This window comes from Rattus rattus, chromosome 1 (genome assembly GCF_011064425.1).
Source record: "Rattus rattus isolate New Zealand chromosome 1, Rrattus_CSIRO_v1, whole genome shotgun sequence".
Classification (NCBI taxonomy): domain Eukaryota; kingdom Metazoa; phylum Chordata; class Mammalia; order Rodentia; family Muridae; genus Rattus; species Rattus rattus.
The window spans coordinates 252480617-252541564 of NC_046154.1; the positions used below are offsets into that span (position 1 = coordinate 252480617).

The following is a 60948-nucleotide window of genomic DNA, read 5'->3' on the forward strand; positions in this document are numbered from 1 at the left end:
ACACACACACACACACAGAGAGAGAGAGACACACACACACATACATATACACACCACACACACTCACAGACTCACACACACATACACCACACCACCCTCAGACACACACATACTCATTCACTCACTCACAAAATACACATTTTTCTGGGTTTTGAGATAGGGTCCCACCATGTGACTCTGGCTGGCCTGGAACTGACTATGTAGACCAGGCTCAAACTCAGAAAGGTTTGCTGCCTTTGCCTCTCACGTGCTGTGTTAAAGGCGTGGACCATCTCACCTGACACCAAGCAGCACTATTGAATCAATGCTACTAGGGAATTTCCCCTTTCCTTCCTCTCCTGGCCTTGAAGCCCAGCCCAGCCTTGACCTCTTCATCCCCCTGCCTCCACTTCTCAAATTCTGGGATGTCAGGTACATGTTACCTCAGTCAATGTTCTATTTTGCTTCTTGATGGCAATGGTGGTGCACGCCTTTAATCCTTGGGAGGCAGAGGCAGGCGGGTTTAAGGCCAGCCTGGTCTACAGAGTGAGTTCCAGGACAGCCAGGGCTGCTACATGAAGACACCCTGCCTAGAAAACAAACAAACAAATAGACAATAAATTATTTAATTCCTTTAATTTGGTCAGCAACTTCTCCAACTCTTCCACCCTCAGCACACGCACAGCTCGCCTCACAGACTCAGGCCAGCTCCACTCCACAACTACCGCTCTCCTTGGCTGACTTCCACAGTCCAGGCATCTCCAATACGCTGGTTGCCACAGCAACTGAGGCTGCATCTTCACCAACTGCCTCTCTTGGTCTCCTCAGAGTCTCCCACTCTGCCACATGGCACCACACGGCATCAAGATTAAAGCAGAGACCACAGAGGAACACTGCCTACTGGCTTGCTCAGCAGCCCCCCTCTTTAAAAAAAAAATTATTCTATATAAGTACACTGTAGCCATCTTCAGATGCACCAGAAGAGGACATCAGATCCCATTACAGACGGTTGTGAGCCACCATGTGCTTGCTGGGAATTGCACTCAGGACCTCTGGAAGAGCAGTCAGTGCTCTTAACTGCTGAGCCATCTCTCAGTCCCCAGCTCCCCCTTTTTTTTTTTTTTTCCTTTCTTTCGGAGGTGGGGACCGAACCCAGGGCCTTGCGGTTGCTAGGCAAGCGCTCTACCACTGAGCTAAATCCCCAACCCCCCAGCTCCCCCCTCTTATACATCCTTTTCTTGCTTAGGGATGGTGCCGCCCACAGTGGGCTGAGCAACCTGCCATCAATTAGCAATTAATAAAATGCTTCCCAGGTGCGGCCACAGGCCAACATGATCTGGGCAGTTCCCCTTCCCAAGTGACACTGGGTTGTATTTGGTTGACAATAAATCTAACCAGCCAGCCTCGACTTCTTTTCCATGTGGAGAAAAAAAAAATGAAATTGGATCTCTCGAAACAGGTATGAAAGCACATCTTTAGTCCTAGTACTTAGGAAGCTGAAGAAGGGGGTTGGGGAAAAAGAAAAAGAAAAAAGAAAAAGAAAAAGAAAAAAAAAACTTCAGGTCTGAGGAGAGGAGGCTTAGTTGGTAAAGTGCTTGCCACACAATCATGAGGGCCTGAGTTCGGTTCCCCAGAACCCACAAAGATCCAGGCACCGTAGCTCATGTTTGTCACCCTAACACTTGGGATGCTGAGACAGGTAGACCCCAGGCCAGTGGCCAGCCACCCCAGCTGAACTGTGAGCTCCGGGTTCAATGAGCGTCCCATTCTGTCATCCAAACACTGAAGTAAAGGGGCAGAGGAAGATGCTGCACACGGACCTCCAGCCTCTGCACACGCACACATGCCTGTAACTCCAGCGCCAGGGATCCAGCGTCCTCTCATGGCCTCTATGAGCATTGCACACATGCAGAAGACATGTCAAACACATATACACACATACATAAGATTAAAATAAATAAATCAATCTTTACCACAAGAATAAGGGAGGATGCCCACTGCAGCATCATGTGTGGTCAGGGAAGGCTAGACGTGAGCTAAATGCCCTTGGTGGCAGAGAAGACAGATTACAGTTTATATGTAAACAGACTAATGTGGAACAGGAAACAAACAGCAGCCATACACGTTTGTGTACCCATAGAAATAGATCTCGGAAACATAAGGCAGTCTCCAGGGGAACACTTCAAAACGAGGACTCCATTTAAAGTGTGTCAAAGAGACAATGCAGGTGGAATGTTCGGGAACGCTTCTGTGCTGTTAGAAGTAAAGAGGAAGCTGGGCACGAAGGCACACGCATCGAAACGAAACCCAGCCCTCGGGAAGCAGAAGCAGGTGGCTGTCTGAGTTTCAGGGCCAGCTTGGTCTGCAGAGCGAGTTCTAGGACGATCAGAACTACATGGAGAAACCCTGTCTCGGAACGAGGTAAAGAGGATTACTACGCAGGATAACAGGAATGATTCGTCAACAGGACATTGTAAATGTGGGGTTCTGTGCCCATAAAAGTCATGTTAAGGTCTGTCATAGAAAAGAAAATGGGAATACAGAGAAAAACCAAAGCACGGGGGGCTGGAGAGATGGCTCAGTGGTTAAGAGCACTGACTGCTCTTCCAGAGGTCCCATGTTCAAGTCCCAGCATGCAGTCGTACATGCACCCACACACATAAAATAAATAAATCTTTTTAGAAAGAAAAAGACACACAGGATTGTCAGAGTCAGAGGAAGCAGAAATCCGAGTTGGTTGCTTGTTTGGATTCTCTCACAATTTGAAGGTAAAATGTCCCCTGTGGGCTCATGCCCTGAGCCCTTGGCCCCTAGCTGCTGGTATGTGGGGTCTTGCAGAGGAAGCAGCTGGTCTTGGCTTCCTTCCTCTTTTCCTGTCAGCAGTGAGATGAACAGCCTTCTCAACGTGCCCTGGCTGACATGATGTTCTGCCTCTCTGTGGGTCTAGAATTAACGGAGCCAAGAACCATCCCTGTGCCATGTGAGCCGAAATCCACAACTCTTCCCTTTCGATGTCTTGCTGAGCCAGCAGATCGGTCAGCAGGAAAAGGCTCCTCCCGTACACTGATGTCCTGAGTTCAATCCCTGGGACCCACATAGGGAAGGACAGAACTGACTATCACAAGGTGTTCTCTGACCCCCACAAGAGTCCCATGGCACATGTACGTGCATGGGTGCACACACACACATACACACATAAATACATGCATGCTTGCACACACACACACACATAATCACATGCATGCTTGAACACATACACACATAAACACATGCATGCACACACATAAACACATGCATGTACACACCCATAAACACATGCATGCTTGCACACACACACAGATGTGTTCAAAGACATACATACAGTGAGCACATACATGTACACATAATGAACACACACATGCAAACATGCACTTGAGCACACATGCACATACATACACACATACGCATACACACATACACTATTTTTTAGAATGCTGTCTATGTCGAGTATTTGTCTCAGTAGTGGGAGGTATGACTAACATATTCTATAAGAACAAATACCAAATCGTTAGATGCTTTGACACTGGAAAGGGCTCTGAGCGCAAAGAGAAGGGGGCGTAGAGGAGACCGCAAGAACCTTAGACTCATCTATGAAAAGGCACAGGGAAGGAAAGAGGAAGAAGAGCTCTCAGAGTCCAGCAAGGCTCCAAGAAGACTGTGCCCAGGCCAAGCAACAGCTACCAGTTTAGAGGAGTCAGGTGCTAGTCAGAAATGGCCTGACTCCAGGACTCCCTGGTGACCTAGTCACTGGCTGGGAGCCACCAGGGCAGGGGGAACAGGAGTATGGCTTTGACCTGACTGCCAAAGTGGCCTGAAGTTGCGACAGTGGGAGGCTGCCAGCCAATGGTGCCTCCCTCAGCAGGAGCCTTGGAAGACAAGCCTGAGTAACATAAAGCCTATGACTGCCACGGGTGCCATCAGACAGTCACATAGAGGACACACTAGCCACCCAGTACATGGTAATGAAGCAGCAGTTCAAAACAGAGACAGTGGGATCAATGGACAGCAACAGGCTGTGTTCAGGACTGGGAGAACACACCTTTCCAAGCACACAGGAAGTCTTAAACAATTGCATATACAGCAGGTCACAGCAGGGCTCTAAACACAGTAAATGACACTCAGCCACAGGGCAGTGCTATTAGATCATAAAACTATTTTAAACCCATGTTTTGACATTGACATTCATGAAGGAGCTACTGTATGAGTTCAGGATGAGCCAGTGTGGCAACACAGGTCTGGAATCCCAGAACTTTGGGAGGAGGAACCAGGAGGATGAAAGTCGAGCTGGGCGATGGCTCAGTGAGAAAACAAACCTGCCATGCAAGTGTGCGAACCTATGCCCAGAACACAGGTAAACACGTGTGTGTGTGTGTGTGTGTGTGTGTGTGTGTGTGTGTGTACCTGTAACCTGGGTGCTCCTACTGTGAGATGACACAGTAGAATCCCTGGAAGCTTGTGGGCCAGCTAAGCCTGGAGCTTACAGCGAACATCCTTGTCCCAAAAGGGTGAAGGCAAGGACTAATACCTAAGGCTGTCCTCTGACTTCCACATGTGTGCTGTGGCACGCACAAACATACACACATGAACGTACACATATACATACAGACACACCACACACACAGACAAGTGTACATGCATGCACATACTCACACACACACACACACACACACACACACACACACACACACACACAAAAAAGAGTTCAAGGACAAGCCTTGGCTACATTGTCAATTTTAGGATAACTGATGCTACATGAGACCCTGTATTTAAAAAAAAATATATTTTTTTAAGGTAGGGAAAAATCTCAGAAGAAAACAAGAAACTAAGAATGTTCTTAATCCCAACATGGGAGGTGAGGCAGAGAGAGGGGCAGAGGGGCAGAGGGGCAGAGGGGCAGAGGGGCAGAGGGGCAGAGGGGCAGAGGGGCAGAGAGGGAGAGAGGGGAGGCAGAGGGGCAGAGAGGGCAGAGAGGCAGAGAGGCAGAGAGAGAGGCAGAAAGGCAGAGAGAGAGGGGGGAGAGAGGGGCAGAGGGAGGCAGAGGGAGAGAGGCAGAGAGGGAGAGAGGCAGAGAGAGGGAGGCAGAGAGGGAGAGAGGGCAGAGAGGGATACAGAGAGGCAGAGAGGCAGAGAGGCAGAGAAACAGAGGGGCAGAGAGAGAGGCAGAGGGGCAGAGAGAGAGGCAGAGAGGCAGAGAGAGGGGCAGAGGGGCAGAGGGGCAGAGAGGGAGGAAGAGCAGAGGGGCAGAGGGGCAGAGGAGCAGGGGCAGAGGGAGAAGAGGGGCAGAGGGGGCAGAGGGGTGAGAGAGAGGCAGCAGGGGGCAGAGGGGGCAGAGGGGCAGAGGGGCAGAGGGCAGAGGGGCAGAGGGGCAGAGGGGAAGAGGGGAAGAGGGGCAGAGGGGCAGAGGGCAGAGGGCAGAGGGGCAGAGGGGGGCAGAGGGCAGAGGGGCAGGGGGCAGAGGGGCAGAGGGGCAGAGAGAGAGGCAGAGGGAGAGGCAGAGAGAGGGAGAGAGAGGCAGAGGGGCAGAGGGGAAGAGGGCAGAGGGGCAGAGAGAGAGGCAGAGGGGGGCAGAGGGGCAGGGGGCAGAGGGGAGGGGCAGAGGGGAGGGGAGGGGGCAGAGGGGGGGCAGAGGGGCAGAGGGGCAGAGGGGCAGAGGGGCAGAGGGGCAGAGGGGCAGAGGGGCAGAGAGGCAGAGGGGGAGAGGGGGAGAGGGACAGAGAGGGAGAGGGGCAGAGGGGCAGAGGGGAAGAGAGGGAGAGGAGGGAGAGGGGCAGAGAGAGGGGCAGAGGGGCAGAGAGAGAGGCAGAGGGGCAGAGGGGCAGAGAGGCAGAGAGGAAGAGGCAGAGAGGCAGGGGGCAGAGGGGCAGAGAGGCAGAGGGGCAGAGGGCAGAGGGCAGAGGAGCAGAGAGAGGGCAGAAGCAGAAGTATGTCTGAGTTTGAGGCCAGTCTGGTTTACATTGTGAGTTCCAGTACAGCCAGGGCTACACAGAGAAACCTTGTCTCAAAACAAAACAAAACAAAACACACACACACACAGAGAGAGAGAGAGAGAGAGAGAGAGAGAGAGAGAGAGAGAGAGAGAGAGAGAGAGAGAGAGAAAGAAAGAAAGAAAAAGAAAATAAGCAACTACTGGAACTAAGACAGTGAGATCATCAGGAGATGAACCTGGAAGGACATACTAAAGGGCTCAGGGGAGGCATAACCTTCAGTGCCCACCTCGGAACAGAAAACCCAAGCCTAATAACCAGTAGCCGATAAAAAAAATCGAAAGGAGGAAAATCACAGAGGAAACAGATTCGTCAAGGATAAAACCAAGGGAGAATCAACGGAACCACAGCTGGATCCTCGCAAAGACGGATATTGACAGATCTCTGGCAAGAGCAGCTTATACGTGTGAGAAATGAGCAAACCGCATAACATGGCTAGAGTGGATTCAAAAGCCACAATCGCTCACATTTACGAGCTGGCATCGCGCCTTGTTCGATTGCACAAGGTCTGTTTACAGGTGAGATCGACTCGGACATCCTCTCCGCGGGTCCTTCCGCCTGTGCAGCGGTGCTTACCGTAGCCAGCCCCTCTGCCACACTCTCTTCCACCCTGTGGTCAGGCCCTTTCCTGAGCTGGAAATGGCCTTCTCCCTCCTATGCAAACAGTGAGATCCACTGCAGCCTCCTCAATGTGCCATCCATTCTGCGGTCCCTAGGAGGACCATGGATAGCGACATGGACGTCCACAAGTGGGTGGGGCTGGGGATAGGGCTCCGCTGGCAAAGTGCCTGCTATACAAACAAGAGGAATTGGCTTCCGATTCCTAGAACACACTAAAAACAAACAAACACACAAATACACAAACGCTAGATGTACATACAGAGAGTTTTCTCTGCTCCCACCAAACACGTCTGCTCCTGCCCTCTTCTGGGCAGAGCGTCTCCGTGTGCCGTCTGCAGCCCCCTAGGTTTGAGCATATTACGCTCACCATTGCTCTACGCTGGGCACTTCCGTTCCTGTCTCTACTGATGAATTGATCAATGGACAGCTAAGAAGCCTCAAGGCCGGGGTTGGGGATTTAGCTCAGTGGTAGAGTGTTTGCCTAGCAAGCGCAAGGCCCTGGGTTCGGTCCCCAGCTCCGAAAAAAAGAAAAAAAGAAAAAAAAGAAGAAGCCTCAAGGCCCACCTGTGCCAGGCAGACCTTGGCAGTTTGTTGAGTTTTGGTTTTAACGGGTTGTTGGGAGTTTTTACCATAACTATTAGGGGGCGGATGTTGGGAAGGTAAACAGAGCAGCAGCAGAGAGTTACCAGAGGGTAGCTGCCGCTGGGACCAGGGGGTGGATGCTGGAAATGTGAGCAGAGTTCACAGTAAGAGAGCAGCGAGATAGCTGGTCTCTGTATGAAACTGGCGAGGCAGAGACTTGGGGTCAGAGAGTACTTGGGGGCAGCATGGAGCTGATGAGATAAATCAGCACTAGTTCCGATGGCCCCACAGAGCAGGAACTAGCAAGGGCACAACTGCCAGGGCACCCATGGGGACCATTCCGCACTTTTTTATTTTTACCACAACACGCCTGGATGGTCTAGCCTGGCCTTACATTTGCAAATCTGTATCCACCGCCCATTCGCCCCAGCTCTAGTCATCTGTGACAACACAGTAAGGGACATGTCCTCAGGTGAGCCTCACAGCCACATCCCCTGCAGAGTGTTCCCAAGGAGGAGTGGAAACCTGAGGGGTCTTCGAAAGTCAGTTGTGTTGGATGGTGTCCTGCTGGGGCAAACACGTGAAGGAGCGTTTGGCTGAAGCAGACACAGGTGAAAGGACGCTCTGTTAGAGCAAGCACGTGAAAGGACACGTGATGAAGGGTTCTTCACTAATGACAGGCATGTACTGGTCCACCTTACATGGCATAGTTGAGCTCCGTTTGTCAGGACGCCATAGAAACGCACCAAAATACTTCTGGTGGTGCGCTGCAGTTTCTTGCTGCTTACGAAGACTTGGGCTGATTGGCAGAGTGATGTCAGCTGAGTGAGACTCACGAGGAAAGACCCATGGAGGACATGCGATGTATGGAGGGAGGACTCAACCTACTGAGAAGAGCTTGGCTTGCTATGGAGCTAATTATGCTAGTCGGTCTCGCTTCTTGGCTGATCTTTGCGTCACTGAGAGAAGCATAGCCGAGAACTTCTGATGTCATTTCTCCCCCACCCCCACCCCCCACCCCCGTCCCTCCTGCTGACTCATGCCTTTTTGGCTGAGGCATGGCTGTCTCTGCTAGGTAGTGCCTCTGCTGCTGTATCCTGACTCTACTGAACTGGACTGCTGGTGTAGCCGTGAAGTGTTTAGGAGTGGATTGAGCTGCTGCTGCTGACCTGTGAACTGACCTGTTGGTTTCCTGACAACGAAAACAGGATTTGCTCCAAAGAATCATTTCTAAACAGGTCCGCTTCCCCCCTTATCCTTTCTTTTCCACTACCTCTGGTGGGTGGTGGGCTAGAAAGGAAGTTAAAGCATTTAAGAACCATCACTAAGGGCTGGAGAGATGGCTCAGAGGTTAAGAGCACTGACTGCTCTTCCAGTGGTCCTGAGTTCAAATCCCAGCAACCACATGGTGGCTCACAGCCATCTGTAATGAGATCTGACACCCTCTTCTGGTGTGTCTGAGGACAGCTACAGTGTACTCACATATAATAATTAAATAAATCTTAAAAAAAAAAAAAAAAAAAAGAACCACCATTAAAAAACAGGATTTGAAAAAAAAATTATGGGGTTGGGATTTGGCTCAGTGGTAGAGCGCTTGCCTAGGAAGCGCAAGGTCCTGGGTTCGGTCCCCAGCCCCGAAAAAAAGAAAAAAAAAATTATGGTTACAACAGGTCAGAAGCAGAGAAGCACAGTGTTGTGCTAATCTCATTCCTTGGCAAACAGAGTTAAACTTTTGAGGTTTGGGGGGTTGTTTTGGGTTTTGTTGTTGTTTTGGGTTTTTTTTGGTTTTTTGTTCTTTGTTTGTCTGTTTTTGTTTTGTTTTGTTTTGTTTGAGACAGGATTTCTCTGTGTAGCCCTGGCTGCCCTGGAACTCACTCAGTAGACCAGGCTAGACTACAACTCACAGAGATCTCCCTGCCTCTGCCTCCTGAGTGCTGGGATTAAAGGACTGTACTGCCATGCTGGGCTAGACATTTAAATTATAATCAAAACGGTATACGCTTGGCCTCAGCTGTTTATGTAAAGCCTACTGTAGTTTCTTTTAGTCTGTGAGTTGGATCTTTCCAGAATGCTTCTTTCTTCCTGACTCACAGCAACACCACCACACAGAGTCTGTCTTTCCTGCTTTGTCCCCAGAGGCCATCTTGCCTACTGGCGCCTGAAGCCACTGCAGTCCAGTCTCTGATTGGCAGGCCCATCCTAAGATGAGATGAAGCCCTTTGTGTCCGTCTTCTCCCGCCTCCAGCCTGAAGCATGCTGGGAACCTGATCAGTTTTCCGGTTTAGGACAAAAGCTTGCTGGGTGCGGGTGCTGTCCTTTGGCCAGTGAGAAAGCAAGACTCTTTGTTCTGGTTACCACTAGTTATTCATTTCATGCTGTAGTGAGAATGTCACCATCTCTGGCCTTTTTCTTTTCTTTTCTTTTCTTTTTTTTTCTTTCGGAGCTGGGGACCGAACCCAGGGCCTTGCGCTTGCTAGGCAAGCGCTCTACCACTGAGCTAAATCCCCAACCCGCCTCTGGCCTTTTTCTATTTTTGTAGTGGGAATTGAACCCAGGACCTCAAACACGCTAGGCTAGGCAAGCCGTCTATACTGAGTGATATCCCCACCCACGACGCCCTTTGTCCCCCAAGGGAAGAAGGGTTTATTTTGGCTCAGAGGTTTCCATCCACCATGGCGCGGAGGGCGTGGTAAAACAGAACGATTCACTGTCACATGGCCAGGAAGCGGACAGAAAGAGGCCATTGGAGTTCATTACTTGCTCTTTGGTAGGGGTGAAGGCAGGCGGAAGTGATGGAATGCTTTGGTGTGGAAGGCGGGGAGAGCTTCAGGTGTAGTCAGGCCTGGCTGTTGGTGGCTACTGAGAAGTGGCCATCTTGCATGATTGGTTTGGGTAGGGAGTCATATCTGGTTCACTCTGATTCTGATTGGTCAGGAACAACAGGGAAGCTGTCAGTCAAATCCTGGGGTAGATGCTTACGGAGGTTACTGGTCAGTTTCTTGAATTCTCCCTCGAGGTAGCAATCTGCCTCCCTGCAAGCAAGTATGGCCACACTCACAAAACATCTCCTCTCCCCTCTTCCTTTCCCCTCCTCTCCCCTCTCCCTCTCTCTCCCCTCTCCCCTTTCCCTCACTCTCTCCCCTCCCCCCCCCTCCCTCTGTCTTACACACACACACCAACAAAACAACAAAACCGACAAACTTGGCTGGCTGGAGGGTAGGAGCGCTCATTCCACAAGCAAAGGGACCTGAGCTCAAATTCCCAGTAACCATGTAAAAAGCCAGGCGTGGCTATGCACATGCTTGTAACCCCAGAGCTGGGGAGGGGAGGGTGGAGACAGGAGGACTGCAGAGAGTCGCTGACTGCCAACCTAACTCTGGGTTCAGCGAGAGACTACAAAAGAACACGGTGGAAATAGAGTAGAATACTAGGTGTCTTCCTCTGACCTCTGCATGTGCACATACACCACATCTGGGCACATACATGAAAACAGAGAAATGATGAAACGAAAATATAAAACCAATTATATACATTATTCTGCTCATACCCCCCTCCAAAAAAAAAGAAATCCCCACACTCCAGAAGCAGAGTCAGGTGGATCTGATTTCGAGGCCAGCCTGATCTATAGGGTGAGTTCTAGGATAGCCAGAGCTATACAGAGAATCCCTGTCTCAAGACAGACAGACAGACAGACAGACAGACAGAAACCCTTGGAGTAAAGGCCAGTGCTCTCGTGTCCAGGTCACCCCCAGACCTGCCCCCTTTCATCCCTGGCACTAGTGATCAGCTTCTGGACCTCGTTTCTCAGGACCCTGCTGCTGAGGGCTCTGCCCCCTGCCCAGGTTTATGCCTCACAGGTTAGTTTTCAACAGCAGCTCCTTTCCCTCCCCAGACTTAGGAGGGATGGGGAGCTTTGAGTGATTCCCCAGCAGAATGACTTTTTCTTTTTTTTTTTTTTTTTTTTGAGACCGGTCTCATGTAGTCCAGGCTAGCCTCATAGTACGCTATAAGGGGTTTGGTAGGTCTGAGAAAAGAAGAGAGTTCAGAGTGGCTACTTTGACCAAAACAGAGAGGTGGTCCCCCCCCCCCCTGAGGCTGGGAGGGAGGCAGGCTGGAGGATCAGAGCAGCGGAATTCCTCTCTCTGGGCGTGTGATCCCCATGTGAACCTCGGCTCTGCTCCAGGCAGCATTCCAACACTGTGGCTCTCGTACATTTGTCCTTCAGAGCTATTTGAAATCTGACGGTGGAACTCAGGCAGTAGCTCTTCATAAATAAGGTCACCTTTAACTATGCTAATGAACCAATCCTCCTGGACTTGCTTTCGAAATACTGGGAGTCAGATCAATGAAAGAGACTTGCAAAGATCGTGAGTATTCTTAACTGGGTCACGAGGAAACTCACAGGATTGACACAAAATGTCCAGAAGTTTGTGCCCTGGCCTCCAGTGCTGCCTGCCTGCTTCCTGTCAGACACTGACCACAGGTGCTGTGTCCTCCAACTTTCCAGGGAGCAATTCCGATGGTGGTGGTGGCAGGCCCAGGAAGGAGTCAGCTGCCACAGGGAAAATCCCCATCCGGGTGGAAGAGAGAAAAGGAACATCCGGGAGGCCAGGGATCAGAGGCTGAGGCTTTCCTGCAACAGCGGCCATAACAGGTGAGCATGCACTAGGAGGCAAAGAACAGAGGCTGCCCTCACACAACCGGAGGGCAGACGTCAGGGTGGCAAACCAAACCAAGAGAGGTCTTCTTCCTTCTGCTTCTAGCTCTGATGGTTCTCCTCCAAAATTCACTTATTTGTGGACTGCCGAGGACCATTAGTGGCCTCATGACCTGAGTTTGATGCCTGGTGCCCAGCTGGTGGGAGGAGAGAGGCAACTCTTGAAAGTTGCCCTCTGAGACCACTACCACACACACACACACACACAGGGAGGGAGGGAGGGAGGGAGGGAGAGAGAGAGAATAACAAACAGATGTAAAAAAATTAAAATGTGGTGTGTGTGTGTGTGTGTGTGTGTGTGTGTGTGTGTGTGTGTATGTGTGTGTGTGTAGATGGTACTCAGGTCCTCTCACATGGTAGGCAAGAAGAACTCTACCACTCAGCTATGTCCCTAGCCCCCTACAAAATTCATGTTAGAACCCTAGTCCCCCTCTTGATGGTATAAATATCAGGAACTTTGGAAGGAACGGAATTCAGAAGAGGCCGTGAGGAGGCAGCACCAAGTCTGTGCCCTAACATGAAGAGAAATGGGAGACTCCCTCCTTCCCACCCTCCCAGCCGCTCCCCTCCATCTATGATGGTCCAAACAGCCACTTGGGAGGCAGTGGCAGGCGGGTCTCTGAGTTGAGGCCAGCCTGGTCTACAGAGTGAGTCCCAGGACAGCCAGGGCTACACAGAGAAACCCTGTCTCAGAAAAACAAACAAGTAGCCACCCTAACGGGTCTCACCACACACAAATCTGCTAGCACTTGATCTTCAACTTTCCCAACTCCGAGAGACCGTGAGAAATATGTTTATTAGTCAATGTTAGTAGTTAACTCCCCTCCCCCCATCTGTAGAACTTCATTGCAGCCGCTGAGCAGAGCAGGCACCTGTGGTCCTTGGCATTCCTGGGCTTGTGGCAGCATCACTGAATCTCTGATTGTTCATCGTTCAGTGATCTCTCGATCACGATGTCTGTGTCAAATCTCCCTCATATGACTGGTGAGTCAGGTGTAAGGAGCACACGCCAATCTACTGTGACATTGTCTGACGTTTACTACAGTTGCAGAGATCCTGCTTCTAAATTAGGTTACCATTGAGACAAGCAAGCTTGAGACAATACCTTCATTTCCAGATGCAGTGATCTTGGGCAAGATTCCCTACTACCTGAGCCCCACCCCCTACCTCCTCACCAACCCTTATCCCTCACCCACCCCTACCTCCTCATCCACTCCTAGTCCCTCATCCACCCCTACCTGTCACCCATCCCTACCTCCTTACCCACCCCTAACCCCTCCTCCCACCCCCTGCCCCTCGGTTCCCCTAGCAAACAAAACCACTTGCTCAGTACTGCTTCTCTTAGCTGTGGTTCCCCACACAGGCAGCCCCTCCCCCAGCCTTTGATAGTACTAAATTATTTTTTTTTTATCAATTCATCCTGCAGCCGCAGATTCAGCGATGATCAAATGCAGCCACCATCCTGCAGATAAGCCCCTTCAGCCTGATTCTCACTGCAAAGTACTTATCTTAAAATCTAGGGAGAATCTGCATTTATCTGGAGAATAATTGAATACTCTGCAAGGGTTTCTCTACCAAATGGTTCTGCTTGTCCCAGCGGGGCCTGCCTGACTTTCAGCAAAGCACAATGAAAGGAGGCTTGGGCGGGAGGAAGGTTCTGTGTGCACCTTATCCTGCCTGTGCTGGAGACTGCCCCAGTGTTCCCTCAGAGCTGCAGCCGTTCATTCAGGCGCACTCAAATTCCCCAGGAGGCACTGACCTCTTCCACACCTTTAATCCCAGACTATCTCTGAGAGTTTGCGGTCAGCTTGGTCTGCATAGAGAGTTCCAGGCTAGCCAAGGCTACATAAAGAGTGTGTGTGAGAGAGAGAGAGACAGAGAGAGAGACAGAGCAAGATTATCTTGCTCACTGGATCACACTGGCTCTTGGGGCATTCTCTGTTTCAGAAAAACAATGGATACATTAGCAACGTCTTGTTTCCTTTTGCTCTGCCAAGCAAAAGCATGGACACCTCTGGGGAATTCACTTGACAAGCTAAGAACAGGAGGTCAGTGTCTACACTGTTACCACAAGTGTGCCGTCCCCGTGGCTCCTACCCCTGGGGAGGCATGGCTGTGTGGAACTGTGCCCATGCCGTTCTAACGGGTGAGGGAGGGAGTGGGAGGTGTGGGAGAGGGGACGTGGTTCCAGCCAATGACTTCCTTCTGTCTCCTTACTGAGGGTATGTCTGTTAGTCCCTTTGAAGCAGACACCCTCAAAAGGATGGTGAGACTGTAAGGTCCGGTGAGCCTGTCCCTTTTCCTAGCTGGCCTTGAGTCTCACCTGCTTCTTTGTCACATAGCTCAGGCCTCTTCACTAGTGTGAAGGGGCTAATACATCCAGCACCCTGTCCCTGAGGGAGCACCTGGCTCTCATGCTTTAAAGATTCCTCCTGAGGGCCAACGAGATGGATGGCTCAGCGAAAGGCGCTTGCTGTGCAAACCTGACAGTCTGTGTTCGATCACCAGAACCCATAGTGGAAAGAGAAACTGACTCCCAGAAGTTATCCTCTGATTTCCACATATGTTCTCTCCCTCTCCCCCTCACACACATCCTTTTAAAAAGTCTTTTTTTTTTTAATATATATACTTTAATTCCTGCTTCAGTGACTTTCCCTTCTTACAGGAGGAGCTCAGCTGCCCTAAGTCCCCCTCACTGTTGTCAATGGGCAGGGCTTAAATGTTTATTTTAGAAAAAAAAGGAAGTGGGCAGTGGTGGTGCACACCTTTAATCCCAGCACAGGGGAAGCAGAGGGAGGGGAATCTCTTGTGAGTTGAAGGTCAGCCTGGTGTACACAGTGAGTTCCTGGACAGCCAGGTCTACATAGAGGAACCCTGTCTGAAAAAGTGAAAGAAAGAAAGAAAAAGAAAGAAAGAAAGAAAGAAAGAAAGAAAGAAAGAGAGAGAGAGAGAGAGAGAGAGAGAGAGAGAGAGAGAGAGAGAGAGAGGAAGGAAGGAAGGAAGGAAGGAAGGAAGGAAGGGGCAGGCATGGTGGTGCAAACCTTTAGTCTCAGCACTGGGGAGGCAGAGGCTGGTGAATCTCTGTGAATTTGAGGCCAACCTGGTCTACATAGTGAGTTCCAGGCCAGCCAGTGGTACATAGAGAATCCTGCTTCAAGAAAAACAAAACAAAAACAAACAAGTGATAAAAATATCTCTTTACAACTTTTTTTTTTTTTAAGATTTATTTTAAAAATAAAATGCAGTGCTCTATCTGCATGAACACCTGCGTGCCAGAAGAGGGCATCAGATCCTATTACAGAGGGTCGTGAGCCACCGTGTGGTTGCCTGGGATTGAATTTTGGACCTCTGGACAGTATTCTTAACTACTGAGCCATCTCTCCAGCCCTCACAACTTACTTTTTAAACGAATTCTTTTTAATTATGTGTATATATAGGGACCTGTATGTGGTTATGGACATGAGTGCAGATGCCTGCAGAGGCCAGCAGAGGGCACTGGAGAGCCTCTGTCTGGAGTTGCCTAATGGAGTTGTGAGCAGCCTCATGTGGGGGCTGGGAATTGAACTGGAGTCCTATGCATGAGCAATAGACACTCTTAATTGACCAGTCATCTGTCTCCAGCAGCTTTACATTTAGTCTTTATTTTTATTATGTTTAAATTATTTATGCGTCTGTGTTGGTCAGCATACACACCCGTGCAGATGCTAGAGGCAGGAGGGTCAGGTCTCCTGGAGCTGGAGTAACAGAGGTTCTGATCCACCATGTAGGTGCTGGGAACTAAACCAGATCCTCTACAAGAGCAGGGAGCGCTCATAAACACTCTCCAGCCATCTCTTCAGCTTTTAATTTTAGAAAAAAATATTTAAAAGGACACAAAGGATTTGGTTGGGGGAGGGGGGTTGGAGAGATGGCTTAGTGGTTAAGAGCACTGACTGCGGGGGTTGGGGATTTAGCTCAGTAGTAGAGCGCTTGCCTAGGAAGCGCAAGGCCCTGGGTTCGATCCCCAGCTCCGAAAAAAAGAATCAAAAAAAAAAAGCACTGACTGCTCTTCCAGAGGTCCTGAGTTCAATTCCTAGCAACCACATGGTGGCTCACAACCATCTGTAATGAGATCTGGTGCCCTCTTCTGGTGTGTCTGAAGACAGTGTACTCACATACATTAAATAAATAAATAAAGCTTTTAAAAAAAGAGGGGGGGGATTTGGTTCGATTGCTTAGGGGACAGAATTGTTCTTTACTGAGACAGGGAACTTGAGGACAAACAGGTGGATGGGGTGTGTCAAGCCTGAGAGAGTGTGAGAGTGTGTGTGTGTGTGTGTGTGTGTGTTTTTTTTTTTTTTTTTGGTTCTTTTTCCGGAGCTGGGGACCAACCCAGGGCCTTGTGCTTCCTAGGCAAGCGCTCTACCACTGAGCTAAATCCCAACCCCGTGTGTGTGTGTGTGTGTGTGTCTTAATGGGAGTGTTGTAAGAGTTGTTGAATTCAGGGTTGGGTTCAAGGTGAGGCTAGAGCCAGCAATGAAGCCATGGGAGTTGCTGGGCATTGGTGCCGATCAAAGCTACAAGAAAGCACTTCTTCTAAAGAAAGGGGAACATTTTAAAGTTAATTCTGGTTAACTTAGAAATGTTAGTATCACCCCTAAAACAACATTAGCAAAGACCTCCACTAGGAGTTCACAGAAAAGCCAGCCTCCTCTCTCTGCCTGACGCTGCTGAGGCTACACTTGTGAGGCCTGTCTTCTGCAGCTAACAAGCACATGTCACTTCTTAGCTGCTGGCTGCATGCAGCTCCTCTCCCAGTGCCAAAGACGTCAGGAAGACGTCAGCTCAACAAGGTCATCAGTGAGCTGAATGGAAGACATTGAGAATGTCATCGCCCACGGTGTTGGCAAGCACCCAGTGTGCCGGCAGGTGGGGCTGTGGCTGTTTCTACTGTCCCGGTCCCTGCAGCGCCTCCCACTGCCTCTGTTGCCCCGCCCCTACTCCACGGGCCCCACCCCCAACCACAGCAGCAGAGGGGGTGAGAAGGGAATAACGCTTGGGATTTGGTTTGCTTGACTAAATTCCTATAGAGCGTTTTGTTGTTGTTTCTCTGTATAGCCCTATCATGGAACTCATTCTGTAGACCAGGTTGGCCTTGAACTCACAGACATCTGCCTCCTGAGTTCTGGGATTAAAGGTGTAAGCCGCCTCCCAACCCCAGCTAAATAAAGTCTTTTTATGCTTTAAAAAAAAAAATCCGGGGTTGGGGATTTAGCTCAGGGGGTTGGGGATTTAGCTCAGCGGTAGAGCACTTGCCTAGCGAGCACAAGGCCCTGGGTTCGGTCCCCAGCTCCGAAAAAAAGAAAAGAAAAGAAAAAAAAAATCCGTCTTTTAAGGTTTTGTCATGTGTGGCTGTGAATGGAACCTGGGGTCTTGTGCTTGCTGGGCAGTGAGTGCTTTACCTCTGTACCCCAAGCCAGCCCCAGCTATTCTGGGAAAAAAAGAAAAAAAAAAAAAAAGTAACACACAACCTGTAATGAGAAGCTCTTGGTTCAGCTTCTTGCACTGGAAGCTATTCTTCTCCGTGTGGAAGGCAGAGGCAGACAGGTCTCAACTGCCCAGGCCAGAGAGACAAGAGCCCAAGAATAAGAGAGTAGTCAGTGGTTCAGTTACTTCTCTGTGATAAAAAAGACGCTGGGAAAAAAAGTTACTTAAAGGAGAATTATTTTCTCTCACAGATCCAGAAGGGGAAAGACCTGGCTGCAGTCAGGGAAGGCAGGGTGACTGGAGCAAGAGGCTACGCGGCCACATTGTAGCTACTCAGAAAGTAGAGATGAAGACTGCACCAGCTGCCTTTCTCCATTTTATGCAGTCCAACACCACAGCCAGGGACTATGTGTCACCCAGGCTGGGCACAGCTTCCTACCTCACTTAAAGCTATCCAGATAATCTCTCACAAGCATGCCCAGAAAGCTCCGTGTACTGTCAGGTCAACAACACCACACACCACAGAAACTCTGCTGGAAGCAGGTGTATCTGCGAGGTAGATTCCACCCAGAAAAGGCAGTAATATCAATCATCTTATCTTCAGTCTACTCTCTCGAAACAGGGTCTGCTGTATAGCCTTGGATAGCCTGGACGTGACTATGTAGACCAGCCTGGTCTTGAACTCGTAGAGAGTCTCCTGTTTCTAGCTTTACTGGAATCAAAGATGTACGCCACCACACCAGGCCCTATCTACTTTTCTTTTCTGAACTTTTTCTTTGGCCTTTTCAAGACAGGGTTTCTCTGTGTATCTCTGGCCATCCTGGAACTCACTCTGTAGACCAGGCTGGTCTTGAACTCAGACATCTGCCTGCCTCTGCCTTCCAAGTGCTGGGATTAAAGGTGTGTGCCACCATTACCAGGTATACTTTTTTTTCCCTAAGACAGGGTCTAGCCTAACCTTGAACACACACACACACACACACACACACACACACACACACACACACACACACGAATAAGATGCTGAAGGATATTGGTGCTTTGGGGGAAGGGGCAGTTTTCAGGTGTGGTTGACATGTCTGAGGTTTTCCTGTTGTGGTAATTGACTGGGAGCTGGGCTTTTCCTCCCAGGGTAGACTTTCCACTTCCCTTGAGCACCTTCATCTATTCTGTGCACTGGACATTTCCGTATTCAGTCAGCCAGAGCACCTCTTCCCAGAGGTCTAAGAGATGGGCTGTCACTCTGGGAGAGGCTGATGTGACATTCATGCTTACTCCAGCCACCTTCCCCAGCTGCATGGAGAGGAACTGCACTCTGGGGCAGAGAAGATAGAAATCACAGGAAGCCCTGGTCCCCTGTGCTGCCACCATGTGTCCACCCTTGGAAGCTCCAATTGTCTTCATTAACGCCAAATACCATTGATGGGTAATTTATAAAGAATAGTTTGTTTCCTTGTCGCAGGAGCTGGGATAGGGAGCTGGAGGGCTGCCCCTGGGAAGGACCTTTTTGCTGAGTTACAGAGTAGGCCAGAGCAGAAGTTACCCAGAATCCTTGGATTATTAACCATTTTCTCCATAACTAGTCCAAACCACTCCCACAACACCAATCAAGTTGGGTGTGGTGGGCACACACCTTCAATCATAGTGTTGGGAAAGGAGAGAAGTGGGTGGATCTCTTGACTTCAGGGTCAGCCTGGTCTACGAAGAGGGTTCCTTCCAGAGGTACACGGTGAGACTCAAGAAAGAAAGGAAGGGGGGGCTGGAGAGATGGCTCAGTGGTTAAGAACACTGGTTGTTCTTCCAGAGGTCCTGAGTTCAATTCCCAGCAACCACATGGTGGCTCACAACCATCTCCAACAGGATCTGATGCCTCTTCTGGTGTGTCTGAGGACAGTTACAGCATACTAACATACATAAAATAAATAAATATAAAAAAAAGAAAGGAAGGAAAGAAGAAAGAAAGGAAGAAAGAACAGACAGACAGACAGACTGGCGAGATGGCTCTGTGATTAAAGACAAGTGATGCTTTTCCAGGGAACCCAAATCAGTCCCTGGCACCCACTTGATTCAGTTCCTGGCACTCATGGCTGCTTAGAAACCAATACCACAGGATCCAAAGCTTCTGGCCTCCACAGACACTGGCCCTCACCTGCACATCGCCCCCAGGATGTATAATTTAAAACATTGTGCTTTAAAAAACACTGATCAGTTCTTAAAGACCCCGCCTTAACCACCTGTCTGGCTTCAACAGTTCGGTTCTGCAGCCCACAGGTCCACACCAGATGCCAGAGCTAGGGCTTCAAAACAAAACCTGTTCCTTAGATTCTCTGACCCCAAGGGGTCCATAAAGCGTGCACATCTGGAAAACCACCTACACACTTTCCCGGAAAGTGTTATTTACTCAAGTAGAGAAAGCAAAGCTCCTCGCGGCCTTTCTCTCCAAATGAAGGCAAAACCACTAGGCTGGAAGACACTGAGTAAGCAAATAAATAACAGCGACAAGCCCTCTTGGGGGACAGGCCCTGAGGTCTCTCCTGCAGCCGACTCGAACTGATAAACTTGAGGTTACTACGAAGTGACCCGCAGATGCCCCAGTCTCTCACCACTTGTCATGGCCAGCAGGGGACCACACTCACTAGGGAGAGACGGACCCACCTTTGCTTCCTAAATGACAGCGGAGAGCCAGAGATGCAATATGTTTCCGGGGCGCATCTGAGGACCTCCGAGCATCTGTGCCGTCTTTAGCCCGAGGCTTTCCCAGGCAAGAGAACTGGCTGTGCGCTCGCGCTCGGAAGCACCAAGCCAGGTGACAGGTGGCAACACTTGAGCAGCTGCTGTGTTAATGCCGCGCAGGGATCGCTAACTGCAGGTCTGAGCAGCAGTCCCTTCCGGAGGGCTCCACAGATAGGCAGGGGCCTTTGCATCTCAGCCCCAGTACAGTGGAGCACCACGGAGCTGGGGGCAGCCGAGGGAGCTTGACCAGCTCCGGTGCATCTAAGGTGAAGATCCTCCCAAGCTGCTTTTCTTTGGTAAAGGTTCATTTTATCCAGGACCAACAAGGGCACCGTTCCTGGTGAGATTAGACCTCCGGTTTTTATATCTTCAGCCCCTGGAGCAAGTCTCTGCTTCAGGTCTGAGGTAGGTTCAGCTCTCAGAGAATCTGCGTCTATGAGATGGGCATGCAGAAGCCTTTTGGGCTTCTTTGAGGCAGAGGTAGATGCAAATCTGGGTGCACACAGCCAGGGTTCTCCACCTTCACAGACTGCAGGGAACTTTGAAGCTAGGGTCATCCTTCTGTGTTGTCCTGAGCCAAGGATAAGGTTTGTACCACTGTACCTGCTGGCCATTGCTGCCTTGGAGCACGGCAGATCCCCCACGGAGATGGACAATCCCTTCGGAGGCTCCCTAAGGGAAGGAGCCTTTCTGCAGCTGAAGGAAGGGGCCACGGACTGTTTCCCTGTGGCCCTGAGCCCAGCTTTTCCACACCCTGTCCTCTGAACACTCGATTTACTTTCTCTTTGCCGTGTAGCCTATGAAAGTAGATGACGGCCTTACCAATACCATAGCTTCTTCTTCTTCTTCTTCTTCTTCTTTTTTTTTGGTTCTTTTTTTTGAGCTGGGGACCGAACCCAGGGCCTTGCGCTTCCTAGGCAAGCGCTCTACCACTGAGCTAAATCCCCAACCCACCACCACCACCACAGCTTCTTAAAAAGAGGGAGTGGGTGACTTTTTTTTTCTTCAGACAGTCTAAAAAAGACTGGAATACAAAACTTAACTCTTCATTTCTGGTACAGAGACTTTGATCCAAGGGTCAAGTAGGCAACATTGGTGACCAGTGTGGTCTGGTGAGAGTCACAAAATATAAATGTGTCTTGGGGTTGGGGATTTAGCTCAGTGGTAGAGCACTTGCCTAGCAAGCGCAAGGCCCTGGGTTCGGTCCCCAGCTCCGAAAAAAAGAAAAGGAAAAAATAAATAAATAAATGTGGCTCTTCGGGGCCCACATTTGTGACTATGTAGAGGGGAAGAGACAGTACACATACACACACACACACACACACACACACACACACGTGCATAACATCGAAGGTGTGTGTATTCCATAGGTAACAACATCCAAAATAAAAAAAAAAAAAAAAACAGTTCAGCTTCCAGGCTGAAGAAATACCATATGCCCAGGCACAGGCGTGTGAAGGGGTCCAACGTGCTCGGAGCAGTCATACATTTATTCATTCAACAAATATTTACTGAGCACCTGCTACGTTCTAGGCGTGATCTCAGGCTAGAGGCACAACTGTGAAGAAAACACAGCCCTTGCCCTGGGAGAGCAGACATTCAAAAGACAGACAACCGGCGAACAGGCGGTAACCATGGGATCATAATAAGCCCCTCAGCTACCCAGAAAGCCTTGGGTAGAGAAGGGTCCGTATGGCTGGTGAGGGTCAGTGTTGCCAAACCCACAAGGTCAGGGAAATTGGTCTGAGGCAGGAGCCTTTGAGCCAGGGCCTTCAGACAGCACTTGGGCTGTGGAGGACGGCTAAGGTGCCGGAGAGTGGGAGCCAGGAAGCTGAGGCCCAGCTGGATTCCACTGGTTCTTGAAGGCAGGACTTTTGCTTTCTGTGGGTGTGGATGATAAGCAGCCCTGGAGCCAGCCAGAGGCCGCCTCCTCTGGGATGAGACACAGGTGCGCCGAGTCAGGACCAGAATCGCCTCACCTGTCTTGCAGCCCGTTCCGAGCGAGCGAAGGATGAGTTCATACCCATGGTAGGAACTGTGGAAACTGAACTATTTCCAAGAACAGGGGGCAGTTAACAAAGTGTGGGACGAGGGAGTGAACGCCACAGGCCAGCCACACCCGAGTGAGCGCTCCGGGAAGCAATACTGGAGCGTGGTCTGATTGGAAGCGAAAAGCCCTCCTCCTCCACTCGATGGTGGAAGTTGGAAATCCCAGTGGATGTTACCTAACCAACTGTACAAAATGTACAGGATGCAGGACGCCTGCAGAGGAAGAGCCTAGACAGGCAAGGAACAACGAGGGGCATTTATCAGCATAATGATTTATGTGAAGTTGGAGCTATTCCTTCTCTTTGGCTCAGGAACTTGGAGTAAAGAAAGTTAGAGAAATAAGACGGTTTTGTGGCTTTTAGGATTATTTGCTTTGTTTTACGTGTAATGAGTGTTAGGCCTACATGCATGTCTGTGCACCATCCATGCCTGATGCTCTTGGAGGTCAGAAGAGGGTACTGGATCCTTTGGAACTAGAGTTGAAGGTGGTCGCGAGCCACCATTGTTGGTGCTAGCAAACGAGCCCAGGTCCTCTGCAAGAGCAGTCAGTGCTTTAAGCACAGAGCTACCATTCTTGTTTTATACTTTTGTGTTTAATTACGTGTCTGTCTGTGTTTGTGCACATTGAGTACAGTGCTTGCCTGCAGAGGCCATGGAAGCCCTGGCTTTGGAGTTAGATGGTCGTGAGCCACCATGTGGTTGCAGGGAATTGAAGCCAGGTCCTCTGGAAGAACGGTCAGTGCTCTTAATTATTGAAGCATCTCTCCAGCTTTCCAGTCTGGGTTTTTTTGGGGGGTGGTGATAATACCTCACTATTTTGTTCAGGCTGGTCTCTATCTTTTCACCTCAAATAATCCTCCTGCCTCTGCTTCCTGAGTGGCTGGGTCACTGTGCCTGAGCATCCCCCCTCCTTTTTCAGTCTTTGGAACACTGCTGGGAATCGAACCCGGTGTCTTGCAGCGTTGGGTAGCAAGCTCTACCACTCTGCTCCTGGGCTTTATTGGGCATTTTGGGTTGTTTGTTTGTTTGTTTTTGTTTTCTTGAGACAAGGCCTTCCCTCGTAGGCCTGGTCTGGAACTCACTCTGTACCCTAGCCAGGCCTCAGACTCACAGAGATCCACCTGCCTCTGCCTGTTGAAGTGCTGGGGGCAGAATACCATGACAGGGACCGCCAGCAGCAGGCCCAGATGGAGACATCTCAGAAGCCCGGAGCAGCTCTTTGTAAAAATCAGTTGTTCCCATTTCTCCTAATCTTAGCCCCGGACAACGGCCGTATAGAGTTCATTTGTGCGTGACTACTTTTCGGTTGGCCTTGGTGTGCATAATTATTCTATTATATCTGACTTTCCTACTCCCTTCTCCTTCTGCTCCGGTCAATTCTGTGAAACTGGATGTTCCTTGATGCAATGATTCTTAAACAATTGGAAATCGAGGCCTAGGGGCACAGCACAGCACAGCCCTAATGGCTCAGGTACACGCTGTGTGTTCTCATCTTAGAAACAATATACTAATTGCACAATGGTCATTCCAGATTAATGATTAATTGGCAAGGAAAGTTTGAAGAAATTATTTGAAAATGAATGAGAGCCAACACTGGGACCCCAAGAAAGGGAAAAACTATTGAAGTTATGAAATAAGTTTTGCACAACATTTGAGAGTGACTCCTGAGTAAACAAGTATAGAATGCATAAAGTTATATACTAGTAAAACTAAAGTCAAAATGCTGGGAGTCTTAGGAGAACCATTGTGTGCAATGTGCAGAAGCAGAACACTAGTGGAACTGCTGAGTTAAGGGTTAACTTGATTCTTTCTGGCCTCTGCCTGGCAGCTTTGCCCATGTCATTTATCATTAGAGCTTCATAGGAAAATGCACGGAGCTGACCTCGGAGCCCTGAGCTCTGAAGTATGAATTAAAAGTTAAAGTTTAAATAATGGTTAAGTTTGCAATTATTATTATTATTTTGGCTACAGGCCTGGGAATAGGGGAGGCTTGAAACTTTGGGGGAACAATTGTAATTCTTGATTCTTTGGGGGATGTGGTTATTCTTTTGAATCTGATTTGGCAGTGATTACACAGTGTCTTTTTGTCTACCTGCTTTTGGAGTATCAATGGGGCAAGAGAAAGGCTAGAGAGCATGTGAAGAGAGAATGTGATGTGTGTGGAGAAGTGTGCGTGTGAGTGAAAGGGGAACACACAGAGAGGTGTGTAGAAGTGTGGGAGTTGGAGAAAAGAAAAGTGCACAGGAGAAAGGCAGAGTGTGCAAGAGAATGCAGAGTGTGCAGCCTCAAGCTGTGAGTGGTCGAGAGAGAGAGAGAGAGAGAGAGAGAGAGAGAGAGAGAGAGAGAGAGAGAGAGACACCAACTTTAAGCCTTGAAAAATTGCCTGTCAGTTTGTGGCTGAAGAGTCTGTGTCTGTTTATTATGCGCCTTCCAGATATCCCTGCTTCCAGTTGAGAACTCCGATCCTGTATCCAGGAGGCTGGACCCCGACATTGAAGTGCTTTTGTTTTCTGAGATGGGATCTTGCAAGACCAAAACAAACAATAAACCTTGGAAGTTAATGTGAGACCAAAACAGAACAACCTAACTTACAGGTTAAGGGTTCTGTTCAGTTAAGACAGGTTCAGTTACTAAGGTGCTGTTTGTTCTGTGCAAATTAAGGATTTTGTTTGTAGCTAAAAAGTAACTTCAAGGGGTTGGGGATTTAGCTCAGTGGTGGAGCGCTTGCCTAGAAAGCGCAAGGCCCTGGGTTCTGTCCTCAGCTCTGCAAAAAAGAAAGAAGAAGAAAAAAAAACTTCAAGTCCTTAAGAGTTTAAAAAGTTGCTTGGGGGCGGGGGAATGGGTAGCACATATCTTTAATACCAGCACTCTGGGGGCAAAAGCAGGGTTCCAGGCCAGCCTGGTCTACATAGTGAGTTTCAAGACAGCCAAAGCTACAGAGAGAAACCCTGTCTAGAAAAACTGATGTAAAATGCAAACCACCACACACGTGTGATGTGTCCTTCCCCTGTTTCTTCTCCTTCATTGCATGTAACAGCATATAACCGCCAACTCTCTCATCCCCCCGAATACCTTATCTTTCCTATAAGATGACTGGCCAGGCCCTGGTGTATTCCAAAATACAGCTTGCTTTCATTGGACAGTGGTGGATTTGATCTTTTCTCCTCCAGATCCTCAGGTTTAAGTCTTGTGTATCCCAGGCTAGCCCTAAACTTATGTAGCCTAGGATAACCTTGAACTTCTGATGTTTTTGGTTTTACTTCCCAACTGCTGGGATTAAAAGTATGTCCCACAACTCTTGTTGTCTGTGGTGCTGAGACTTCATGAAATCTACCCATCTACATTCCCAGATTCAAAATTCCCCTGCTTTTTTTTTTTTTTTTTACAAAATTTATCAGATTTTCTGTTTGTTTCTAAATGTTGGAGTCTGGGAATCACCACGCAAACCACTCAGACACCGATCTCCATCAAACAGGGCTGGTTTCTCGAACACACACCCCAAGACTGATCTACCAGGAACACAGTCTAGACTCAGGAGCAGAATTTTGATGCCCAGCTTGTACCCTAGAACGATTTATAAGCCTGAAATCCACAAGCCCCTGTGCCAAGTTATTCCACCAATTGGGAATTAGGGATAGGGGATTTCCTTAGGAACACCTTAACAACATCGTACATTTATCCTGCTGTCATTGGTCGGGGTGTTCGACGGTGGCTGGGGACTTGCCTTGTCCTGCAATCTCGTCTTAACTTGCCAACCAGGATGTGCATGTCTCTTTCTGTCAAGTAGGATGTCAGTTCCCAGGAGGTCTTGGGAACATAAACTTGACCCCTATTCAAAATGGAAGTTTTCCTTCAAATGGCTTCTTATATTGGTGCAGGTGTCTCTCTTACGTTGGCGTCCATCCCAGGAGAAGCTGATAAAGTCGAGAAACCATAAAAGCGTATGCATAGGTGTAGGAAGTGCTGGTGGGTGGTTGCTTCGGGTCCAAGCTTATCGTGGGTAACTCTACAAAGCCATTCTGACTGACTTCCATTGTGATTGGTTTCCAAGAATACCAAAGCAGAGGACATAACAGAATATGCAGTCAACGCTGGCACAAGAAAGCTTCCTAGTAGCAGTAGTATAGCACATGAGAAAATCTCGTAACATTAGTAATAGAACAAAATGGCGGGCTAGACAGGCAACAGTCACCGGGGCCTTAACACTGAACGGTGGTCCATCAAGTATCAGATAACACCTGGAACCATTTATCTAGACCAGCCAACCATTCTCCTCAGACTTTCATCCTGTGAGATCAGGTCTGTGAAGAGATGGGTCTGGCATATCTTTTTTTTTTCTTCTTTTTTTCAGAGCTGAGGACTGAACCCAGGGCCTTGCGCTTGCTAGGCAAGCGCTCTACCACTGAGCTAAATCCCCAACCCAGGGTCTGGCATATCTTATAACCTTTTTTTTTTTTTTTTTGAACAATGAAGGAAAGTATAGGAAATTTTACAAAAGAAATAGAAGAAAGGCAGAATTGTTCATTGTGAGGGGGATTTTTTTTTATGTCCTTGAATGGTTACTGTAGCTATGACATAACAGGTAAATAAGGCAGGTAGCACCTGGGGATCACTCCTTGGCTATTTCAAAGAAAGTGCCCCCCCCCAATAATTTATCACTCAGATTCCTGCTACGTTTTGCTCTGAGATGGGCTTTTTGCTATATATGTTGTCTTGGCTGGGTTTGTGTATCAACTTGACACAAGTTAGAGTCATCAGAGAGGAAGGAGCCGGGTTGGGGATTTAGCTCAGCGGTAGGCGCTTGCCTAGCATAAGGCCCTGAGTTCGGTCCCCCAGCTCCGGGGGAAAAAAAAAAAAAAAGAGAGGAGGAAGGAGCCTCAGCTGTGCAATATTTTCTCAATTAGTGATCAAGGGGGGAGGGCCCAGTCCAAGGTGGGCGGTGCCATCCCTGGCCTGGTGGTCCTGGGTTCTATAAGAAAGCAGGCTGAGCAAGCCAGAGGAAGCCCGTAAGCTGCACCCTCCATAGCTTCTGCATCAGCTCCTGTCTCCAGGTTTCAGCCCTGCTTGAGCTCCTGTCCTGACTTCCTACCATGATGAACTATGATCTGGAAACGTAAGCCAAATAAATGCTTTTTTCCCCAACTTACCTTTTAGCCTTGGTGTTTTGTCCCAGCAATAGAAACCCTAAGACAGGGGTTGGGGATTTAGCTCAGTGGTAGAGCGCTTGCCTAGGAAGCGCAAGGCCCTGGGTTCGATCCCCAGCTCCGAAAAAAAAAACAAAAAAAAAAAAAAAAAGAAACCCTAAGACAAGTTGGTACCAGCATAGTGGGGTACTCCTGGGACAGCCTGACTATATTTTGGGGAGGACTGTGGAAGGAGTTTGTAACTCTAGGCAAGAAAAGCCATTGAGTATTGAGAGCTCAGTGGGCTGTTCTGTGGGAACTGGGAAGCTAAGAACGTTGAGAGCAGTGCAAAGGACAGAGGCCTGGCTGAGACATTTAGAGGGAAGATTGAAGACGATCAGGGCTGTTTGCTCTTTTGATTTAAGATGCTGTGGTTCTGGTTAGCTGGGGCTGTTGTTATCAAGATACCAGAACTACTGGAACTATTGATGCTGGTCAGCTGGAACTAAGAAATTATCGGTGATTGAGAAAAAACCAGCACCAGTAAGGTGAAACCTTCTGGAAAGAGTTTCCTGAACCACCGAGAAGCTGTGTTCAGATGCAGCCAAAGTTGTAACTCCCTTTGGCGGCTGGTCTTGGTAATGTGTAAAGAATCCCCCATGAGGTATTGATTTTGAAGGCGTGAAGGGGTCTCGGAGAGCAGCTGTCAGAGGCCGGGAGAGCCATTGGTGAAAGTCAGCCTCAGTTACAGTTGAAGGCCCAGGACTGAAGGGGTCATGCAAAGAGGTTGAGGCTTGGGGTTGGGGATTTAGCTCAGTGGTAGGCGCTTGCCTAGGAAGCGCAAAGCCCCTGGTTCGGCCCCCAACTCCGAAAAAAAAAAAAAAACCAAAAAAAAAAAAAAAAAAAGAGGTTGAGGCTTGGCATGCTGGAGGAAGCCTGTGAGAGGATGTTGTTGGACACACCCTCCCCACAGCAGTTTGGGAGATGCCAGTACCATGGGACAACCACCAAGAACAGCAGCAGCAGTGGAGGGGAGTCAGCCTAGAAGATAAGCTGTGTGTGCCGCAGAGAAGTGACCCACAGAAGTGACCCACGTACTTTGGAGGAGCCCAGAAGATGGTGTTCAGTTCCCAAATGTTAGTTATTGATACCGTTGGAATTTGGTTTTCCTTGGTTCAGGTTGTGACTGTGCCCTGGTTCTTCCCTCTTGAAGGAATTTAATCTAATTTTGATTTTTTTTTTACAGGAGACCACAGCTGAGACACCTTGAAATTTTAAAAGAGATTTTGGATATTTGGAGAGATTGGATATTCTAAAGACACTGAAATCTTAATGTGTTTTAATTTGTAAAGACTGTGGGACGTTTAAAATTATTTATGCTTTTTAATGTGTGATCTTGGGGATGAATAAGAAAGGAGAGGTTGGGGCTGGAGAAATGGCTCAGTGGTTAAGAGCACCAACTGCTCTTCCCGAGGTCCTGAGTTCAAATCCCAGCAACCACATGGTGGTTCACAACCATCTGTAATGGGATCTGATGCCCTATTCTGGTGTCTGAAGACAGCTACAGGGTACTCATATATAATAAATAAATAAAATATTTTAAAAAAAAGAAAGAAAGGAGAGGTTGTGTCTTAATAGTGAAGCGTTTGTGTGTCGAGTGGACGCACTGGAGTCATCAGAGAGGAAGGAGTGTCAAGTGAGAAAATATCTCAATAAGATCCAACTGTAAGGCATTTTCTCAGTCAGTGATCAATGGGGGAGGGCCCAGCTCATGGGGGCTTGTGGTCCTCAGTTCTCTAAGAAAGCAGGCTGAGCAAGCCAGTAAGCAGCACCCCTCCATGGCCTCTGCATCAGCTCCTGCCTCCAGGTTCCTGCCCAGCTTGGGTTCCTGTCCTGACTTCCTCCAGTGGTGTATTATGATCCAGAAGTGTAAGCTGAATTATCCCCTTCCTCCACAACTTGCTTTTGGTCACGGTGTTTTGTTGCAGCAATGGAAACACTAAGACATATGCCTAGGCTGGCCTTGAACTCATAATCTTTCTTCCTCGCTCTCCTTATCCTGCCTCCTGAGTGCAGAGGTTGCAGGCCTGTCCCAGATGCAAATCTAGAACTGATGCCCTATCCAAGACTTAGAATTCACTGGGTGGGTTTAATAATATCCTGAGAAGACAGAAGAGTCACTACACTTGAAGACCAAGTCATAAAAGGTGACCCACGGATGGGAACCTTACGTGATGCTCAGTGGATGAACTGAGCAGTGCCTGAGAATCCTGCCTCCGTCACCATTGGCAACAGACAGACAACCCCGTCTGAAGGACACGGAGAAAGATGGAGGAATGAGATTTTTTTTCTGTGACTTTGGTTCTGTTTGTGCATCTAAGAGTCTCAGGGGCCACAGCACAGCCCCCTACCTCTGCCCCTCAGATCCCACACTGGTCAGTGGTGCACGGGACTGTGCTGCAGTGAGACTTTGAAACTGGTGTTTTGAGTGAGAAATGCTCCTCCCAGGCTCAGGTATCTGAACTCTTGGTCTCTTGTGGGTGGCAGCGACTGGGGGGAAAGATATGAAAGTTTTAGGTCAGGTGGAGCCTCGCTGGAGGAAAGGCAACACTGGGGTGAGCTTTGAGGGTTTAGCTTTGCCCTACTTTCTCTCCTCTCCCCCTCCCCCCACGTCTCTCTCTCTCTCTCCCATCTCTCCATCACTTCCCAGATCCCCCCCACCTCTCTCTCCCCCCTTCCCTCGATCTCTTCATCTTGTTGTGTAAATGCAATTGTGACTGGCCAGCTTCCTGCTACTTCTCTTCCCCACCACGATGGACTCTGTCCATCTGAAACCATAAGCCAAAAGAACCCACCTTCTTCCCTAAGGTGCTTAGGTCAGGGTGACACAGCAACAGAGCAGGAACTAAAGCAGAAGCGTTAGAGAGAAGCGGAGAGAGCTGACTGCTGATGCTCGGGCCAGCTTTCTCCTCCCCCTTCCTCAGCCCATAGAACTGTGCTGTCCACAGCTAAGGTGGGGCTCCCCACCTCGATTAATTTAATCTAGAAAAATAAAACCCCTCCCAGACATGCTCAAATGTCTATTTCCATCAGAGCTCTAAATTCAGTCAAGTTGGTAGTAAAGGTTAACCACTGAGAGCCCTCAGGTGACCAACCAGGGAGAGAGAAACACACAGGTTTGTGTTTCTTCTCAACAAACAGTCCCACAAAGTATAACAAGCTGTTTCTGACTAAACCCTGTCTCGCTAAGCAAGAATACATTTTTTTTAAAGTTCTCATTTGAATTGTTTTGAGCTTTTTTTTTTTTTCCCGGAGCTGAGGACTGAACCCAGGGCCTTGTGCTTGCTAGGCAAATGCTCTACCACTGAGCTAAATCCCCAACCCCTTGAAGTTACTTTTTAGCTACAAACAAAACCCTTAACTTGCACAGAACAAACAGCAACTTAGTAACTGTCTAAATCCCCAACCCTGAGTTTTGTTTTTTGAGCCTAGGGTCTTGCTGTGTAGCCCTGACTGGCCTGGAACTCCGGGAGATCTTCCTGCCTCTGCTTCCTGAATGCTGGGGTTACAAGCTTGTGCCTGATTACATTTGAGGTTGTTTTGAAACAGGTAATTTGCTCTGTAGCCCAGGCTGGCTTTGAACTTGAGATCTTCCTGGCTGGGCCCCTCAACCTCTGTTGTGGTTTGAATGTGCTTGGACCAGGGAGAGGTTCTATTAGGAGGTGTGGACTGGTTGGAGTGGGTGTGGCCTTGTTAGAGGAAGTGTGTCACAGGGAATGAACTTTGAGATCCTTCTCCTAGCTGCCACTGAGCCAGTCTTCTCCTGTTTGCTCCAGAACAAGATGTAAAACCCTCAGCTCCTCCTGAGCCACGCCTGCCTGCACACTGCCATCCTTCCCTCCATGATGATCATGGACCGAACCACAGAACCTGTAAGCCAGCCCCAGTCGAATGTTGTTCTTCGTAAGAGTTGCCTTGGTCATGGTGTCTCATCATACAATGGAAACCCTAAGACAACCTCTGAGATGGTAGACTTGAGCCACTGTACGAGGCTCTGGTCTGAATTTCTCTCTGCAAAAATAAACCTAAAATGTGGTATAATTTTAAATTTACAGGAAAAACCGCAATGAGACTCCAGAATTTCTTTTATATCCCCCCCAATTCCCATTCCTTCGCTCTCAGCATCTTTCAAGCCTTGGGCAGCCAGAAATAAACACCGGGCCACTGCTGCTACACTGTAGGCTTGTATAGACTCCCTCAGCCCCCCTCAGTGTTCTTTTTCTGTTCCAGAATCCAATCCAGGATCCCATGCTGGGTGTAGTGTCATTTCACAGATTTAGCTAGGGGCTTCCTCTCGCTGATGAGGACGGGGGTCTCCTGGGGAACTCTCGTCTCTCTCAGTTGGGGATGTGCGTGCGTGCTTAGCAATCCCTTTCCCTGGCTGCGGCTGCTATTCCAATCTGAGGAAGTTAGTAAGCACGTAAGAACCTAAGACCTTAAAAACACCCCCACATTCTCCCTGCCCTCTGTTGCTATAGCTTGTGTCAATCCCTAGAGAGAGCGCCTGGGGCAGCCTGCCCTTAGCAATTCTCAGCCGATCCAATAGGCCATCATCGATTGAGTCCCTCCTGTGCACACGGCCCTCTGGTAGATGTTAGCGGGGAATCTTTTTTTTTTTTTTAATGACCATATCCTACTTTTTAAGAAGCCAACATGCATTCAGAGAGCAAGGTGGGGGAGCGAGAGGCAGGTAGTAGCAATGGCGTGAACAGGAGCGAGGAGCTGTGAGAGCTGAGAGGGCTTCTGGGGAAGTCGACTTGCCTTGAAAAGAGGGTAGAATTTCCAGGGTAGAGGTGGAAGGGAACAGCGTTCTGGGTGGAAGAGGAAAAGGCTCAGAGGTATATATAGACAGCAAGAGTCCGCTGTAGAGAATGGATAGCACAGGATGTCAAGGAGAAAGTAAAGATCCCTAACACCATCTAATAGTATGGAGGGAGATCAACCCCGACCCCAGCCGGCAGTGAGAGGCACCCAGGTGCTCACACGGTAAAATGAGCTGGGGGAGGGGCTGGTGGCAGCATGTGGTAGCAGGGTAAGTGGGGCAGAATGGAGATTATGGCAGGAAGTGATCTGTCTTATGAGGTCATAAGCACCAAAACCAAGGGGGTCCCAGGGGTTGAACGGGAAGAGGCAGGTGGAAGTGACATGGGATACAGATGGATGTGATGGTGAGGATGAGACTGGAGGGACGGAGGGCGACTGCAGTCATGGACCAGCCGGACAGTCTGGAGCTGGCTGAGGCCACAGCTGCTGAAGGGACCGGTGGCACAAGGGAGTTTTTGAGATTAAAGGTACTCCAGATGCCAAGTGCAAGCGTTGGTAACAATGTGTCATTGAGGAAGGTAGCAGCCTGTGTGGCAGGCTTGTTCCCGGTACCTCTGAGTATCTGTACTCCCAACAGAACTCAGAGAAGATCCTTATCTGTGGGGAGTCAAAGCATTTCCTCAGCTGATATCACTGATTGTGCCCAGCAGAAATACTCATGGGGCTGGAACGTAGCTCAGTCCTTAGAATGATTGCCTGGCATGCATGAACCCCTGTGCCCCCGTGTTTGATTCCCAGCAGTGCATAAACCAGGCAGGCAACCCCAGCATTCTAGAGAGGGAGGGAGACAGCTCAATTCAAGGTCACCCTCAGTTATATAATGAGTTTGAACCCCTGTCTCCCAAAAACAAAGAATAGAACAAAAAAGTGTGATGTGTCCCAGGCTCCTAACCTCTGAGTGAAACGACTTGGAAAAGTCCTGTCACAACCTAGTCCCCATTTTCTAGCCCCTCATCCACCTTGGCCTATTTCTCAGCTTCAGCTTTCTCTACACAGTGGCTTGCCCATCCCCCATCCCCCGTCCCATCTTTCCTCAGGGTTTGCCCTGTCACCCCTTTGGGGAACTCGCCATACTGATTTCCCTCAGTGTCCAGGTCTCTGGTTCACCAGTTAGAACAGTGAGCCCCTCAGGGATGGGGAGCACCTCTTGTTGTTCCAGTTGTTCCTGGTAATTTTAAAAGCTCAAGGGGTTCAGATTTCTTTTCTTTTTTTCGGAGCTGGGGACCAAACCCAGGGCCTCGTGCTTGCTAGGCAAGCGCTCTACCACTGAGCTAAATTCCCAACCCCAGATTTCTTCTTTTATTATAAAATGCTGTGCATGCACTTGTCCATTTTAGGAATGTTTGCTTTAGGATGAGTTTGGGGCATTGGAGAGGCTTGCCAAAACCCATAGGCTTTTCCTAGCATCCTGAGATCACCATGCCCACAGCCTGAATCTGGGTTCTTGGTCTTCTCTGGGCTGAAACTGTTTTGAATCCTTCCTTGCCTGGGGATAGTTTCCTCTAGAGCCCTCAATTTATACATTCATTTATACATGCAGACCGTGTAATCAATTATCAAAGCTGGATAGTGCTAGGTGCTGCTGAGGGGACGCGGATAGCATGAAACCTCATGAAACAGTCGTTCCACTTCTGTGGGAATCGGAGAGAATCCTCCGGGGAGCTTTTCTTGCTGTGGGACCTTGTCTAGTGTCTAGCTCGCAGCGTCATTGTGGGGCTGTCCAGATATTGAGCCTGCCAAAGTGTGTCCTCCAGAGACTTCTCTGCTAGCTGTGACACCACTCCACCGTAGCAGCACAGCATGAGCCAGGAGCTAGGCAGCCCTGAGATCCTTGAAAGTCCCGGTGAGAAACTGAGAGACCGTGGGAAGGTGGGGCCTCAGTGGGCGGAGCCTGGCCGTGGGCGGTGTTGCTTGTAGGGGCGGGGCTGGTGCTAGGACGTGGGTTATGGGGAGGGCCTGGAGGGAAAGTCAGTGAGCCGGGCATAAGAGGCGGGACCTGAGCTGAGTCCTTCCAGTTCCTGTGACCTCCTGAGCGGGGAGTGACAGCCACACGGACCAGAGCAATGGGTGAAGATGTCCCTCAGGACTCCTTAGATCGGACTGGGAAGGGGGAGGCCCGGCGAGTGCTCCCATGCTCCCACTAGCTTACTCGAGCCGGTGGAGCAGACACTCATCGCCCTCTCCACTAGGTGTCCAGGCTCAGTGGGTAGCACTGGGATCTAGCAGAGCCAGATTCGGGGTTCCCGATGGCCGCTGAGTCCTGAGAGTCCCTAGATTAGAGGATTAGAGGTGGATGTGCATGGCTGTTTGGGGTTGCACTTTGGGTCCAGCAGCAGCAGCAGCAGCAGGAGCTCAGCTCTGGAACACGTCGGACTTGAAGAGGCCCACCTGGAGCCCCAAGTCAATCAAGCTCGTTCATGCTCGCTCTCTCGCTCTCTGTCTGTCTGTCTGTCTCTCTCTCTCTCTCTCTCTCCCCTCTCCCCTCCCCCATCTCTTTCTTTCTCTCCCTCTCACTCCTCTTTCTCCCTCTCCCCTCCCTGGGCTTCAGTTTCATGGTCCGTGCGCTGAGGGTAGCAGTGGTCCAACTCTCAGTGTATAAAAGTATCCGCATCCTCTCAAAAGGCTTGGAAAATGCTGGCCAGTTTGGATTTCCAAGGGTTTAGTTTCCTAATGTCCAAAAATTTAAGGCACAGTCCGGTTTTGCGCTACATGGTGCTCCGCGTAGTATCTTAAACCCCCAGGCATCTTACTGTTTGTAGCTTTAGCTGGCTTGAAACTCTCTAGACCAACTTGTCCTGAACTGGCTGCAATTCTCCTGTCTCTGCCTTCTCAGGATCTGGCTAGGCTTCCAGGTGTGATTAGTGCAGTTGGTTTTCATAAAATATTTTAGAGTCAGAGACTGCTGCATAGATTTCCATTGTAGTGCATTTTGTTGATTCAAGGTTTTATGTAAGACAAGGTCTTATGTAAGAGGCTGGCCTCGAATTCCTGATCTACCCATGTCCTCCTTTTGAGTACTGGGATGACAGGCATGTATGTTACGGTATATTGTCATCAGCATGGTATTTTATTAATTCCTGCTGCTTATCTCTGGTAATGCCTAATTTATAAAGTAAACTTTATCATGGAGATATATATATACACATATGTATGTATATATACGTATATATGTATATATATATGTATAAATTATACACACACACACACATGTGCATAGGTAGCATTCATTGTATAGGGTTCATTACTCCTTGAAGTTTCAGGCATCCACAGGTCTCTTGGAATGGGTCCTAGACAGTTAAGGGGCATCATATTCTAATTTACTCTGGTTTAACAGAAAGGGAAACTGAGGATGGAGAAGTTTTAGGCACCAGCCCAAGGTCATATCCCACTCCTTCCAGTTCTGCCCTAAAACCAATGGGTTACATCCCGAAAAACCCATTCAGATCTTTCTCACCCAGGGGACCCAGTTGTCGTTCCCTCTTCAAGGCACCTGGCATTCTGCCTGTCTAAAGCTAGGACAGAGGCCAGCAGCACCGATGCCTGTGCCTTTGATGCGCACACAGGGGCTTAGGAAATGCTGGATTCGTGAGCGCAGGGGACCAATAACCCAATCCGCTTTGCAGGTTTCCTCTCAGAGTTGAAGCTGGCTGTGCCCTGGGGCCACATTGCTGTCAAAGTCTGGGGCTTGCAGAAGAACCCTCCAGTTCTCTGCCTGCATGGCTGGTTGGACAATGCCAACTCCTTTGACAAGCTCATTCCTTTTCTTCCAAAAGGTAGGGCCTTGGGCTGAAGGGCAGTGGAGGGGTGAAGGCAGCTGTGCCAAAACCCTTCCTCTTCTCTGCTGCAGACTTTTGTTATGTGGCCATGGATTTCGGAGGCCATGGGCTTTCAACCCACTACAGCCCCGGTCTCCCCTACTACCACCATAACTTCGTGAGTGAGGTCCGAAGGGTGGCGTCAGGTAAGCCGGAGCCGAAGTGAATGCCATGAAGGAGGTGGGGGTGGGGGTGGGGGTCCTCTGCAACCTCTCTCATCCTGGGAGTAGGATGCAGTCTCTAGAAGGCAGTACTGGGTTAGGAATGGATACCTGGGGTTTCCGCTTCAGGTTTCCTGGCAACCAATCTCCAGTAAAAGCTTCTCACAGTGGAGCTTGAGCCCCTTCAGATGGTCTCCAGTGGGGACTAAGGGGTGTGGGGGTGGAGAGTGGGTGGGGTAGGGATGCTGCAGGTCTTTGGAGGGAGTCCCAAGCCAGGGCACAGGAAAAAGGACAGAGTAAGGCTAGGCCATGCAAACCTTCTTTCTGATGTTTTCAGCCTTCAAGTGGACTCGGCTCTCCCTCCTGGGCCACAGTTTTGGTAAGTCATTTTAAGGCGGAGGGCTGAGAAAAGTTGACACTGTGGTACCCTTCCCTGCCCCTCTGAGGAAAGGGGTAAGAGAATCTTCTAATGCTTACCTTAGGGACTGGGCCCTCTGGCCTCAGATTGAGGGAGGGGGATGGCTTTGTACATGCTTTCTGATGAAGGGGACTTGGTGGCCCAGGGAAAGGCCAGAGTTTAAGCCACAGAGTCTCAACCCCATGATGGGAAAGGACACCCCCAGGAAAAAGCCAGGGGGAGGGTACTGGGAGCTAGGGATGGACCACTCAGAATGTTGTCACCGCTCTTTTGTCTGGCAGGTGGCGCTGTGGGTGGCTTGGTGAGTAACCGGCTGTGCTGGGATGACCTGGGGACCTTGGGGGAGGGGAGCAGAAGGTAAGATAGGAACCCTGTACCCGAGTCAGTTTCCACACACACTGTGTCCTAGTGAAGGTCCCTTGTAGAGTTTCTGCTGTCCTGGCTGTCATCCCCAAGACTCCCAAGACCAGGTCTGGGAGAAGCACACTGGAGAAGATTCCTGTTCCAGTGAAGCCTGTGCCTTCCCCACCCACTCACTTGTTCCTCTGTCATCACTCTCTAGTTCGCCTGCATGTTCCCTGAGATGGTGGACAAACTGATCTTGCTGGACTCGACGCCACTTCTCATGGACTTGAATGTAGGAGAGGCTTCTGGGAGGCTGTCATGGGGACTGACCCCAGACTTTAGTGGGTGACTTCAGCTCTGTCTCCTGTGGTAGACATTAAGGAGAATATGGCAGAAAGTAGCCAGGGATCTCCCCCTGAGAGGGCAGCATCCTGAAGCTTGTGACCCTAGGAATGTGAAGGACCAGACAGAGTGTAGGAACTGGCGGGAAGCTCAGTGTGAGGCCGGCTTCTGCTGGTGGATCCCATGTAGACTGTGAAACAGCAGAAGATGGACGAGGGGAGCATCTGTGGGTGGAGGACATTCTGGGCCACAGAAACCTCTGCACTAGCATTTAACCAATCTGAGATGTGACTCAGTCCTTTTCCTACTATGGGACCCTAAGGGAGTTAGTTCATTACAGTATCAATTTACATCCGGCCACCATCTTTAAAATGGCCACACCTGCCCTGAGGACAAGAACACGCTCTCTCCCTCTCTCTGTTTCCTCTTCTTCCTACTCCTCTTCTCCTCTCCCTCTTCTCCGCCTCCTCTTTTCCTCCTACACAGAAACTCATTCTGTAATCAACTCATGGCAATCCTCCTGCCCCAGTCTCCTCCTAAGGGCAGGAATTACAGGCATGAGCCATCATACCTGACTCCCTGTGTTTGCTTTTCTGTCCCCGTGTCTCCAATCCCTGCCCCTTGTAAACACTGTAATTTTCCACTGCATGAACCAATAACTCATGGGTTAATGTGGGATCTGGTGCATAGACTATGGCAAACTTCACCCTTTGGTCTTTGTAATGTCCCACTGATGACACAAATATAGGTCCTTGGAGCTTCCTCCTGGGTGGGGCTGGGTGGCAGAGAGCCCTGAAAGCCTGAACCTGCTGGTCTTCTTCCATTGGGGAAATGGGGTGTGGCAGATGGAATCTCAAATCTACCTCCCTGATTACCTGGTTCCACTCCCTGCCCTTAATGATGCCATCATTGATTGAAATCGGTGAAGTTGTCCACCCTCAATGGAACCCTAGGGTCACATCTCTTCAAAACACTTGGCAGTTAACAGATATGCCCCTCCACCAAAAAAAAAATCACCTAGTCCCTCTAGCGGTCCCAGGCAAACCTGTGCTGAAGGTAGAAGGGTTGACTGGCAGGGGCTGAGCCCTCAGAGGGGCACCTAGGGCGGCGGGGCAGGACCCCCTAACCTGGGGCTTCACTGCCCCAGCTTGACCAGCTGTGTCTGAATCCTCAGGAAGTGGAGAACATAATGACCTACAGGCGGAAGAACATAGAGCGGACACTGAAGGTGGAAGACTCCCAGAAGCCCCCGGGCATCTTCAGCCCAGAGGAGATGCTGCAGGAGTGAGTGCTGGGAGCAAAGACAGGGTGGAGGGAGGTTTGGGACGGCTGTGCCCTCCAAACTGGGGAGAAGATTCGGCCTCCTCTTTCTCCTCTTGCTGTTCCTCTCCTTCTCCTCCTTCTCTTCCTCCTCACAAAGTCATCCCCCTGCCCCCACCCCAGGTTGCTTCCCCCTGGGGTGGCACCCAGCACCAGGCCTCCTGGACACTTCTCAGAAGCACCTTGTTGTCACCACCCCTCTTTACTCATGGCGAGGGAGGCTTTTCTTTTCCCCTCAAGTTCATGTTTTATTTGCACACCTCTTCCCTCTTGTCCACCAACCTTAAACTCCTTAACAGTTTACCTACAGTTTCTCCATTCTATCCTAGCTGTGTGATAGCTTCTACCCCAGACCAGCCACACTACGTGGGTCCTTGCTGGCCTTTAAACTCTGCAACCACGACCACATTGGGACCGCATCTGGCAGTGCACACAGTGGGACAGGGCTCTTTTTGTTGTTCTCTAGGTCAGTCAGCTTTTTATTGACAGATGACCCCTTTTATACATTGCTCAATTACATTACGTCTACATAAATGGATATGGACAAAAAGTAACTGGCAGGCTGTTAAGTAACCCCACTGACTTATCCATCCTTCATGGCAGCCTCTGTCCCCTCTGGCTCTCCCTCCTCCTTCCTGCTATTCTTTCTGGAGATTAAACCTAAGCCCTTGTGGGTGCCGCGTGGGTGCCGCGTGGTAGGCAAGAACTTTACCACTGAGTCACACCCCTTCGCCTTTCTGTTGTTCAGTTTGTCCGTTTTAAAGAGATTTAGCTATAACTCAGACTGGCCTTGAACTCCCTACGTAGTCATGGCCGCCCTTGAATTCAAGGTCCTCCTGCCTCAGCCTCTCTAAGTGCTAGAATTAAAGAGCTCTGTGAGGGGGCTGGAGAGATAGCTCAGCGGTTAAGAGCACTGACTGCTCTTCCAGAGGTCCTGAGTTCAATCTGTAATGGGATCTGATGCCCTTTTCTGGTGTGTCTGAGGACAGCAACAGTGTACTTTTTTTTTTTTTTTTTTTTTTTTTTCCGGAGCTGGGGACCGAACCCAGGGCCTTGCACTTGCTAGGCAAGCGCTCTACCACTGAGCTAAATCCCCAACCGCTAGTGTACTTATATATAATAAATAAATCTTTTTTTTTTTTTTTTTGGTTCTTTTTTTCAGAGCTGGGGGCCGAACCCAGGGCCTTGCGCTTCTTAGGCAAGCGCTCTACCACTGAGCTAAATCCCCAACCCCATAAATAAATCTTAAAAAAGCCTTCTATTAAAAAAAAAAAGACTTCTGTGAGATGGTGCTGTGAGACAGGAAGTGCACCACCAGCTCTAGCTGCCTGCTCTCCTTTCTGTCTGTTCAGGCTTGATCAAGGTTTGGTTCCTTTAGTGAAGTTCTGTCTCCCCACCCCAGGCTCCTGACTAAGAACAGCCACTTGAATGAAGACTGTGGGGAACTCCTCCTGCAGAGGGGAACCACGAAGGTGGCTGAAGGTAAGGACTCATTGCCCGTTATGACCGAGGGATGGCATGGGACCTTAACTGTGCCAGGCTGATGCCTTGTGCATACAGTGTCTCACGGACTCTTCCACTGCTTCCCACAAGGCCCTGTGAGAGCAGGGGACACCGAACCTGCAAATGGCCAAGTACCCAATGAAGGTCACATAAGCATTGGAGAAAGACATTCTATGGGAAGGATGGCTAGGTAGTGGGACTAAAAGTTAGTGACTGTCATGGCCGTGCCTGCTGGGCCTATGGGGAAGATGTTTTCAGAACACGGGAGGGAGCCCCTGACGCGAGCATCTTCTGGATTACCTGTCCCATGTATTTGTCAAAAAACCTTGTCTCAGGGTCAGAGAAGTGGCTTCCCCTCAGGACTGTGAGTGTGCTGGTGGGCCACACTAGCTCAGGCAATGGACTAGAATCTGTAGGTGGTGCGACTCCAAGGGGTTACCTTAGTAGAAATGACATTTCCTAGGCTCGAGCAAGGAGAAGGCTGAGCAGGACAAGTAACATTTTAGCAGGAAAAATAGATGATAAACAATTGGACATTTGTCTGTCACTGCAGTAGGGGGTTTGACAGCTTCAAGGAGAAAGGGTTTGTTTTAGCTCACAGTCCCAGGAGACTGTCCATCATGATGGGGAGGGTACGGAAGCAGGAGCCGGAAGCAGCCGCTCATGTGAGCGCTGTGAGGAAGCGGGGAGGGAGGGATGCTGTCCCTCAGCTCGCTCCCTGCCTTCAGTCCTGGACCCCAGTGCATGGGATGGTGTTGCCCAGGGTCATGACTGGCCTCCCCACCACAATCTAATCTAGAAACTTCCACAGAGGCAGGTGCAGAGATTTGTTTCCACAGGGATTCTAAACCCTGTGAAGTTGACACTCTAGATTAACCATAGCAACAGTGTTACAGATAAGCAAGGAGTAAATAGGAGAGCTCCAGGGAGAACCTGGACCCTGCTCCAGAGGGTGCTTATGGGAGCCGCTCTTAGGTGAGGTAAAAGTTTCTGTGAGATGGTGCTGTAAGACAGGAAGTGCCCCAAACAGGGCATAAAATCTAGCGTTTGGTGCCAGCTAGCGGATCATGGGACCTACCTGTGTTGTGAGGAAAACGATAAGGTCATTAGCAGTAGTCACCGCTCCCATAGGCTCAGCTGAGGTTGTAAATGTGACATTTCTGAAGAACCAAAAGTCAGTCCCTGTGGAGGTCGGGACAAGTTGTGAAGTCCTGCTGGCCAGAGAGGGGACACTAGGGAGTGCTGGGGACTGGAGCCAACAGGCTCTGGCAGAGAGAGGTTGTCATGTGGGAACTTTTGTCCTGACTGACTAGAATTCGAACTGCTGAAGAGGAATGACCAATAACACAGTGAGGGTCACGGGAACAGGCCCGGAGTGTTTGGGTACAGGCTGCCATTCTGTTCTATTGGGTTTTTTGTTAGTCTCAAGCCTATGTCTCCCTTTCCTAAAAACTCATAGAAAAGTTGAGGGCCCAGACTTCTGTGCCTGACAGAGATGACCAAACCAGGGGTTACTGCACAGAAGTGGGCTAATCCAAAAGAGACAAGCTCCAGGGAACCCAGCTGGGCCCAAGAGTTATCTGGGATGTGAGCACAGACACTGAATAGTCACTAAGGAGACAGTAGGGCGTGGCTGTGCTGGGGAACAGACAAGTGGCAGGAGCACTCCTCTACAGCAGAATTAGTTTAGAAGGTAGACCCAGATCTTGCTGGCTCTCTGCAGATGGACATTGTTAGGAAGCCATTGTTCTATTGTTCTGCACCCCCATCCCCTATACACACACACACACACACACACACACACTCACTCACACACTCACTCACACACTCACTCACTCACTTGTGATTCCCACTTTCAGCAAAAGGGAGTCCCCAAGTACTCCAGGACATGAGGTTAAAGCCAATTTAGTCAGGCCAATCCATGTACCAGGATAGGGAGAGAGCCATGAGACACAGCCTAGAGCACACTCTTCTAAACACAAGTGTTCCGGCCCAGAGCTTGCCAGGGTGTAACATTCAGGCCTGAATCCCCAGCATTTGGGAAGTCGAGGCAGGAAGTTAACGCTCCAGGCCAGCCTGGATTACATAGCAAGACCCTGACTCAAGCAAACAACGGAAGAACACCTTCGCCTCATGTGCTCTTCAAAGAAGCAGCCTGCTCTGTTCAAACCCCTTAAGGACAAAAGGAAAAGCCTCTTCAGTCTCTGGCCAGGGAGATCCTACCCTTCCCTCCAGGATGCTGAAATCCTTACCGTAAACCTGGCTTGAGCCGAAAGCACCAGGTCTGGCTTGAGCAGATTCACAGAAACACTTGGCAGGGGACCTGGGACGGCTGCCCATATTTGAAAGAGAAAGGCTTTGTAGAAGAACCGAGATGATTTCTAGCTAGATTCAGAGTGAGAAATGGAGAGGTCTTCCCCAGTGGGGGCAACAGCCAGAGGCTCTGAGGGCCATGCTCGTGGGCATGGTGCCCTCTCTGCCAGATCTGTCTGTGACCTTGGCAAGTTCTAGTGGAATCAGGTAGCAGGAGTTTGCTGCTGCTCCTCAGAGGGCCAGGCCTCCTAGGTGGGATGGGGGCAGCCATACTTAGGCAGAACAGCTGCTGGGGCTGCCTGTGAAGGCTCGAAGATGAGGACCTGTTTGAGTTTTGTTCTCAGTTATGTTTATGAGTGTATGCACATGCAGAGGTCAGAGAACAACTTGTGAGGGCAAGTTCTCTCCATCCGCCTTGTGGGTGTCGGATTGAACTCAGGTCTTCAGGCCTGGGGACAAGTGTCTTTGCCAACTGAGCTATCTTAATGGCCCCAGGAGACTCTTTGTTTTTTTTAAAAAAAAAAAAAAAAGAAAAGAAAGAAGGAAAAATAACGAAGTCCAGAGAGAATGAACTATGACCTACTTTCTGTCCCAGGTAGATGTCACCCATCCTCCACACAATTGGCTTATCTGTCAGTCCTGAGGCCAGCCTCTCCCCTCCCAGCCTTTCCCAGGAGTGGAGCTATTCAGCCTTGCATATCCCTGGTGCTCCCGGACATTGGGAAGCAATCGCCAGAGAACAATGCTAAAGCAGAGACAGAGAAAGGTCAGCAGATACAGAGGCCACACTGTGGCAAGGACCTGCCAGGAAGCCAAGGCAGAGAGGATAATGAGATGTTTCCAAACACAGGGCTGGAGGCTAGACCAGGCAGGGCCAAGTAAGTCTTCACTGGGAACTGTGGCTTCACATGGGTTCAAGTCAGCTCAGGCTGTTTCCCTGTCCAGGATCCAGGCAAGATGACCGGGACCCAGCCTCACAGGCTAAGGACGTTTTAGGGGTCAGTGGGACTTAGGGCACACAGCCTCCTGCTGGGGATCCCTGGAAGGCACTTGTACTGGTAACTTTTATTCCCCCGATGTACTTCTGTCTGCTAGCCCAGGCCTAGTCTGGAAGCTTCTAGCCCCTGTACAGTCTTAGCTAGGCCTAGAATGTTTTCAGCCTCTGAGACTGACTGCTGAGTAAGCGTCGTCCTTTCTAGGTCTTTCTGAACTCTGGCCGCCTGGTGAAATCACCTGTTCTGGCTCAAATATGCTCTCCAAGCTGACCGATTCAATCTGGCTTCTCTCTCAGCCTTTCCTGAATTGCTCTGCTTGGTCTCTCACTATGGCGATCTGACCTCCTGGGGCCTTCTCATTCTCGGGCTCCTTCTGTCTTCAGCTGTAGCTTGTTCTCACTCTGTAACCTGTCTCTGTACAACTGTCCCAGGAAAACTGCTTCCTCCCTCTCTTTCTCTGGGGAGCTCCTCTTATGCTGGATCTCTTTCCCATCTCTTCTCGTGAGACTTGGGCATATCCTATTCTGTCAAATCTTTCTCTGGATTTGTCACTTTTTCTGCTCATCAATTAGACATCACTTTCAAACATGGGTGCTTCCTCCTAGAACCTAACTTTACCGTCGTCGTTTGGGATTAAAGCCGTGTGCTAAGGGGCCGAGTCACCCCACAACTAGAAATGGCTTTTATTTAGTAAATAGCACAAACTCGAGGCTCATAGTGTGATCAAATATCCTGCAACAGCCCGCTGACCTCAGGGAACTTCCCAAGGCTATCTCGAGAAGGAATCCCCCCTCTTAGAGAGGGGAGGCCATCTGGTCATGGCTTGCTGGGTCCTTGAGGGGCACCTTTATCCCACGCCCAGGTTCTCTGGCTTCATAAAGGGAGGGGTGTCCGGCTCCTGGACACAGAGAGGTCAGAAGTAATGTCCACTTGCAGTCACTTTTGCTTGTCCCCAGAACACAGGTGTCCTTGCCTAGGGAGGTGCACATGGATGTGGGGCTCACAGGACAGGAGAGGAGTGGTGACAGCGAGGGAGCAGTGGGCAGGGCTCTGGCACTGCAGTATAGGAAGGAAGAGTGAAGCCTGGCAGCTTAAGTTCTAGAATAGTCTGTGTCTTAGTCAGGGTTTGTATTCCTGCACAAAACATCATAACCAAGAAGCAAGTTGGGGTGGAAAGGGTTTTTTTCAGCTTACACTTCCACATTGCTGTTCATCACCAAAGGAAGTCAGGGCTTGAACTCACCCAGGGCAGGAACTTGGAGGCAGAAGCTGATGCAGAGGCCATGGAGGGGTGCTGCTTACTGGCTTGCTCCCCTGGCTTGCTCAGCTTGCTTTCTTGTATAACACAGGGTGCCCAGGGAAGGCACCACCCACAATGGGTCCTCCCACACTTGATCACTAATTGAGAAAATGCCTTACAGCTGGATCTCATGGAGGTATTTCCTCAAGGGAGGCTCCTTTCTCTGTGATAACTCCAGCTTGTGTCAGGTTGACACGCAAAACCAGCTGGTACATCTGTTGTCTGGAGGCTGTGGAGAAAGACTTCAGGCTAGGTGGGGTTGGACTGAGGAACTGGATTAGGGACTGGAATGACTTGTACTAATTCCTGGCTGTGACCGGCAGTTGGACATCTGAAACTCCCTTGAGATCTTCACCAAAAGTGACGTGACTTTCTAGAAAACACATGTTGCTTGCACCTTCTCAGGGATCCCACGGGGCCAGTGAAGTATTTTCACATTCTCTGAGCAGAGACCCCAGACCTGGAGGAAGTCACAAGCCGGGGCAGGCCCCACCCTGCCAGAGCAGAGAGAGGAACATTCATCTAGCAGAGAGATTGGGTGACAGCGCAGGGTGGCACAGAGGCCTTGACCTCAGATTCGTTAGGCTGAGGTGATCCGAGAGAGCAGCAACCAATCTCTCGTCCACATGGACCTCTGGGCATCCAGAGCCACAAGTGCCTGACTAGAACTCTGTCAACAGTTAAACATGAAGAGTTCCATAATCTCTAATTAGAGGCGAAAACCTAATAATTACAGAAAATAGCATTTTTTTTTTTTTTTTTTTTTTTAAAGATTTATTTATTTATTTTGTATATGAGTACACTGTAGCTGTCTTCAGACACACCAGAAGAGGGCATCGGATTCCATTACGGTGGTTGTGAGCCACCATGTGGTTGCTGGGATTTGAACTCAGGACCTCTGGAAGAGCAGTCGGTGCTTTAACCATTGAGCCACCTCTCCAGCCCGAAAAATAGCATTTCTTAATGTTTCCATAATTGCTTTTTCTCTCAGAGAGTGCCATCTAGATTCATGCGTTGCTTTTCCTAGGGGGGAGGCTGACTCCTCTCAACCCTTCCCAGACATACAGCAAGCCCAGCCATCATTTTGATTTCTTACTTTTTTTCATGATTTATTTATTTTGTGTGCATTGGTGTTTTGCCTGCACGTATGTCTGTGTGAGGGTGTCTGATCCCCTATACCTAGAGTTAGTTGTGAGCCGCCATGTGGTTTCTGGGAATTGAACCCAAGTCATTGCTCTTAACTACTACTAAGCCATCTCTCCAGCCTCCCCTTTAATTTAAAGTTCCTTTTCTGGTTCTGGTGCTGTCAGATGGGAGGGGGGGTCTATGTTTTGTTTGGTAGACCATGAGGCTGACTTCAAACTCACAAAGACTGATCTGCCTCTGCGCTGGGCTTAAATGAGCTACCAATGGCCCGGCTAGCCATTTTTTGTGTGGTTTGTTTGTTTGTTTTTGGGTTTAGTTTGTTTGTTTTTAAGATCAGATCCCATTACAGATGGTTGTGAGCCACCATGTGGTTGCTGGGAATTGAACTCAGGACCTCTGGAAGAGCAGTCAGTGTTCTTAACCGCTGAGCCATCCCTCTAGCTCCACTGGTTTTAGGTTGTTTTTTTTGTTGTTGTTGTTGTTGTTTTTTGTTTTTTTTGTTTTTTTTTTTTGAGACGGGCTTTCTCTGTGTAGTCCTGGAACTCTGTAGACCAGGCTGGCCTCAAACTCAGAGAACTGCCTGCCTCTGCCTCCCACATGCTGGGATTAAAGGTGTGTAACCATCAAGCCTTTCTTTCTTTCTTTCTTTCTTTCTTTCTTTCTTTCTTTCTTTCTTTCTTTCTTTTTTCTTTCTTTCTTTCTTTCTCTTCCTTCCTTCCTTTCTTTTTTGCTTTTTAAGAACTTAAATTTGTTTTATTTTCTATGTATGGTATCTTGCTTGCTTCTGTCTCTGAGTATCAGACCTCAAAGGAGGAGTACATTGGGCCTTTGGAATTGAGTTACAGATTATTAGGATTCCGGGGATTGAACCTGGCCTCTTTAGAACAGCCAGTGTTCTTTTGCCCCCCTTTTAAACTTTGTCACCGGTCTTAGTCTTCTTGCTATCACTACTTAAAAAGACCTGAGTCCACACCTTTAATCCTCAAAGAGGCAGAAGCAGGTGGATCTCTGTGAGGTTGAGGCCTCATCTACAAAACAAATCCAGGCCAGCAAAGGCTACACAGTGCAACCGGTCTCAAAAATAAATACATAAATAAATCTTTAAAACACGCTAGGTGGTGGTGGTGCACAACTTTAGTCCCAGCACTCAGGAGGCAGAGGCTGGTGGATCTCCGAGTTTGAGACCAGCTTGCTCGAGGATGAGCAGGGATGCACAGAGAAACCTTGTCTCAAAACAAAAACACATAAAAACAAGGTCACTTATAAGGAGTAAACCTGTAAGGTCTGGTGTGTAGGCCGAGCATCCCGAAGGTCGTGATTCCAGCCCAGCAGAGAGGAAAAGGAGATTTAGTTGAGGGCTCTGGGCATCGGTGGCACAACATTTAAACCCAGCACTCAGAAGGCAAAGGCAGGCGGGTCTTTGTAAGTTTGAAGCCAGCCTCCTCTGCCAAATAAACCACAAAAAAAATCAAAGAACCCCCATGTGACTTTGACCAGAACTAAAGGGACATTAAAGGGAGTTGGGGCTGGAGAGATGGCTCAGTGGTCAAGAGCACTGGCTGCCCTGTCTCTTAGCAGTTCTTGGCTTAATCTCAATTTTACCAACTCTCCCACGTTGGGGACACAGAATTGTAAACTCCTGTCCTGCAGTTGTCACTTCTGTCTTAACTTCTCCTGGAGTGGTTTGTTCTTGAGTTCAGAACTGTGGTATTGCACTGGACCTGTGTCTGTTTGATGGATTTTGCAATCTGAGTCATTTGCTTCTTTGATTTTAATACTGGTGAAGGTTGATATTCACATTTATCCATTCATCACGCTGGGTACTCAGCCCATTTGCAGAAGGTGCTCACATCTGACGTCCCCTTTTCTCTGGTGGCTGTGCACAAGGCAGCTGACAGACTTCTGGAAGTCCTCCTTCTTGTACTGCGACACCTGCAGCCCTCCCTGTTTCTCTCTAGCAGCAGGTCCCACAGAGTTGATTTTTCCATCCCCTGCCAGTGCTTGGAGGTTCCTGAGGCTTGTGTGTTCCCACAGGGCAGTTGAGGCTGTTCAGTCCCAGCCCGACACTCCTGTACACAGTTTTCCAGGAGTCATAGATGTGGCCCAGGAAGGCATGGGTTAGCCTTCCTAGATGAAAGGAGTTGCCCATCATCCATGGCAGGACCATGTCAGATGGTTAAAATGACCACATCCAGGCCTTTCTACTCCTCTGACAAGGAATGCCATAGTTCTCAATTACTCACTATTTCTTGGTGTTAAAGGTCCAAACAGTTTCTTTCTCTGGGAGGAGAGGTGGAGCCCAGAGTGGTAGCACGAGTCTTTGATCCCAGCAAATCTCTGTGAATCGAGGCCAGTCTGGTCTACATAGTGAGTTCCAGGCCATCAAGGGCCACATAGTGAGATCTATCTAAAAAAGCAAAACGGGAAGGAAGGAGAGAAAACTTTGTCTCTATCATCCTGTGCTGTCCCTTAGGGTCTGGGGAGATGTGGGCAGCTTTGGCCAAACTCTGCTCTGGAAGAATCCCAGGGAGTCCAGGGCTGGCTGACATCAGGGTGGCTCTCACGAGCCCAGATGAGCCCTGTGTGAAGACTGGGACTTCTCTGAGCAGCCGAATGAGTCCTTCCTATGACATGTGACCCACTGTGCTTTTTCTCCAGGTTTGGTGCTGAACAGGGACCAGAGGCTCTCTTGGGTAAGCGTCACTGTCTTTTGGCTTCCTTTGGTCTATGGTGTTTTTTTTTTTTTTTTTTTTTTTTTTTTTTTTTTTTGGTTCTTTTTTTTCGGAGCTGGGGACCGAACTCAGGGCCTTGCCTTCCTAGGTAAGCGCTCTACCACTGAGCTAAATCCCCAGCCCCAGATGGTGTTTTTTTTTAAAAGTAGTTTTAAAATTATATGTATAACATACTATAGACACAAGATACAATCCCTGGGGCTGGAGAGATGGCTCAGTGATTAAGAGCACTGACTGCTCTTCTAGAGGTCCTGAGTTCAAATCCCAGCAACCACATTGTGGCTCACAACCATCCGTCATGGGATCCAATGTGTGTCTAAAGAGAGCGAAAGTGTACTCACATACATTAAAAAAAAAAAATACAATCCCTGTTTAAGCTGCCTGTAAGTAAACTGCTGGTTGGTATTAAATATATTGTTTTGTATAACTGTCACCAACAGTTGTCAATCTTCATACCTTCCAGAACCTTTCATGTTGAAACACACCTCTAGGTTACTTCTCCGTAAGGCTCAATACGAACTACTCCGCTGTGGTTATCTTTAAGGCCAGCACGTGGAGGCAGAAGCAACCTGTGCGTTGAGGCCAGCTTGGTCCACCATTTTTCTTTAAACATCTTTTAACATTTATTTGTGTCTGTGTGTTTGGGGGGTAGGGATAGGGAATCTTGTGTGGCAATCCGAGAACAACTTGTGGGAATCGCCCCTTCCACCACGGGTGTCACAGAGAGATCAGCCTCTGTCAGCAAGCGTGCTACCCACGGCACCACATTTCCTACATCCATTCCTCTGCTGATGGGCATCAGGGTTTCGCGCTTTGGCAATTGAGAACGATGCAGCTGTAACATGAGGTGCAAGTGTCTGAGTCTTTGCTGCCGGTGCTTGGCTATGCCAGAAGAGAATGCTGCAGTCCGTGGTAACGTGTGACTGATCTTTTGAGAAATTGCTGAACTGTTGTTCACAGAGGCCAAACTAGTTTATGTCCCCACCAATGTTGCAGGAGGTGCTGACTTCACCCTGGTCTGTCTGTCTCTCTGTCTGTCTGTCTCTGTCTCTGTCTCTCTCTCCCCCCCCCCCTCTCTCTCTCTCACACACACACACACACACACACACACACACACACACACACACGTACTGGGAATTGAACCCAAGGACTTGCACATGCTAGACAAGTGTTATACCATTGAGCTACATCTCCAGATTCCTCTCTCTCTCCCATCTTCTCATACATGTGGATATAGATCGTGGACTCTCCCCCTCCAAATGTCTTCTTGTACACGTGTATAAACATGGACATAGACCCTTGTCTCAGGACTTCATGTTGCCCCGTACCCTTGCTAAAGGAAGCCCCTCGCAGATATGAAGTGAAGAGAGAGCCAGGAGAGCAACATAGCTGTGGCACTGGAGATCAGAGAGATTCTCCCCGGAGGACCCCATGAATCTGGGGCAATAGCAGGGCTCCCAACCTGGGTCTGGGTCCTACACCCTGTGTCCTCTGCAAAAGGCTTCAGGGCTGGCCGTTCAGTTTGACCTTGCTGTCTGTTTTATTACTTTAAAAAAAAATAAAAGTGGGCCAGGAGATGAAATTGGAAGAAGCTAAGGGAGGTTGAGGGAGAGAGGCAGCTGACAAAAGGGGACAGGCAAGGTCCCCAGTGTGGCCAGCCCACAAAGGCTTTTGTGGTGGAATAAGCTGCCTCAGAAACTCCAAAGAGCTTCACATCCGCAGGCATGAGTGGAGGTGATGGCCTTTAATCCTTGCCTTGGGACCAACTTAAAATGAAGTTTTAGGCCTGATCGTACCCTTGAGCCAGATAACCCCAGTTCCTGAGGAAAAGGAGGGGGGCTGGAGGACAAGGCCCAGGCGCCAGCTTGCTCGATGCTGCCACCTCCTGTTCACTGTTGGCTGTGGCCGGGGTCAGAGCCTCCCCGCCTCAGCTGCACCCCACTCCATCCCCCACACCAGTGAAGCCACTGTGTAGCCTGCACTCTCTGGGAGGCAGCCCCCCGAGCCTTGTCATACCTGAGATGTGAGGCCTCGTAGGTAGGTAATGTGGGACTCTGCTTTTGGGAACGTTCTCGTGGTGATTTTAGTCTGAGCAGCAGACGAGGACTGTCTGTCGTGTCTGTGTGAGCGCACAGGTATGATGTACGTGTGCATGTGGGGGTCAGAGGACGACCTTCGGCGGTGTTTCTCCGCTACCGTCCTCACACTTATTAATATTGTATTTTGAGATGGTCTGGAACTTTTCCAATGGGTTAAGCTGGCTGGCCAGCAAATTCCAACTGTCTACCTATTCCTGCCTCTTGACAGCGGAGATTATGGGACTGTCACACACATGCCCTATTGTTTTTCTTGTTGTTGTTGGGTTTACTTTGTTTTTTTTTTCTTTTTGTTCTTTTTAAAGATTTTATTATATGTATGTATGTGAGTACCCAGTTGCTGTCTTCAGACACACCAGAAGAGGGCATCAGATCCCATTACAGATGGTTGTGAGCCATTATGTGCTTGCTGGGAATTCAACTCAGGACCTCTGGAAGAGCAGTCAGTGCTTTTAATCGCTGAGCCATCTCTCCAGCCCAGGAGTGAATTTTTATGAGACTGGGTATCAGATACTAGGACCCAGTGCTGTCTACCACTGACCTACATCCTCAGTCCACTATAACTACATCTTGTATTTTACTTACTACATAATTTCCCCTACAAAGTCTCCTGATTCTAGCATACACATCACACCTACAGTACCCGTCCGTAGCTGCGTGGGACTGGAGGCCTCCATGTTGGCCACTACATGCTAAACAGCAAGGACAGAGCAGGCAGAGCTAGGTGGAGACACAGGTCTGGCGGGCTCACTGCGATGTGGTCCAGAACATAGTTTGATGTGGAAGTGGTCTCAGAGGAACGGGCTCCACTTGGCGCAGTCCAGAGCTGGAAGCTGGACTGTGCTCTGGGAAGGGTCTGCAGGGGACACCACAGCCCTGAGAGTCCTGAAGTAACCTCCACTGCTTCTCTGCCTCCACCAACAGCCACACCCACTGTAAGGGGTTCTGTGAGTGGACTCTGGCTGAGTGGCTATGATCCCAACAAGAGGGAAAAATGGCTTGGGGGTTGGGGGTGGGCAGGACTTTGGTGGATGGAAGACCAGAGGCTTTGAGTAATGAATTGGTGGACATTGGCCTCCTGGGACCGGTGGCCCAGCTGGCCTAGTTACCCTGCCTGCAGGAGCTCACAGGGCTTCATGGCAAGAGTCACCCTGGTTTTGTCCCTGCAGCCACAGTACAGCTTTGACTTCGTGGGCAAGGAGCTGACTATGCACTCTTTGAGGAGGCTGCAGGCCAGCGTGTTAATAATCAAGTGAGTCTAGACCCAGCACCCCTGACAGACCCAGACACCAGGAAGCTCTAGGGAGGAGCCTGGCACAAAGTGTCCAGTTCTCCCAGTGTGACACCACTGCTCAGTCAGCCTTTCCTGGAAACATCTTTGTCCGCAGGTGCCTGGGAGTAGGGGACAGGGTAAGGATGGCACCATGACTCAGCTGGTCTCTGGGGACCCCTGTCTTGTGGTGACCAATTCCGTGTCCTCATGCTGAGAGAGCAGGCTGTGCTTTGTAGAACTGCACAGGCAATCCTGGGGGCCCGTTAATAAGGCCTACTCTCTTGGGAAAGACTGTCCTCTGTGCACACCCCTAGCCAGACTGGCCAAATTAACCGCAATGACCAGTGGGTCACGGCAGGACTGTCTACACATCCAGGAACTCTTCCTGGGCTGGCAGCATAGGTGATCTAACTAGTCCTTCCCACGGTGCTTGGCACCGCAGCCGAAGCCAGGAAATCTGGGCCAAGTCTGATGCTCACCAGTGGCTGGGCTAGGATGCTCGATGATTTTCTTAGAACTTTCAACTCATTGTGAAGTCTGAGGACATGTTAATGCTTTCATACATCAAAGCATTTGCTGAAATTTCTGAACTCAAAACCATGGAACTGGCTGGGCATGATGGCTCACATCTGTAACTCAGCACTGGGGCAAGCATGGCAAGGCTGGGCAAATCTGAGTAGGCTGTAGATAGCATCCTCTAATGGGGGTGGGGTGGGGTTGTGAGGTGGTTGTACAAATTCATTCCATCTCAATAGGCTTTGTTTTAAGTGAAAGCCTGGCCTTGAGATCCCGGCCCTTCCCTAGCACTGCGAGCCACCTTCAGCAGCCATTCAGTTTGGGCTAGCCTGCTACCAGCGCTAAGAGAAAGCTGGTACCGGATGAGTAGGCTCAAGGGTACAGCTGAAGGAAATCTAGGGGGCAGCCTAGGCTTGGCCTCTTCAGGGCCTGAGACCCAGGCAAGGCAGAGGGGCTATCAAGACACAGAGCTAGCGGGCATCCCAACTTCTCGCTGCCCAGAGCACTGGACGGGTACTACGATGTGAGACGGGAGAACGATTTGAATAAGGAGTCCTTCCTCCTCATGCTGGACATGCTACGATCCACCCTAAAGGAGGTAAGCTGTGTGGCCAGCAAGCTGATGGGTTGGGCATGTATCTGCTCTGAACCCCACTTCATACAGCCCCTCAATTCCTTTGGATCTCCTGGGTTGGCACACTCCAGATCCAAGTAGCCGGCAGGTCGTGTCCCTCTGTGGCCAGTCCCCAGACACATGGAACATGGAGTCAGATCTGGAGAGACAGCTTTTGGTGGCAGGATTCTGTTTATTGTCTCCACCTAACCCCGGGCCCGGCTTAATTCTGAGGTGCACCTCCTCTACTGCTCCCGGGACCATGCACTGACAAGTGTTATGGCTACAGAGTAGGGGAGGCCTATGTGGGTCCTTGGCCCTTCGTGGTCTTTACCACTTAGAACCTAGAATCTAGGCCCAGATCTCTACACAGTTTGATGCTATCACAAAGTGGGGGTGGGAGAGGGCTCTCCTATTGGGCAAGCTCCTGCAGTAGCCTTTCTTTGAGGGCAGTGACCCCGACTATCGCTGCCCTGGTTTAATATATACAGTAGCTTCATAGCTCAGATGCCTACGTCCCCTTGACAGCCTGAGTCCCCAGGGTACTATGACCAGACAAGGGCCAGTCAGAGGTTGCCTCTGACACTCCTGGGGGCAGTGGGGCAGTGTCTCACCACCTGTCCCCTTTCTCCAGCGGTTCCAGTTTGTGGAAATCCCAGGCAATCACTACATCCACATGAACAAGCCCCAGATCGTGGCTGACATCATCCGCTCCTTCCTACAGGGCCCACCGAGGACAACCCCTTCCAGGCTGTAGCTCTGGAATCTTGTTCACACTTCCCAGCTGCCTCCACATCATAAGCGCCCTCATCCCACAAAATTGGTGGGGGTGGGCATGGGGCTTGAAGACCAGGAGAGGCAGCAGAGAATTCTACAGCAGAGCTAGGGGGTAGGGGAAAGATGCTGGTCTTATCTGTGATTTTGAGAAGGGGACTGGGGTGTTGGGTAAGCTTGGTGAGCTGGTGTTATGGAAGCAGGGCTGAGGGCTGGTCCTCTGGGCTCAGAGGCTTCTGGAGCCCCTTACCAGCTGTGTGGAAATAAAATCATCTCCCACCTTTACTGTGTTCCAAGTGGCTGATGCCAGCAGGGGCTTCATGGAGGGCAAGCATGGTCCCGGGAGTGTTTTACAGGCAGGAGAGGGCAGAGGCAGCTGTGTGAAGGCCAAATCCAAGCAGCCCTGCCCTTCACTTCTAGCCTGTGTGGGTGCAGAGATAGGACTGTGGGAAACAGCTACTCCCTGGTCTGGTATCTTCTTCCCAGAACATGGTCCCTGGGGAACCAGGCCTGCTCTCCAGTGGCCATGGCCAGAACAGCTCAGTAGGGCCGGAATTTGCGCTGGGCACGCATCAGTTCAATCCTCTGCTTGTCTTCCTCGAACTTCTTTCGCAGCTGTGCTAAATCTGGGGGTGAGGGACACAAGGTGGATCACACAAGTATGCAGGAGCTGCAGGCTGTCCCACTCAGGGTTCCCTTCTAGGTCCCCTATTCCTGCAGTGCCCTGGGTCAAAGTCAGGATCTTGCAAGGAAACAGAACTGGGCATTTACAGCCCTCTAGAGGACTGAGGTGGGAGATGAGAGGCCCAGAGAACAAGGAGGCTCAGGGCAGCTTTCCCTAGATGTGTGGCCTTGGAGTAGGGGGCTCCAGAATTCAGCGAATTAACCGAGTGACTCAGGTCAGAGAGGCGGCATCTAGAACTCTAAGGAGGGAGGATGGACAGAGGCTGCTCAGGTGACGTGCAGCTTGGGGTCTAGAACAGGGACGTGTGGGAGAGACAGGGAGGCAAGTGTCGGTGCCAACAAAGGCTGGGGTCTTAAGGAGTCCACTCCATGCTCAGGAGAGGATCGGACCAACAGGGAAAATGTCCTAGGAGCAGGATGCTCACTGGTAGCACCGAGACTTCTCCCTGGTGGAACACACAAGTGTCCCCACCCCTCAGGTCCCTCAGCACTCCACAGTCTGATGGTGTCTGGCTAGGGGCTGGCAGATTCCTGCCAAGGCACTCTGGGGATCTGGAGGTGAAGCCCATACCCCAGTGCTGTCACTGGGCAAATGCCATCTCTGGGGAACATAAGGACATGGAGGATGTGACTGAGGACACCCAGCTCCCTGCCCCGGATGTGTGTGGGTGCCCTCAGGTGTGTCTTACGCTCCATCTTGGTCTCGCGGTGCTGCCAGGCGTAGAAGTTGAGCAGCTCCTTTCGGGCGCGCTTCCGTTTCTCCTTCTCGAGAACTCGCAGGCTGGCTGCTTCTGTCCGAGGGAGCACAGGCCTGCGGCCCCGGCGGGTGACCTTCACCCAGCCCTCCTCATCAGGGACTCCCTCCTCCTCCTTGGCCTTAGTCTCCTCCTGTATGGAAGAAGCTGTTGACAGGCAAGGCTCTGCAGCAGGAGGATGTCCCTGACTGGCTAGAGGCCCACTGCCTCCTCCCTTGGGTACACAGTGTCTGCTGGCCAGAACAGCCCCCACAGTAAGGGTTGGAGAACAGACATCAAGGATGCTTCTTTCGGGGCTGGAGAGATGGCTCAGCGGTTAAGAGCACTGACTGCTCTTCCAGAGGTCCTGAGTTCAATTCCCAGCAACCACATGGTGGCTCACAGCCATTTGTAATGGGATCTGATGCCCTCTTCTGGTGTGTCTGAGACAGCTACAAGATATGTAATAAATCTTTAAAAACAAATAAATAATAAAAGGATGCTTCTTTCACCTGTAGACCTTCACCTACAGACTGCTGGGAACCCACACCACCCAGCCGGTAGCTCAGCTTTCAGCAAGCAAACCCAGAAGCCTGCACTCCTCGTGGCAAAGGGTAGGCCGCCGCCACCACCACCACGGAACGGTTTCCTCACAGGCACGGTGCTACAATATAAAGCATGGTCCTGTGGCCACACAAGTGATAGCCAGGAGCCCTGCTGAAGCCCTACCTCAGCTATCTTCTTGTCATAGGCCTCCATGAACGTGTCTACTTCGAGCCTCAGGGCCTCAGGGTCCAGCACGGAATCTTCATAGTCACTGATCCACTCTGAGGGGGAGGGGACAGGGTATAATGTAGGCTGTGCTGGGGAAGCATCATGTGCTGTTTAAGCCTGCTGAAAGTGGACCAGAGAGCTCAGCTGACACAAGCCCTTGCTGCAGTTGCAAAGGACCCAGGTTTAGTTCCAAGCTTCAGCATGGCAGCTCACAACCATCTACAGCTCCAGTCATATGAGACTTCCTTAGACAGCAGACATACATGTGTTGTTCATACAAGCATGCAGGCAAAGCACTCATACACATAAAATAAACTCTTTAAAGAAAAAAAAAAAAAAAAAAAAAAAAAAAGCAAACTCAAGAGTGAGACACCCCCCCAACCCTCGTCTTCTCCAAACCCTTCCTGTGCCAAACCAGCCTGGCTTCCTGTGTGCACCGATTCAATGCCCGCTGCTTGCTATCGCTACAGCTGTTATAGAACACTCCCCAGGAAGTGACTGGCCAAGAGTGGATATTAAGGATCCACCCAGATAAGGCCAGTAGGCTGGGATCCCTTTGCAGAGGCCCCTGATGCCCAGGGACTTAGGGCCCAGGTGGATGCGATAGGAAGGTTCTAGCAGCAGCTGCTGGGCTAAGGCCCCCTTGCCTGGTGCTGATGCCTCGGGCTATTGCTGATCTCAGAAACAGTTCTGCCGGCCCAGGCCCTTAGGAAGAGGGAGACGCAGCTTGTGGCATTTACAGATGCTGGCCCCCAGAAAACCTGTCTCTCACCAACCCAAGGCCCAGGGAAGAAACACTGGACAGAGCCAGCAGGTACTGACTGTGAATCCCGTTCTTCACAGGGTGACTCTCTGTAGAAACCAGCAATGGGCCCTTCAGGTTCAAAGCAGCTGACACTCCACCTGGCTTCTGGAACACCACATAAGCTACCTGAAAGCCCTGGAGGGAGAGAGACTGTGTAGAGCCTTCCCACTTGTGGTACAAGGTTCCCCACACCTGCCCGGAACTAGGGGACGTGGTACTAGGCAGTTCATCTATCATCCCAGAGTGTGAGGGAGGGACAGCCATGCCCCTAGCTAGTCAACTGTTGCTGGGACATCTAGCTCTTCCCCAGAGGAGAGACTCCTGAGGACTCAGTAAAAAGCAGGCTCACCCCAGGGTAGGGCAGGTTATAAACAGACAAGGCACAAACTCAGAGTCCGACTGCCTTGTACATCAGGTCACATGGGAGACCTGGGGAGAGGGGACAGGAGCAGGGATCCTATAGCCAGGCACTTGTCCCGAGGAGGAATCTTCTAACATGGGAAATGAGCCCTGGGGGACTGCAGAGCAGAGGTGAGGAGGAAGTCAAAGAATATGGCACGTCTGAGAGAATCATAAGCCATCACTTACAGCCTCCTAACCACACATTACAGGGACTGCTACAGGGAGTGGTCCTCTGAAAGCCTACCCAGACCCCAGCCCCTGCCCCTACTCCATGGAACCTAGTGTGTGTTACTGGGTGGCCTACCGGCACCGGCTTGGGATGAAAAAACTGTGACTTCGGCTCCTTGGGGCTCTCGGCAAGGTCAGGCTTCTCCTGCAGTTCTACTGTCTTGATGGTGCCACATGAGGACAGGCATCGAGACAGGCTCTCCTACCAGGGTCACAGGGAAGCAGAATGTGAGCACCCACAGGCCCCTTAGAGCCTCCCGACACCCATTACAACCCAAAGGCCTGGGAGCCCAGACCTACGATACCCAGGGGCCTCACAGTGACCAGCTCCCACGACAGCATGGAGGCAGGTGTCCCGAAGGTAAGCACTCTCATATGACAAGCAATTAAGCCTTACCACCCAAGTCTGCTAATCATGGCAGTGTCACAAAGAGTAGGAGGTTACTTCTTGGGTCTGCGTTGACTACACAGATGTGCTCAGCCTTTGACAGGCACAAGTGGATGGCTCAGCCCTTCTCTCCAACCTGTTGTCCAGGCTGACAATGAACTCAGTCTGCACCCAAAATGGGCCTTGAACTATTTTTTTTTTTCTTTTGGCGCCAGGCCAACATACTATCAAATTTTAAGATGTATTTATTTATGTATAGGATTTACTCTGCCTGCATGTACACCTGCAGGCCAGAGAGGGCATCAGATCCCATTATGGGCGGCTGTGAACCACCATGCGGTTGTTGGGAATTGAACTCAGCACCTCTGGAAGAGGCTACTTAACTGTGCTCTTAACCGCTGAGCCATCTCTCCAGCCCTAGCCTTGAACTTCTGATCCGCCTGCCTCCAAATATGATATATGTGGCCCTGGGGACTGAACCAGGGCAGCACTCTGCCACCAAACCACATCCCTAGCTCTAACATTTCTCTAAAAAATAATTCACCCCACCAGGCACGGTGATACATAGCTGAAATTCCAGCACTCATGGGATGTGTGTGTCTCTGTGTGTGTGTGGATATCTATAAGTTCGAGACCAGCCTGGACTACACAGTGACTTCCAGGATAGCCAGGGCTACTACATTAGGAGATCGAGAAATAAATTTTTTTTTCCTTTTCTTTTTTTTCGGAGCTGGGGACTGAACCCAGGGCCTTGCGTTTGCTAGGCAAGCGCTCTACCACTGAGCTAAATCCCCAACCCCGAGAAATAAATTTTAAAAAAGGGAAATGGGAGGGGAGAATTATCTCACACTTAGCGAATCATTTCTCTTCTGTAATTTACATAACAATACAAGTCTGAGAATGCAGAGAGCTGGCCTACTTTGGAAATGCCCTGGGCTCTATCTCCAATACAGCAAGTATTAAATATATATAAAATAATATATATGAAATTAAATATTATATTCTATATAAAATTAAATATTATATATACTTATTATAATGTATAATAAATATTATATTTAAAAATAATATATATAAAATAAACTTTTAAACAATTTTTTGAGATTTTTGTTTGTTTCTCTGTGTAGCTCTCATTGTCCTGGAACTCACTCTGTAGACCAGGCTGGCCTCAAACTCAGAGATCCACTTGCCTCTGCTTCTTAATGCTGGGATTAAAGTCATAGTACACACATAATGCCAGAATTTGAGGTAAAGGCAGAAGGATCACGAGTTCAAGGCCAGCCTCACCTACATAGTGAGTAGAAAGCCAGCTCATGCTACAAGAGGCCCTGCCTCAAACAAAGCTACAAATGTAATGCTTTCTGTGAGAAACTAATAAGGATGTCTAGATAGATCTGCAGTGAGTTTTGTTAGACTTGTCTTTAAAAAAAAAAGAAAAACTAGCAAACAAACAGTTGGAAGGATAATTAATTTCCAAGCCAGGTGTGACCACTCATAACTAACTGTAATGAGTCAAGATGGAGACGGTGTGGAAGTACAGCAAGTTGGAGGCCAGCATGAGCGATCTAGTGAGTTCCTGACAGCCTAGGGGGAGGGAGAACCTGTCTAGAAGGGGGAGGAAAAGTATTTTAATTCTGAAGGTTCCAGTCTTTCAATATCCTCCACTGAGGTTTTGTTGGAGTTTCCATCTGACCGCCAGGATTCCGTAAGGCCCGTGGCAAGCCCCCATTCACACACAACCCACCATTCACACACAACCCAGTGGTCTCCAACCAGACTCTTACCTGTGTGCAGTATGGGGGCACATTGAGGATAAAAAGGGTCCGATTGGCAGGCCACGTGGACTGGGTGCCTTGGCGAACTCTGTGCTGTCTCATGTAGAGGTAATGAGAAGTCTGCTGCTTTTTTGAGAACTTGACTGGAACAGCTAACAGGGGAAACGAGTGCAGCAGAGTTTGGGGTACCCTGAGAGGAAGTCAGTGTCTATGCCACCCAAGTTCCATTCTCTTTGTCCCTTTCTAGCTCCATCTGCCCGCCTGTTTGTCCATTCATCCACGGGGAGCTGGAGAGAAATGTACCCGGATAATCACGGCAGAAGGCTGAGGGAGCGGACACAGTGAGCTAGCGGCCTGGCTCGAGAGTTGTGTTCTTGGAGTATCCGCTGTCTAACACCATCAGCCTCTAGCACGGGCTTCTCTGTTTGGCGTACTAACCCTCTTCCCTCCACCCATTCTTCCTTTGGGGATAACGTTCCCCGACCCCTCATGCCGACCTAGCCCCACCTTCCCAGTTAGTCTACAGCAGTGGGATGCGAATCTCGGGGTTGGGAGGGATACAGCTGCGGCCTTCACTCAGGAAGCGCTTGTTGAAGAACGAGACACCGGCATATCAGCGGGTAAGTAGCTTCTGAGGACCATGAAGCTGCTCGCTGGGCTATAGGGCTCCAGGCACCGTCTGAAGGAAACGCGCCCAAGCCCCAGGCCTCTCGGAGGAACGCCCGCGGAATCAGCTCTCAGAGTCGGAGCGGCGGGGTCCTGCACCCCGACACCAGAGGAGCTGCCAGGGCCTCTGTCACCCGTAGGCCACCTCCCGGCAAAGTGGTCGGTCCCTGGCCCTCACCTGAATACCCCGGTGGGCTCGGTACGCTCCCCTCGTGGCCGCCAGCCTTCTGTTTCTTCCTGCGTGACACCATCTTGCCGACTGCGAGCGCAGAGATCGCTGGGAGCGATCCGTCTTCCGTCTTCCGGGGCGGTCGCGTTTCCAGGACGACGGCGTCAGGCGGGGCTCCGCCTTCTCAGTCCCAGGCCCGCCTTCCGGATCTTGCCCAGCCCCAAGATTTAGCCTTCCTAGTCCAATTGGGAAGTAGAGGCTGGAGCGATGGCTGCTCTTCTAGAGGAGTTCGCTTCGGATCATTCACAATTGTCGGTAACCCCCAGTTCTAGGAAGACCTGACGCCCTCTTCCGGCCTGTGTGGGCGCAGTATACACGTGGTGCACAGGCACACTCATATAACACAAACAATTTTTTTTTCTTTTTTTCGGAGCTGGGGACCGAACCCAGGGCCTTGCGCTTGCTAGGCAAGTGCTCTACCACT

At 49.9% G+C, this 60948-nt stretch overlaps 2 protein-coding genes across 2 annotated transcripts; one reads left to right on the forward strand and one right to left on the reverse strand.

Annotated features, from left to right (window-relative positions):
* Positions 1 to 32560: 32560 nt before the first annotated feature.
* On the forward strand, positions 32561 to 54122 carry Serhl2 (serine hydrolase like 2). Its single transcript, XM_032890842.1, has 12 exons — positions 32561 to 32644; positions 35773 to 35950; positions 36025 to 36138; positions 36491 to 36532; positions 36853 to 36872; positions 37134 to 37208; positions 38433 to 38542; positions 39981 to 40060; positions 48494 to 48528; positions 51833 to 51915; positions 52954 to 53050; positions 53700 to 54122. The coding sequence occupies exons 1-12, from the start codon at positions 32561 to 32563 to the stop codon at positions 53820 to 53822; spliced, it is 1041 nt and encodes a 346-aa protein (XP_032746733.1). The 3' UTR covers positions 53823 to 54122.
* Rrp7a (ribosomal RNA processing 7 homolog A) lies at positions 53239 to 60569 on the reverse strand. Its single transcript, XM_032918582.1, has 7 exons — positions 60474 to 60569; positions 59639 to 59781; positions 57543 to 57668; positions 56854 to 56971; positions 55987 to 56084; positions 55213 to 55411; positions 53239 to 54465 (listed from the first exon to the last, which is right to left on the reverse strand). Exons 1-7 carry the CDS (start codon positions 60544 to 60546, stop codon positions 54380 to 54382), a joined length of 843 nt encoding a protein of 280 aa, XP_032774473.1. The 5' UTR covers positions 60547 to 60569; the 3' UTR covers positions 53239 to 54379.
* Positions 60570 to 60948: the final 379 nt, after the last annotated feature.

Coding starts and splice junctions, on each gene's coding strand:
- Serhl2 (XM_032890842.1), top strand. CDS start 32,561: ATGGACCAGCCGGACAGTCTGGAGCTGGCTGAGGCCACAGCTGCTGAA. Junction 32,645..35,772: donor GGGAGTTTTTGAGATTAAAG/GTACTCCAGATG, acceptor TCGTGAGCGCAG/GGGACCAATAACCCAATCCG. Junction 51,916..52,953: donor GCCAGCGTGTTAATAATCAA/GTGAGTCTAGAC, acceptor CTCGCTGCCCAG/AGCACTGGACGGGTACTACG.
- Rrp7a (XM_032918582.1), bottom strand. CDS start 60,546: ATGGTGTCACGCAGGAAGAAACAGAAGGCTGGCGGCCACGAGGGGAGC. Junction 57,669..59,638: donor TGCCCCCATACTGCACACAG/GTAAGAGTCTGG, acceptor TGACCCTGGTAG/GAGAGCCTGTCTCGATGCCT. Junction 56,972..57,542: donor TTCATCCCAAGCCGGTGCCG/GTAGGCCACCCA, acceptor CTCTCCCTCCAG/GGCTTTCAGGTAGCTTATGT.